The following is a 72089-nucleotide window of genomic DNA, read 5'->3' as shown; positions in this document are numbered from 1 at the left end:
CAGTGCTTTATTGACTACACAAAGGTATTTGATTGTGTGAGTCATGACAAGCTATAGACAACATTGCTGAAAATTAATATTCTGAAGCACTTAATTGTGCTTATGAGGAATCTGATCATAGACCAAGAGGCAGTTGTTCTAACAGAACATGGGGACACTGAATGGTTTAAAATTAGGAAAGATGTATGCCAGGGTTGTATTCTTTCACCATACTTACTCAGTCTGAATGCTGAGCAAATAATCTGAGAAACTTGATTATATGAAGAAGAACGTGGCATCAGGATTGAAGGAAGACTTATCAGAACTCTGTGATATGTAGATGATACAACCTTGCTTGCTGAAAGCAAAGAGGACTTAAAATACTTATTGATGCAGATCAAAGACTACAGCCTTCGGTATGGGTTTCATCTCAATGCAAAGAAAACAAAAATCCATATAAATGGAGAAAAGATTGCAGTTGTCAAATACTTCATTTTACTCAGGTTAAGTATCAACACTCATGGAAGCAGCAGTCAGGAAATCAAACTACGTATTGCATTGGGCAAATCTGTTGCACAAGACCTCTTTAGAGTGTTGAAGAGCAAAGATATCATTTTGAGGACTAAGGTGTGCCTTATCTAAACCATAGTATTTTTAGTAATCTCATATGTATGTGAAAGTTGGACAGAGAATATAGAAGAATTAGTACATTTGACTTATGCTGTTGGAGGAGAATATTGAAAGTACCATGGACTGCCAAAAGAACAAAAAGATCTGTGTTGGATGATGAACATCCCAAGTGTTCCTTGGAAGCCACTATGACCAGACATTGTCTCACATACTTCAGACATATTATCAGGAGGGACCAGTCTGTGGAGAAGGATACCATGTTTGGTAAAGTGGAGGATTGGAGAGAAAGAGGAAGACGCCCAACAAGATGGATTGGTTCAGTAGCAGCAGCAAGGGCTTAGACATAGACACAGACACAGGCTTAAATACATTTCGTTTGGAATAGACTCATGCATGATGAACCGGAACCCTAATAGCTTACTCTTACTTACTCTTGTGTCCCTTGTATCACTCAAATGCACTGGGCTTTCAAGTAAAACTACTCAGTCACAGAAAGTTTAGGGCCTGAGCAGACCACAATCTTTACCACAGATTTTGAATATGGAAGGGATAATGGAACAAATTTCACTTACCACTAGTCCCACTGGTACCTTCTCCAGTACTCATTCTAAAAATCCATAACCAGCAGAACTAGATTGCTTATCATCGTCCCTATGGGCTCTGCATGTTTAGTTTCATTATCTATGTTTGTTTTATAGTTATTGCTCACCGTGGAAGTCTCAAAAATGATTCCACCAAATCTCCCAAGTTCTACACATACTCCTTTCTGTTTCTATTAGGTAGAAGTAACCCTAACTTCTCATGATAACAAATATGAAGGTAATTCAACAAGTTTGAGGGAAAATACCGTTATCTTTTAATTTCATCTTTCATAAACTTTTTGAAGTCCTCCTCATATGGAATTCCTTTCCTTACTTGATAAAAATATGGTGTTTTTCTATCATCAAATACTGAACGAGGCCAGACAGTGGTCATAATTTCAAAATCCAGTGTAAGTGCAACCCTATTCATGCTCTTAAGAATCTGGACCTCTAACTAGTAGGCGTATAAGTTGGCAAGAACAGAAAATACTAATACTTAAAATTGGTCATTTGGTGTTATGATAGCAGGAGCCAAGTTTCCTTGGTTCCCAAACTTGTATATTCTGTGTTTTAGAGACACAGTATTATTTATTATTGATTCATTTAATATATCTTATCCTGCAGACAGCACCCCAATCCTGTAGATGTGTTTTCAAACCAGTGTTTTAAATAAACCTTTAATAAACCACTTCTTTATTTTATTAGCTCAATTCTTCCTGGATTGTTTTTACATAGTCTAGGGGATCATTGCAACTACTTGACATAAAAAAAAAAAAAAAATGGATTCTTTAATCCAAGGCACTGTCATATAAAACCAAAAATTGCAAATCAGACATCCTGAAAGAGTTTGCATGGTGGTTCTAGAAGAGGCAAACCAAGTCAAGAAGGTAAACCCATATCCAGAGTTTACATTAATTCCAATAAAGAATTATTGCCCATTCCAGAATAGAGAGATTCAGTGTCATCATTCAGTGTTATCAAACTGCAACCAAGTAGCTGACTGACCCCTCATAACAGTCTTGGCAACAATCTCTGCCGCTAGCAGTAGTTAAGCCAGCCTAGGTCTATACACAGCCTTCACCTCTGCCACTGTGAACTGGGTATCAATGAATAGAGGTTGGTTTACCTATGCTCTACAAGTCATCATATCCAAGTGGCTATTCAAACCCCCATGCTGGTGCTCTCTGGTGAGCATGATCTTAAGACAGAAAGATTCACACATTTTGTGCTCATTCCAATTTGTCTATCTGTGTGTCTCTTTCTCAGAATTTCTCACCACAAACTTTCTAATCTTTCTCCTATCACCCTGATCAACTATCAAAGTCCTTCACCACTGCTCAGAAGGTCATGTATATCCTTGTGGTGGTGGTGGTGGGTCTGTGCTGTTGAGTCCGTTCTGACTCATAGGGACCCTGAATAGGGTTTCTGAGGCTGTAAATCTTTACAGAAGTAGAGAGTCTCATTTCTCTCCTGTGTAATAGTTGGTATATTTGAATTGCTGACCTTGAGGTTAGCAGCCCACCTCATAACCCACTACACTACCCTGGACTTCTGGTGTGGTGCTGTAGAATCAGCACTGGCCTGAGAACCCCAAGGTCAGCAGTTCAAACCCACCAGCTGCTCCTCAGAAACCCCATACAGTAGCTACAAGTCAGAACCAATTCAACAGCCCTTAACAACAAGAACATACCTCCATAAATGTGAAGGAATCAATATACGGCTTTCAGTTCTGTCTCCTGGAGGATTTTTTTTTCATTGTTGTCCTTTAATATCATCCCTCAGTGGTGCTGTAATATGGAAGCAGCTCACTTTTCATTAGCACCCAGAGACCAACCATTGAGGGACCAGGGCTAAGGTTTTCCTCCTCTATTAATTGGTTATAGGGAACCCACAATAAGACCATAGTGTAAACTGAGGCAGTACGCAAAGGAAGGTCACAAGGGAGTTGGAATCACATATTCATATAACTTGCCTGTGCTTCCCAAGACTGCTTGGGCCTCATCCGAAATGTAACATTTTCATCATAAGAGATTACTACTGCATCCACCTAACCTCAAAATGCCCAGCAGATATATCCAGCTTAGAATTGGCAGCATCATAGTCATGATGTCCAGTGGTCAAGGGCTCAGTGTCTATTATGACCCACTGGTACTGAAATTGTTACCTTTCAAATAATTAGTATTTCTCTGCTTCAGAATGCCTGACCTTGTATTAGAATCCTAGGAGTCTATGCTATAACATTTCTCTAGGGAAGCACCATGGATTTCTCTAGCACCACTGGACATAAACTCTCTATAAACATTCCCATAGAAACTTCACTTTTACACATTTCACAAATTCCATGATTTGACACTTGGTCAACCAGATCCTGTCATGTTCTTGTTTCTAGAATTCTAAAGCAATGAGCAAAAGACTGCTAAGTTCACAAATATTATCGTTCCTATTGCCCCTATGCCTCTCCAGTGTCACACCCAACACATAAACCAATGCCTCACTTTCAACCTATACCTTATCTTATCCACCATCACCATTACTTGTGATGCTACTGTACGCCAGGGATTACCATCCCCCCACTTATCACCAGCAATTGTTATCACCATCTGACCAATGCGTGACCCAGTTCATGATCCTCCTTGTGAGGGTCTGAAATTTAGGGCCTCTTCTGGTACCAATTCCACTGCAGATTAGAAAGCTTATATGCAGGTAATGGATTTTGGGAATTGATCCTAGGAAACAGGTGAAGAGGATTGGGACTATGGTGCAGTGAATTATCTAATGTCTCTTCTTGCCATGGAGTCCTGGTGTGGCACTGTAGGATACACACTGGGCTGATAAGCGCAAGGTCAGTGGTTCAAACCCACCAGTCCTTCTTGAAAGCTCTATAGAGTGTCACTGTGAGTCAGAACCAACTCAATGGCACTTAACATCAAGAACAACATATGGTCGTAGTCTTTGTAAATTCCCATCAAATATTTTTTGCCTGATAGATAAAATAAGATTGGGGTAGATGTTGATGGATTATATGATTCAGTTGTGATTGACTGTTAACATGGTTAATTGTGAAAATTTGTAACACTAACATCCATCTCAGATGCAGGAATTGGGGGATTTCTCTACCATCAAAGAAGAGACAAGAGTGGAACACATTATTTAGACCCTGAGATGCCTGCTCACTGAGTCTCTTTGACCTAGGAACAAAAACCTATGAAACCAGAGGTGCAGCAGAACAGAGTCAGAGCATGAGACAGAGGAGTGGACTTCCTGGCCCACATAGCAAATAAAGTTGAATGTCTTTGGGTAGGAGGCTCATTTGCAGGATGCTGTACCTCCAAGAACTTAATTGAGGAGCAAGGTTTGCTGACATCCAGATCTAGAGCTGAGTACCTTCAGGCTGAGTCTTATAGTGGAGTAGAATATCATTTGGGCATTTATCAGCAATCCTAAAAGGGCTTCAGAACTTTGCCAAACAAAGAAAAGGCCAGACTGAGGGTCAGAGAGAGGCCTGCTTTCAGGTACAGCTGAAAAGACACTGTTCTGACCAAATAATCATATTTTGAGTATTTCTGATTTTACATTATAACTTGTTAAGTCTCTAATAAGCCCCATATAACTCTGAGTTATATGGTGACTCACACTTATCTAATGACTAAAACCTCTTAAATTATGCCACACTTAATTACATGCTAATGATTAAGTAAACTATGGGTGCTAGCAACACCTCTTTCTGTGGCCTCTGTATTAAATGATATAAAAGCATAAACAATTAAGTAAGAGGTCAGGTTGCCAGGGATAGTGATTAGTGGAGTATATAATGTCCCCAGTGACTACTTGTGGAATCCTGGTATGGCTCTCTAGGCTAAGCACTGGACTACTAACCACAGCGTAAGTGATGCAAACTCATCAGCAGCTCCTCAGAACCCCTATACAGAGTTGCTACGAGTGTGAATTGACTTGACAGTACACAATAACAATTGTGAGTGTGGTGTCTCAGTACTATGTGGCCATTGCAGTGAAGTATCAAACCCAGTGGAGCAGAGTGCTTTGGGAGGAATGATTCAGTGCCATTTTTCACATGGAAAGTGAAACTGAGGAAAATTAACATAGAGTAGCAACATCCGCCTGGTCACAAATGACAGAAATTGAGCCTCAGGAGACCTTCCAAGAAGTCACGTGTGCAGTAGTGAGGGACAGAAAGTAGATCTTTAGCTTCAGTGTTTGACATGCTGGCTTTCAAGGAGCACCTGTCAGCCAAACAGTGAGATAGGCTTGGCACTTGAGAGACACAGGAGACTGTATTCGAAACTACCAGCAGTTCCACGGGAGAAAGATGAGGCTTTCTGCTCCCATAAATATTTACAGCCTCGGAAACCCTGTACAGGGTCGCTATGAGCTGGAACCGACTCCATGGCACATAACAACAACAACAAAGGGCCTGTGGGTACAGTGGGAAGATTTTTGAAGCATACAGATATGTTTCCTGACGGTCTATCTCATAGGACTGTTATAGATATTGTAAATACTAATTAATAGATGATAGACAATAGTTCCTGGCACATAGTACACATTTAATAAATCTGGTAACGTAGTGGTTACAAGTCAGCTGCTAACCTCAAGGTCAGCTGTTCGAAACTACCAGCTGTTCCACAGGAGAAAGATGAAGCTTTCTACTCCAGTACAGATGTATAGCCTTGGAAACTCTATATAGGGTCGCAATGAGTCAGAACTGACTCCACGGCACATAACCACCAACCACCAAGTACTGATGCTATTTTTATTATTATAATAGGATAGTGTTAAAATTCAAACCCAGTTTTGTCAACTCCAAATGCTTTTTCTTCCACCTATACTACCTTTAGGATAAAGATAAATACACTATAAAACCCAATTCGCACTAATTGTTCTTTCTTTTCTCTTTATCTTTTTAAAAAATTTTTAACAAAATATTTGTTTGAAGGGCAACTGATGTTCAACATGTTATAGGTAAATAGCAAGAGTTTAACTAAGGTTCTAGATCCTCAATCAGTGTTTCAAGTTGAAAAAATCAAGTATAATTTGCAGCCCCAATCTATCTTGTGTTTCCAGTGTAGTCTTTATTTGTCATGGAAATATTAGAAATGTCAATATGACATATTCAAGACCCCTACATCTCTATTCTTAAAGCCGTTTGAATGTTTTCTCAGTAATTCGTATGAGGTATATAAGCAGACAATAAACTGACTGAAGGACACCGAAAATTGTGCTTTCTGTGGTTATCACAAGCGAATTGCTTTGCCTGTGTGCTGACCACTGAGCAATTACTCATGAAAGGCATGAAATGGGGAATTCGAGATGCCTCAGCCAGCAGTGACATCACAATTTCAAACACCCTGAGCGTGAGCAGCTTTAGCTCATTCCTAACTGAGAATGCCAGCTGGCTTCCATCATGAGAGCCCACTCCCCTCTCCGTGGTCTGCTGCCATTCCACCCACTGGCCCTGCTCGACTTCTCCTGAGATTCCTGCCAGTCCAAGGCTTTGTAAACAATCCCTTTAGCTTCTGTGCTCATGTGTCTTTTCTCCCCAGCCTTGTTAGGGGCAAATGCTTGCCTGCTTTCCTGACATTCATCTTTTGGTTGAACACAGAGGTATTGTTTCAGACTTGCTAATGTATGTGAAACACATGGAGTTCAATACACTTGCCAGACAGATGATAACTTGCTTCATCTTGGTAAGTTTGGAAATGAACCATTTTACTGCATATGTGTATGAATGCGTGTGTGTACTTTTTTCTTCAAATACTAACCACCTGCATTTTAATGAATTTTGACTTTTGCTTGCTTTGCTTTTTTTATAATAATATTATGGATATCTTATTACTCATCCATAAACATTTCAGAGTCCACATGTAAACAGTTTAGCCACAGACTGTTACCAGGTGATGAGTAGGCCCTCTCCCAGCACCACAACTGAGCTCCAGAAAACATTCTTACTTCTTTGTGCACATATCAGAAAGTTTCTTCGGTCTACGAGGCCAAGAGTTTCCCACCACTTCTATAGGACTTTATTTTATCATTTTTGTCTGTGACTGATGGAGGTGATGGCCATGTGATCATTACGGTAATGAAGAGAGCCCCTTGTCTAAATGGCCTGTCTGATCTTTCCTATCATTTATTTAAAAACTTACAGATATTTCTTTTTCTTTTCTAAGAAATGACATTTTCATGTCACTAAATTTTGTATAAGGAACTCTGGTAGCGTAGTAGTTACGAATTGGGCTGCGAACCTTAACGTCAGCGGTTCAACACTACCAGCCGCTCCACTGGAGAAAGAGAAGGCTTTCTGCTCCCGTAAAGATTTATAGCCTCAGAAACCCTGTACAGGGTTGCTATGGGTCTGATCCCACTCGACGGCACTTAACAACAACAACAAATTTTGTATATGCATGTGATCCTAGCCTCTACTCTTCTAATATTCTCATGTTCCTTTGTTTCCTAACATATACACACTTAATTTCCTGACAAAACTAAAACTGGGTTGAATAGTTCATCTCAGTGACCATACAGAATTCAGATACAATACTCACAGTTGTTGTTGTTGTGTACCGTGGGGTCAGTTCCAAATCATAATGACCCTGAATAAGATTTTCAAGGAGTGGCTGGTGGTTTTGAATTGTAACATTGCAGTTAGCAATCCAGTACTTATCTGAACTTATCATAGGTCACCATGCCAGGACTCCACAAGAGGTCATCAGGGAGATGCAAGGTACAATGCAAGCTGTAATCCACAATACACTAACAATGTATAATGATTACACATATACTTACAATGCTTTCTGGCTTACAAGGTAATGGGGTGGCGCTGTAGGATAAGCACTGGAGCAAAAGGTTGGTTTGAACTGCAAGGTTGGCGGTTCAAACTCACCTGTCACTCATCAGAAACCCTATACTGGGTCACTGTGAGTGGGAACCAACTCGACAGCACTTAACAACAACAACAAAAACAATTTATATCTAAAACCATTCTCTAAATAGGACAGTATTCTCACTTTACAGCTGATGAAACACACTCATGAGGTTAAGAATTTGCAGATTACCGCATACAGTATTAAGTAGAAATAAAGTGAATTCTCATTATTTTCTAGTTTTATAGAATTTCCACAAACAATGAATTATCAACTACTGAATCACCATTCCTAGGGGAAATATTAGGTTAGGTTTTAGCGAGTCTCTGGTCACATTTTGGTAATCTGATCAATACATAACCTCGTTCCGTGTGTGTTTCTGTCTAAAAATATCTTTAAACATATATAATGTTGATTCATTAACTTTGGAGTCAAGTTAATGACTCTATAGCACTATAACTCCTACCTGAATAAATCTTATCTTATGCACATATTTTCTCCTTAGGACACATCACAGTCTTCCCATACATAGGAACACAAGTTAGAACTTCAGCAAGCAAGCCATTTTAACTATCAGTATCACCAGGTCTGATGCTGTAGGATAAACACTGACCACAAGGGTGGTTTGAACCGCAAATCAGGCAGTTCAAATTCATCAGCTGCTCCTTGGAAACCCTATACTGGATAGCTATAAGTTGGAACTGACTCGACGACACTTAACCACAACAACCATCACCACCAAAAAGCACAAAAAAGAAAAAACAAAACATGGCACTAAACCGACTATGAAAAAGACGCCCATTAACAGTATGAGAGCTCTAACAAAACGCAAATGTTGCTTTCTGGTCCCGCAAACATTTATAGCCTAGGAAACCCTATACAGGGTCACTATGAGTTGGAACCAACTTGATAGCACTTATCACATTATCTATGTAAATGATAATATTCAAACATTTTTGACACATAATTTCATATGGTTCAAGCAAATAAGTGATAGGACTAGACTCCCAATTGCAAGAATATTCTACTCATAACTCTAAGTATGAGTTCCTTTTTAAAGCAATAATAATGGTAATGACTAGATCGTTGATATCAAGCACTTAAAAAATAATGTTCCTGGCAACTTGTTACCTGCTTCAGTCTCAAGCTGAATTTGATGACATGGTCGCCAAGGTAAACACTAAGGAAAAAGGAGGGTAAGAAAAATATCATAAAAGTATGCAGATTTCACAATCGCCAAGGTCAACAGCAAGGAAAATGAGATAAAGCAAAATATCACAAAAGAATGTAGGCTTCATAAAACAACACAAAATTCTAAGTTTAAGTAAAATGAAAACAGAACCTTCATGACTCACTTTCTCATAGGAACAAAACTAAATAGAATTTAAGCCGCTCGAACAGTGAGGAGAAGGTTTGATTAGTGTGGACGGAAGGGGTAGTTGCTGAGTTATTAAAGTTGGGTTTATTAATTCCATTTTAATGGGACTCCCAGTAGATGTCATTAAAATCATTAGTAGCAAAAACAAAATAATTATTTATTTAAATTTAGATAGTAAGTTGCTCCAATTATAAATGCTATCAAGTCAGTTCTGACTCATAGTGACTCTGTATAGTGTTTCTGAGGAGCAGCTGGTGGGTTTGAACTTCCTGACCTTGTGGCTAGCAGTTCAGTGTTTATCCTAAAGCACCACACCAAGACTCCTTGTATTCTTATGTTGTTGTGAAGTGCCGTTGAGTTGATTCCGACCCATAGTGACCCTATATAGGGTTTCCAAGGAGCAGCTGGTGAGCTTGAACCACTGACCTTGCAGTTCAAACAACTTTGCAGTCTGGCGCATTAGCCCACAGCGCCACACCAGGATTCCTGTATTGTTATAGACCTTGCTTATTGTTCCGGTGTCATATTAGAAAATAGGTGCACACTCACACTGATGCATACTGAAAACAGTGTATGGAAATTTGTAGATAAAGAACATAAATATGCTAATACAGCACAAGTGTACTACCAATGCGGTCTGTGCTGTAGTAATGATGGTTACATTTCAGCTCAAGTTATTCCACAGGAACAATATCTCTTCATAGACTGCAAGTTAGTGATATTAAGTAATCTAAATCATAGTAATAGATTAAACAAGAATTTAGAACTCTTTTGAATATACATAAACGTTTTAAATTGCTAACAATGGAGATTTTTAAAAGGAGATCAAATTCAATGGAATTCTAAAATTATATAAAAGGTCACTTTGCTCATTTTAAACATTCAAGAGTACATTTGGAAATGCAATGCAGACGGGTCTCTTGTGATACAATAATGAATAATTGTTATCAGAACTGATTGTGAGGGTCAGAAATGTAAAGGTAGACGTTTTATAGCAAGGAGGGGAGTGATTAACTTTTCAGTCAGGAGCGGAGGTCCCTGGGACCATCAAGGAAGAAGAACAGAGAGTGAGACCCTACCCGGAGAAGCAGTGATGCCTTAAATGGAGGCAGAGATGATGACACGGAGCGATGGAGCAGCTAGAGACTTTAGATCCAGAGAGGGAGAGCGACTGTGTGCTGAAGACCCGGGGGGTACGGGAAGGATTGCATGGAGGGGATTGTAACCATGGCAATGAGACAATATACGATAGAATGAATGTAAAATTAATGTTCTCCCATGTATACTATCACATAATTCACAATAAAACATTTAAGGGAAAAAAAAAAAAAGAGTACATTTGGAATTAATCTATCCCCCTCCCATTTTATCATTACTATAATTCACCATTAGAACACAAATTAAGATGTTGCCAGTTTGAAAATGTACCAGATTTCCTGAGTAAATTCTTATCTTCCAACTCCCTGTATTTTGAACCACAAGGTTGTCAATTCAAACACACTAGCTGCTCCTTGGAAACCCTATACAGGATTGCTATGAATCAGAACTGACTCAATGGCACTAAACAACAACAACACCATCAAACCTTGTACCCTGTGATGTTGTTCTTCAGTGCCATCAAGTTGGTTCCGACCCATAGTGACCCTGTATAGGGTTTCCAAGGAGCGACTGGTAAGCTTGAACCACCAACTTTGTGGTTCTAATGACTTTGCAGACCAGTGCATTAGCCCACAGTGCTACTCCAAGACCCAGTGATAGTTATAACCAAAATGAGTAGTTGTAACTGACCAGCACTTTTTCTACCTCACTCCTTGCCATAAGACATAAAAAGAAGCTCAGCTGACAATCTATTTCTACCAACATTGCCCCAAAAGATCCTAAAACATCCCATTATAAAATACATAAAAATGCTAGATGATATATTAACACAACTCATATGAATGAATTGTTAAGCTTAGGGAAAATTAGGAAAAACTCTTGAAGAATAGAAATGAAGAAAAGGCATAAGCCTTAGGAAATAAAAACTAATACAGCCAAGAATTGACCTGGAATCATCCACCGATTTCAAGTAAGCTTAAACTTTGGTTTCATGTCTGTTCAATGTCTGAGATCCCTACATAAAACCAGGGTCCAGGAAAGCAGCAGCATCATTGAAAGGGTAAAGCATCAGGTGTGTAGAAAACCACTGTGCAGAGACAAGCAACTGGAAAACATAGTCCCTACCTTTAGCGAAGAAGAAAGAAAGAATCTTCCGCCTCACAGTTCAGGGTCACACATATTTTCAAGCAGGTTTGGAACTGCAAGTATTCTTAATTTTGAAGTCCCAAAGATTACAAGTTAACTTTTTTTTTTTTTTTTTCATTTAAGGATGCTTGTTTTTGTTGTTGTTAAGTGCCTTCGAGTCAGTTCCAACCCATAGCGACCCGTATAGGTTTTCCCAGGAGCAGCTGGTGAGATTGTACCACTGGCCTTATGGTTCAAATAGCAGGACTCCTAAGGAATACACACATATAGAAAAATGCACAAAACCTAAAAATGTATCAACAACCTAACAAGTTGATGAATTTTTAAAAAATGAAATCACCATTATCCAGAAACAAACTTCATCTCTCATACTTTGGACACATTGTCAGGATATCATGTTTGGTAAGGTGGAGGGTCAGAGAAAAAGAGGAAGACCTCTAGTGAGATGACTTGGCAAAATGACAGCATCAGTGGGCTCAAGAGTGGCAATAATTGTGAGGTTGGCCCAGGACCAGGCAGTGTTTCATTCTGTTGTTCATAAAGTCGCTATGAGTCAGTACCGACTCAATGGCACCTAACAACAACACCTATTCACTCATTCAACAATCATAGGCATTGTGGCTAGTATTTACAATACAAGATGTAATAACAAGGCAGAAGGACCATAGAAAACAATTAACTGTTCTACAGAAAACAATAACAAAAAGACAATAAAAAAGTTTGAAAACTCTCAAACATTTGGGAATTGGAATAGTTTCTTCCAAAGGTTGCACAGTACTTCACCTAAAACTTTATTACAGTGATGAGTCTCTACAACTGCTATGAAGTATAACACACCGAAACACTGGTGTTGCCATTAATTTCTATTTGCTCTAATGATTATTTATATGGGAACTCATGTTAAATATATACAAACATTTTTCAAAACAAAATGCAAATTAGTCTTTTGAGCTAGGTGTCTTGACTTTGATTTTAGAAAAGAGAGCAAGAACAAGTGAATAGTCATTCCCATTCATTTACATATTTCCTTTAAAGGCTAGCATGCTGCAAGAGTAGGTTTGAATAGTTGCAACTGAAAGGAGCTTGAAGTAAAGGAGGTCCTTCTGTCTCTTTCACTCATACACACTTCCTCCTTCACCAGCTTCCCCTCTTTTCTCTGATACAAAACAAAACAAAAACAAAGCCAGCCATTGCTGATGAGTTAATTCCTATTCATTAACATTCTGTTGAACTTGTCATAAATCTTTGCAGAAAGACTAATATCTCCTCCCGCTGGAGTAGCTGGTGGACTCAATCTCACACCTTTTGGTTAGTGACTAGTTACTTAACCACTGCATAACCAGGGTTCCTTTTCTAGTCTCTGAAGTTGTTGTTGTGTGCCATTGAGTTTCCCAGAGTGGTTTGTGATTTGAACTGCTGACTTTATGGTTAGCAGTTCAGTGCTTATCCTACAATGCCATACCAGGGCTCTGATATTTCCCATGAATTGTTTTACCACATAGACCATCCTGAAAGATTAAACTGCATAGGTTATATATACTCAACAGTGATGACCCCAATGAGAAACACTAATAATGAAGTCGCTGTTTTCTGAAAATATGTCCTCTTTTCTTCATTTCAACACTTATTCACTCATCCCATTCAACAGAGTTAATTATATTCATTCATTTATTTACTTCACAAATATTTAATGATATAAATTGTGTGTTAGGCTCCACAAGCAGCTAAGGGTATATTTGCAACTTGTTTTCTGAGAAATTTTAATTAGATAAATATTTATTTAATACACATATTAAATATGTGTGTATTAAATAAATATACCCATATTTAATATGTGTAGTAAATAAATATTTATCTAATTAACTCGATGTATGATTAATCTATTCATAAAATTTACTTCTTTTCAAGAATAATAGCAGCATGAAAAAATGGCACATGTATTTGATTAGCATTTGTCCAAAATCTGCATTCCAAAAGAACTAACAAATTGTCTTTGTCTAGAAATAACTGATATCTCTTTACGGAGAAAAAACTAGAAACTTTTCCATGCTTAACACAAATGGAGAATCCTTTAAAGAGCATACATTGCAATGGGCTTTTGAAATGTGATCGGCTAACTTTATAACTAAAAAAGAACTGCCTAGAGAAACAAATGACCCATTCTCCTCAGAAATGTATTGTGCCCTTGTAACAGTTGTTATTTGGTGGTATAATACCCCTAGAGAAAACAGTAAGGATTGTCATTTTGTCACCCCAAAGAGAAAAATGAATTTGCACACACTGGTTATCCAACTATGACCTATTTGTATAGTATAATTCCAAAGATATTCAACTCACAAATGTGCACACTTGTCAGACCTGCTGGCTGGAGTCAGTCTTTCTAAGACTTGAAGAGGGAAAGCTTTGGGGTGTTTAAGTAGAAGGGCAAGAGACAGAAACTAATCCTTCCTAGCATACTGGCAGCCTGCCAAAGTGCTCCAAAGGAATTCAGCACCACAAACCCTGGAATGCAGTCTGTTCTGGGGAGGTCTTCTGATGACAGAGTGAGGATCCAAGCATAAGCCTGGGGAGCTGCTGCTGCTCCATGCAGTACTCCCTGTGACTTCATAAGAGACACTGAGGTACAGCTAATGGCAAACACCAAGGCTCTATTCTGAATGCAACACATTGTAGGTTTAGACACTGTAAGGGAGGGAGATAAAGAATGGTTTGCCTTTTCCACTGCGATATTAAGCAAATGATTTATCTTAATTATTTTTAGATTGCAATATGTTGCCTCGTGTCAAATGTACATTAAAGAGCAATTAGCTTAAATGTCAGCATTAAACGATTCACTACTTAGCATTTCAAAAACAGAAGCAAAAATAATGAAGGCAAGTGACGCTGTACACCAATCTGAAAAGTTTCAGTAACTGTCTCTGCTTTCTGCTTTGAATATGGTTGGAGTAAGGCTTTCTGTCTCAAATAACATTCAAGAATAGTAACTTTTGAAAAAAAAATCTCACCAAGATAGTCACAGGAGTCATCAAACTATGGCCCATGGGCCAAATCTGGCTTGCCACCTGTTTTTGTATATAAAGTTTTATTGGAACACAGCCATGCTTGTTCATTTATGTATTTTCTATAGCTGGTTTATGTATTTTCTATGGCTGTTTTCAGACTACAATGGTAGTAAAATAGCTGCAAATGAAACCATATGGACTACAAAGATGCTAAAATATTCACCATCTGGCCCTTTACAGAAAAAATTTTGCCAACCTTTGAATTTTAAAATGGGTATCATCCAACAAGGTATATATATTCTTTGCCTACATGCCCAAGAGTTGCACAGATAGAGAAACATAGAGCTCTCAGTAGAATTGTCTTGAACATTTACCAGAGTACTGGGAAAGTGCATGCATATCGGCCAACCACCCAAGATCAGGATTAGAGGGAACACATAAGTGAAAATACCCATTCCTTCCTGTCATACTAGAAAATGTCATAATTCCAAGGCATGAGATAAGATATTCAGAAAGTTCATCCTCAGTGTATGGGAAAAGTTAGCTCTAGAATATGAAGTCCTGTGTGACACTGTAGGGTAAACACTGGACCACAAAGTCGGTTTAAACAGCAAGGTCAGAAGTTCAAACTCACCAGCTACTCCTCAAAAACACTATACAGGGTACTATGAGTCGGAACTGACTCAACGACATTTAACAAAAAGACTATAATGTGGTTTGGGTCCCATATAAAAAGTCTTAAAGGCTAAATCTAAAATGATCAAACTATTGCTGGGTAATATAACTAAGTCACAGAACAAAGCTTAAGAATGCATGTGTTGCCATTGTTTGCTATTGAGTCGGTTCATGTTCACGGCATCCTTATTGTTGTTATGTGCTTTCAAGTCAGTTCCAACTCACAGTGACCCTGTATAGGCTTTCTGAGGAGCAGATGATGGGTTTGAACTGCTGACCTTTTGGTTAGCAGTCCAGTGCTTACTACAGTAGGTCTCCAGCAACCCTATAAAACAGAGTAGAATCTCCCCATAGGAGTTCCTAGGCCGTGACCTTTATGGGGGAGTACTGGTGTGGCACTGTAAGATAAGCACTGGACTGCAAGTTTGATTTGAACCACAAGGTGGTGGTTCAAACCCACTAGCTGCTCCTCAGAAACCCTATATAGGGTCACTATGAGTCAGAAGCAACTCTATAGGACTTAACAACAAACAACCTTTATGGGGTTTGTTGTGAAGATCACCAGGTCTTATCTCCCACCTACCAGCTAGTAGGTTTAACCACCAATCTTTTAACTGAAACCACTGAGCACTTGACTGTTGTGTCACCAGACCTGCTTCAAAAACATGTCTGGGGTATGTAAAGGGTTTGCTTGCACGCTAAAGTTAGGAGACTGAAATTTGTAGTCTGGAAAGTTTTTTATGTAATCCCTGGAAGAATTATGGAAACCGCTGGACTGCAAAGTAAGTTTGAACTGTAAGGTTGGTGGTTCAAGCTCACCAAATACTCCTAGGAAACCCTATACAGGTTCACTATTGGTTGGGACGGACTCAACCGCGCTTAACAACATATACACCCTGAAGTCCTGATATGGCACTGTACGATAAGCAATGGACTGCTAACTGCAAGGTAGGCAGTTCAAACTCTCCAGCCATTCCTCAGGGTCGTTATGAGTCAAGTTGGAACCAACTCAATGGCATTTAAGAACATATACAACCTAAGAAGCCCTGGTGTCTCACTAAGATAATCACTGGACTGCTAACTGCAAGCTCAGCAATTCAAACCCAACAGTTAGTTACATCATTGGATTAGATGAGGCGGTCAGCTCTCACAAAGATTTACAGTCTCAGAAACCCTATATAGAGTTGCAATAAATCAAAATCAACTCCGTGGCAGTGGGTTTGGCTTTATACACACCTTCAGAGGAGCCTTGGTAGCACAGTGATAGAACAGTTGACTGTTAAATGAAAGGTTGGCAGTTCGAACTTACCAGTCACTCAATGGGAGAAAGATGTGGCAGTCCGCTTCAGCAAAGATTTACAGCCTTGAAGAGCTAATGGGACATTTCTACTCTAGAGGATCAATGTGACCCGGGCTTCAGTAGAGGACAATGGGTTTGGTGGGTGGGTATCTATATGCTCACACTCTTTTAAGTTGACATCTAAAATTTTTATTGTAAGTTTAAACAACCACAAAAGACATAATTTCTAGTGTACTGTGAATATTAACATTTAAAAATAAAACTGTAATTTCACTTTTTAAGATGCATCCACCAGAATCAATGTACTATAGGAAGTTGATACCTTGACTTAAAACAATACATGCATAACTTGTTCTTAACTCATAGAAATTTTGCTTCATTCCATTTCTTCTTAAACTGCTATTTCTTTCACTATACTCACAGAATTTTAATCTAAGTAATACATCTATATGCTTGAAAGTCTCATTAATCAATCACCATGTCATATTTCTCTATAATAAAAATATATCTTTAATTAAAATTAAATGTTAAAATTTCTTATGAATATACTTTTTAAAATAATATAAGAATTCAAAAATATCCAGCACATAAGGGAAAATCCAAAATATTTGTTATATAATCAAAGATTGCTAGACATGTGAAAAAAAAAACAAAAAACAAAAGCCAACAGCAAAATAACACCAAAATAGAAAAACCATAGTCAAAACTGGTCCAGAACTGACAAATGTTAAAATTATCAGATGATGACATTAAAATCATTAGTTTTTATAACTGTCTGCCAAATGTTCAACAACTTAAATAGAGATATGGAAGATATTTTAAAATCTAACTTCTGGAAATGAACATTATAATGTGTGAGCTAAATAACATACTAGGTAGGATTAAGAGCAGATTAGACATTGCAGAAGAAAATATAAGCAAACTTGAAGACAATGAAGCAGAAAATATTTTTAAAAAAGAAAACAATTCCATGAACTATGGAATATTAAAGGACCTAACATAATGTTTCACTGTAGCTCTCAAAGAAGAGAGAGTAGGGGCAGTAAGGAACCTTGAAAAAAGAATGGCCGAATAGTTCCAAATTTCAAGAAAACCATCAAACCACAGATTCAAGAAGCCCAACAAATATCAAATTGGGTAAACATGAAGAAAACTACCAAAGTAATCTGCTCCCATCATTTCTATTCAATATCGTACTAAAAGTTCTAAGTGGTACAATAAGGCAAGAATCAGAAATAAAATGCATTCATGTTGAAAAGAAAAGTGAAGCTGTGTTTATTCAGGTGACACACTTGTCAATGTACAAAACTCAATTATGTAATCTGTTAATAAAGCCTACTAAAAGTAATCATTGAAATGTTTAGTCAGATTGCAAGATACGAAGTCAATATACAAAAAATTAATTGCAGTTTCTATATACTGTTTAAGTGCCATCGAGTCAATTCTGATTCGTATCAACCCTGTATAGAGTTTCTGAGGCTGTAAGTCTTTGCAGGAGCAGAAATCCTCATCTTCCTCAGGCAGAGAAATTGCTTGAACTGCTGACCTTGTGGTGCAGTCCCCTTCTATATATTTTGTTATTAAGTGTGGTCAGTTCCGACTCATAGCACTTTGATATAGGGTTTCCGAGGAACAGTTGGTGGGTTTGAACTGCCAACCTCCTGGTTTGAATTCCAGTGCTGATCCTATGCCAGCAGTCCTATCTATTAGTGATAAACAATTGTAAACTGAAAATTTAATAACATTAGCAATAGCATAAAAATATTAAATGCTTAGGAATATAATTGTAGAAATTGTGTAAGATCTGTATACTGAAACTAGAAAACACTGTTAAAGGTAATTGTTTTTGCTGTTGTTAAGTACCATTGGGTTGGTTCCAACTCATAGCAGCTGTATGAGTACAACACAACAAAGCACTGCCTGGTCTTGCACCATCCTTACAATCATTGTGTTTGAGCTCATTATTGTAGTTACTGTGTCAATGCACCTTGTGAAGGGGCTTTCTCATTTTGTCTGACCATCTATTTTACCAAGTATGATGTGCTTTTCTTAATAAAAAGCCTCTTAATAAAAAGAACATCCACCACTCTTACTTCTAAGAGCGTTCATGCTGTGTCTCTTCCAAGTCATAGGTAGAGTCTATATTCTTGGCCAACATCATCATTTAAAAACATCAATTCTTTTTGATTTTCCTTATTCACTGTCCAACTTTTGCCTGTATATGAGAAAATTGAAAATACCATGGCTTGAGTCAGGTGTACGTTAGTCCTCAAAGTGACATCTTTGCTCTTTACCACTTTAAAGAGGTGTTTTGTCACATATCCAAAGCACTTTTATTCATTAACATTTTAAAGAGGTGCCCAATACTGTTTCCAGAGTCCTGGTGTGGCGCTGTGGACAAATGCGCCAGACTGCAAACTCGTTTGAACTGCAAGGTCAGTGGTTCAAGTTCACCAGCTGCTCCTTGGAAACCCTATACAGGGTCACTATGGGTCGGGATCAACTCAACAGCACTTAACAACAACAACAGAAATACTCTTTCATTGTCATTGACTGTGGATCCAAGTACAATTAAATCCTTATCATCCTCTATATTTCCTTCACTTGCCATGGTATTGTTTATTGGTCCATTTGTGAGGAATTTGGGTGTCTTTATGCATGACTCCTACTGACAGTTGTAGTCTTTGATCTTCATCAGTAAGTACCTTAACTCATCTTCCCTTTCAGCAGGCAAGGTTGTGGCATCTGCATATCACAGTTTGTCAATGAATCTTCCTCTAATCCTTATGCTGCATATTTCTTTATTATCTAATTTCAAGATTTATTAGAAAGTGGCAAAAATCAAGGTAGTGTACTATGATCATAAAGATAGACAAGCAGATCAATGGAACAAAACAGAATCTAAAAATATAGACCCCTGTCTTAGGCCAGGTTTTCTAGAGAAGCAAAACCAATGAAAACTGCACATGTATATATAAAGAGAAGTTTATCATCTTACAATGTAGAATCCCAGATCCCCAGGGGAAGAGAGACACAGAGTCCCTTCCTCAAGACCATTATATTGGGAGCAGACTATACCCCAAACAAAGCATCCCTTTAATTGATTCAGCTGCTCATCATAGAGCTAACTATGCCTGTATTAGGTTTCATCACCATGTGAATAAGCACATCCCAACTGTTAAACCTCTGGAAATCCTGGCCTAGTTGAGTTGACACAGAACCCTAACCATTACTGTCCACTCTTGCTAATTTGAAACCTATAAACCATATGCATAATCTAAATGAAGAAAATTGTAAACCATACTTGCACCTAACATGATATAACTAAAACATGTACAACCCAGAATGCACTGTCCCCATTTACATCTAATATGTCACAAATGAACAAAGTAAAAGTATTTGATGCACACAAATGCATACAAAACAATGCACACAAAACAAAAAATATATACTCAATTAAATGTCTGAAGTGCACATTCTGCAAGCCAGATTCCTGCCTATTGACACACAGCCTTATTTAGTCCGTGGGCCTAGAGTTCATAGCTGCTCTATCTTTCCATGCTACTGCCTCTGCTGTCTACTCTGCTGTAGACACTTTTCCAGGCAGTGATCCCGAACCCCACTCATGCTCTTCCTTAATGATGATCCTGGGATCATCTGTTCCTGAAATGCAAGATACTGCTGCTTCTTTTAAGTTACACATCTTCTACAGTTACAGTTTTGACAATAACAATTCATCCTACCAATTACTCACAACTGAAGTCATAAAATCCTGTCAGAATCAACTCCCAACCCTCTTTCACCAGACCTCATCCAACCAGGTCTGGTCAGCTCAACCATAGCCATCCAAGCTAGGTCAAATGGGTAACAGTTGCAAGTTTGGGAGTTCATACACACCTTCTTCACTTTACATCAGCTGGCCCCTCCACTCTAAGCCCTAGTGCCCAGGGACTTTGTCATTGCCTCTGGGCTCAAGAGTTCACACAACTCTGTAAACTTCCCACCAGCTGGTCTTCCTGATATTCCTATATCAAGATCAATGGGTTCCAATAGAATATGTCCAAACTCAGTATCTTCATTGCTGAATTTCCCCCAATTCTACTCACAAGTAGATCCACATGGTCATCAGCAAGCACACTTTCAGTTCTAGAAGGGACATTTCTCTGATTGGCCAAGTTTCCTTGATGTCTCTGAAATTCAAAATGTCAAACTATTCATTTTTCTCTACTTGAATCTTCTGTTCTCCCAGCTGTTCTGGGTTGGTCTCCATTTCTTTTCTAATGCAAATGACCCAACTCTGAGGCTCTGGGTGGGGCTTAGGATTCCACCTAAAGCCCCATATTCTACAAAGGATTAAGCAAAAGGCCTGTTTTTTTTCCAGGCAAATTCTAACTCCCCGTTGAGCAAATTCAATCAAGTATAGGATGAAGGTGGGTTTACAGGCTCTCTGTAATCATAATTTCCAATATCCTTATCACACATGCATGTCTATTTTACAGTAATATGCTGGAGAAACCAATATTCATAACGCAAACACAAACCTTTTGAAACACTCAAATTTAATCTTTTCTTCTCCCTTGGCCTAACCCCATTCATATGCATATGGCCTTGGGCCTCTGACAGGAAGGATTCCAGTAGACCCAGGCCACAGATCAGATACAATTTTTTATACCGGGTGACACTGGCTCCAAGCAACTCTTGAAGCTGCGACTCTCCCCTCTGCTGAAATATTTTATACTATGCCCCTTCATTCTTTTTCCCTCAAAATCTCACAATTTCATAAGTCTGGAGCCATTGAAATGAATCCTACTCACAGCACCAAATAAATGCATAAATAAAATGGAGATCATACCTAACTTCCTCTGGCTTCATAAGAAGAAAACAGGACCAAACTCAAAATCAGCCTTAGGCCAATTCCTATGAAATTGAAGTCAGACAAGTCTCCACCCTTTATCGGTTCCTTTTAAATTAGTCAGACTCGAGTAATTTAATTTAGAAAACTCATCCTTATGATTTTGTTTCTCTAGAACCCCACTCTCTCAGTACCACATGTCTTAGGTCAGGTTTTCTAGAGAAGCAAAACCAGTGAAACATATATATGTATATATAAAGAGAAGTTTATTCTCTTACAATTGTAAGTCCCAGGTCCCCAGGAGAAGAGAGACAGAGAGTCCCTCCCTCATGTCCATTATATTGGGAGTAGGCCACATTCCCAAGGAAGCATCACTTCAATCGATTGGTTGCTCATAGTTGCTCAACATAAAGTTAATTACTCCTGTATTTGGTTTCACCACCATGGGAATAAGCACATCTCAACTTCTTGTTGTTGTTGTTGTTAAGTGCCGTCGAGTCGGTTCCGACCCATAGCGACCCTGTACAGGGTTTCTGAGGGTGTAAATCCTTACGGGAGTAGAAAGCCTCATCTTTCTCCCGCGGAGCGGCTGGTAGTTTCGAACTGCTGACCTTAAGGTTCGCAGCCCGATTCGTAACCACTACGCTACCAGAGCTCCTCTAAACCTCTAGAAATCCTTGCCTAGTAGAATTTACACAGAACCCTAAACATTACAACCTCTATATGAACAACAAACTTTTTTAAAAGGTGCAAAGGAAATTTAGTGGGCAAAAGATAGTCTTTTGAAAAAGGATAACTAAAATAATTGGTATATCCATATGCCAAATATATCAGCTTCAATCAATTATTCACATCATCTGTAAAGATTCACTGAAAATATATCAAAGATCCAACTGCAAAACCCAAAATTATAAAACATCTAGATGTAAGCATAAGATAATATATTTTTTTTTACCTTAGATAGATCAAGCAAACATTTCTTGAACATTTAGACTAACAAACAAATTGTTAAATATGAGCTCATAAAAATTAAAATTTTCTGCTCTTTGAAAGACAGTGGTACAAGAAGATGAGCAAAGACTGGGAAAATGCCATTTTCAAAACACATATCTGATACAGGACATTTTGAGGGGTAATGGGTATGTTATTTATCTTGACAGTGATGATGGTTTCATGGATATATCCATATCTATATATATATATATCTTTATGTTGTTGTTGTTGTTGTTGTTGTTGTTAGGTGCCATCGAGTCAGTACTGACTCATAGCGATTCTATGCATAACAGAACGAAACACTGCCTGATCCTGGGCCAACCTCACTACTGTTGCCATGCTTGAGTCCATCGATGCTGCCATTTGGTCAATCCATCTCGTTGGGGGTCTTCTTTTTCTCTGACTCTCCACCTTACCAAACATGATATCCTTCTCCAGTGAATGGTCCCTCCTGACAATATGTTCAAATATAAGAGACGAAGATTGACCATCTTGGCCTCCAAGGGGCACTCTGGCTGCACTTCTTCCAACACAGACCTGTTCTTTTGGCAGCCCATGGTACTTTCAATATTCTCCCCCAACACCATAATTAAAATGCATCAATTCTTCTACAGTCTCCCTATTCACTATTCTGACAATATTCTGGTGATCTTCATCATGTTTAATATTCAATACTCTGGTGTGGTCTGACTTGTTTCTGTGCTATTCATAAGTTCTTCCATGATGACATATTCAGAAGTAGTCTGTCTCTTCTTCTTCTGAGTCTGTCTTCATTTAGAAGCTCATCTGAAACCTGTCCACCATGGGTGACCCTGCTGGTATTTAAAATACCAGTGGCTTTCAGAATCACAGCAATTCACAAGCCACCACAATATGACAAACTGACAGACAAGTTGTGGTTCCAAAAATTTCTCTTAAATAACATTAAATAATATATGAAATTACTGTTACTATTGTTGTGGTTACTATTGTTGCCATCTAGTCAGCTTCAAATCATAGCAACTTTAGGCAAAACAGAATGAAACACTGCTCCATCTTCTACCATCCTCACAATTGTTGTTACTTTTGAGTCCATGTCTGTACTAATCCATTGTGCTAATCCATCTTGCTGTAGAGGTTTTCCTCTTTTTTTGCTGACCCTACACTTTACCAAGCATAATATACTTCTCCAGGGACTGGTTACTCATGATACTATGTCTGAATATGAGATACAAAATCTCCTCAGCCTGACTCCTAGAGAGCATTGTGGCTGTACTTCTTCCAACACAGCTTTGTTTGTTCTTCTGGCAGTCCATGGTCCTTTCAATATTCTCCTCCAACACCATAACTCAAGTGCAACAATTCTTCTACAGTATTCTTTATTCACTGTTCAACTTTCACATGTATATAAGGTTATTGAAAATACTGTGGCTTGAGTCAGGCACATCAAATTACATCTTTGCTCTTCAACACTTTAAAGAGGATTTATGCAACAGACTTCCCTAATGCAATACCTCAGTTAATTTCTTGACTGCTCCCTCCACAAGTGTTGGTAGTGTATGCCAGCAAAATGAAGTTACTTAGCAACTTTAATATTTTATTTATCACGATTTTATTTATTACTCCAGTGGTATTTCTGTGGTCTTTACATTGAGGTTCAATCCATACTGAAGGTTGTATTCTTAGATCTTCCTCAGTAATTATTTTAAGTCCTCTTCACTTTCAGCAAGCAAGGTTGTATCATCTGCATATCATTATCATAGACTGTTAATGAATCTTCCTCTAATTCTGATGCCATGTTCTTCTTCATAGAACCCATCTTCTTGGATTATTTTTTGAGCATACAGATTAAATATTCATGGTGAAAGAATACAGCCCTGGCACATACCTTTCCAGATTTTAACCAATTCAATGTCCCCTTGTTCTATTCTAAAACTGCCTCTTGGTCTATGTACAGGTTCCTCATAAGCACAATCAAGTGTTCTGGAATACTCATTCTTCACAATATTATCCATAGTTTGTCATGATCCATATAATTGAAATCCTTTGCATACTCAATAAAACATTGGTAAACATTTTTCTGGTATTTTTTTTTGCTTTTAGCCAAGATCCATCTGACACGAGCAATAATATCCCTAGTCCAACATCCTCCTCTGAATCCAGCTTGAATTTCTGGAAGTTTCCTATCAAAGTATTGTTGTAGCTGTTTTTAAATTATCTGCAACAAAATTTTACTTGCATGTGATATTAATGATTAGTCTGGTGATTTCTGCATTCCATTGGGTCACCTCTCTTTGGAATGGGCACAAACAAATATTTTTCATTGCTAGAATTATTACATGAAAGAATATTTTAGAAAGAAATTCACTAATAGTTATCACTATTAAGAATATGAATGTTTGCTTCAGGAAGCAAAATGTTAGGTTTTTTTTTTCCTATAAGGTACTAAATAGTAAGACGCCTCAGAACACAGGGATACCTTCCATGACTTTGATTTGTGTAGTATTCCAGATAGAGAATTGACCCATTCCTCTACTCCTCCTTTCTCCACTCGAATTTGCCACATCAGTTTTCTGAAAACAAACTCTTGAAATTGTGAGCCAAGTGATCATTGTTTACAAAGTGCTGGATTTTTGTGAACCACTCTATGTATTGACCACATTATTTTATTTAAAGAAAGAAAAAATTCTGGTAATTCATTTAGCCTTGCCACATTGTCTAGTTTTATGAGTCTCCAAACATTTCATTAATTGAGGAATTCACAAAGGAACAAAACTAGTTTTGCTTCTTCCCAACTTAACAAGAAAAAAGGAAATAAATCTTTAATTCCACTCTTTACAATTTTTTACTTCAGCATATCCAAGATCTCTTGAAAAAAAAGTTTTCTTCCTCACATATATTTAATGGCTATAATCTCTGTCTCCCCACATCACATCCACTGCCATGGAGTAGATTCCATCTCATGTTGACCCTACAGTTCTGATTCATTGTGACCCTGTAGGATAAAGCAGAACTGCATCATTGGCATTCCCAGGCTACCAGCCTTAATGAAAGCAGACTGCCTCAACTGTCTCTCACAGAGCAGCTGGTGAGATCAAACCATCAATCTTATGTTTAGCAGTCCAACACCTAACCCACTGTGCCACCAAGCCTCGCAATCTCTGTCCAGACCCCAGAAATGTTTTACTGACATTAATCATTACTTCAGTCATAGGAAACATTTATTGGGAATGTTTCATCAACTCACCCATTACACCAAAGATGTCTAGCGGGACCCTCAATCTCTTTTAGTTTATTTCCAAAGCATTGTCTTTAATTCCGATAATTTTATTGGATGTGCTGCTTGTGGCAAAAATCATGTCCTTGTCTATTTTAACCTCAAAAGCACCTACTGCGTTGCTTGTAATAAATGCTGAGCATACTTATATTAAACAAATATGTGAATATTTAAACAAGTTTGTATATTCAGGGACACATATAGATTCAGACCAATTCAGAGCTAAAATAGTATAGGCATAGTTCTGAAAATGAAGATAAACTCAGATATAAACATGGATGCAGTTCCCAATAAATATGCTATGGATACAGATAAGGATTTACATGTTTCTTAAATTAGATAGAAACATAGAGTTCTCAAAGTCAACTTTCCATCAGTGTTGGAATTCTTTCTTCAGTGTACCTAACTTCTGCATGAACCCTGCCAGTGATAGAATTTATGTTATTTCAAAACCTCTTGTTACTTTCTGGAGCAACTGAATTTTATATAAAGTTAATGATTGTATAATCCAGTTGAAATCTGCCTCACAGTTTCTAGCCATTGGCCTTAGATCAATCATCTGAGACTAAATTGACTGTTCTTTTATGAGTGGGGGAAGGAAGAAGCAGTCTAGTGGAAAGCAAAATATAAAAAAGAAAATGTTGTGCAGTGAAACAACCAGTTGGTAAACTAATTATTAATAGGTTATGAACTAATCTGAGGAGGTGATTTCAAAGAATAATGACAAGAAGGATATGTTTCATTAAGTTGGACATGTCGTTTTCTGGGCTCTGGATGTCATCTGTAAAATAAAATGATTGAACTAGACAAGGGTTATAAGTTCAGATGCTTTCAAAAGGCAGAAAGGAAACATCAATGAACAAAAGATAATAGGACTTTTGGGGACTGTGTTGAACTGAAAGAAGTCTTGGTGGTACTGTGGCCTAGGCCTTGAACTGCTAATCACAAGGTCAACAGTTCAAACCCACCAGCCACTTAGCATGAGAAAGATGAAGGCATCTGCTCATGTAAAGATTTAAAGCCTCTGAACCCCTATGTAGCGTCATTATGAGTTGGAATAGACTCAATGGCAGTGGCTTATTTTGTTTTAGTTTTTTTTTTCATAGTGTTGAACTGAAGAGTTCTTATCCTTCTAAAACACTCATCTTCAATTTTTAAATGATCATACTGAGACACCAAAGAGACACATCCTAACCATTTGACTCTCAGGCTGCCAGCTTGCTCTCCTGGACTAGATAATCTTTATCATTCCCATATGTTTCTACAACATCTACAGTTTTATAACTAACTGACCTGCTCACTATACTGGTCTCCTCTGACCTCCTGCAGTGTGCAGTTTACTGGCACTGGTGTATGATTTCTAAGGCTTGAGGAAATTGGCACTTTCTTCATTCATTTCATTTTTGTGCACTTTACCACTTTGGTTACTTCTTAATCCATGCTGCTCCTATACCCTAGAAATTTGATTCTCACTTTGTTATACATTTTAAAATCTATTGTTTTCAGGACTATCTGTGTTTCAAAACAAAGTCATAGGATCACCCAGGACAGTGGAGCAGGAGGAATATTTTGGAGCAGGATGATGTTTTTTAGTGCTCTGTAAGCCCCATTATGTATGGGACTTCCAGCAGGGTTTTTATTTGTTTTTATGTATGAAACTAAGCAACAAGATCTATAAAATCATGTCACTTGTATGATGCTTGTGACTGTTGTCACCAGGACTCCATTAATATCAAAATATCTGTCATGTGTTTGTATCCATGTTTGTGTTTATTTGTTAAAATTAAATGTGGTGTGCAGCAAATAACATCAGACTATAGGGAGTGAAAAGACACGAGTCTTTCCTAGGTCTCTTGGTAGATTGACCTTTTATAAGAGATTTGACTTATCTGTTGGGAGCAAACTGAGCTGAAGGTCTCAGACTTATGGGTAGTTCAACCAAAGGATTGCAACTGAACAGTTGTGGTCCAGAAAATTGGGCTGCTCCCAGGTCGAGCTGTCCCCTGAGGAACTTGCAGGGCTGCTTCCGGGGACAGAGAACTTGCAAGGTTTTTTCCTTGTATGACTTTCAGTTCAAGTCTTCACAAACATCTAGCTGCTTTATCTCTGTTTCCTTAGCAACTACAAGTTACATTCTTCTGATAAGGTCCCACTTACTGAATGAATCAACAACACCAGATGTTTTTGCACATTTTTCCCTGCCCCCAGCACTTTCTTTTGATATGTGCATAAAATAAACTTATGGCACTTGGTCTGTGTCACAGTATCTCCATCAGAGTGCTGTGTCCCACCTGGTCTCAACTTTACTTATTTCATTTGTGTCTTCCTTTTTTTTTCTAAGCTCCCATCACCCCTACTCGGGTTTAATCTCTCTGTGCCTGTTGCAGAGAATATCTAATGCCAGATGAGGCATTTATTGAACCTTATTTTCATACTCTATAAAATAGAAAGACTGATGTACAGCTTGCTTAATGCATAGAATTACAGTAAGAATACATATTGAGATACCGCATTTCCTTTATAAAATCTAAAGAATTATACAATGCAACATTATGTGGTTTTTAGTGTACAATAAATCCCATTATGTATATGGTTTCCAGGATTTTTTTTATATTATGATGCTGTAGAATAAACACTGAACTGAGAACCACAAGATAAGCAGTTCAAACCCACCAGCTGCTCCTTGGAAACCCTGTACAGTGTCGCTATGGGTCAGAAACAACTTGACAGCACTTAACAGCAACAACAACAAACAACAAGATCTACATCCAATGCTTTTCAATCACTTTATTTGACTTCTTCTGATGATGATTTGCAGTAGGTTGGCAGAGGCCAAAGTTTCCATTTAAAAAATAGAAAGTGAAAGATAATTTTTTAAATAATATGTTGTTCATAAAGACATCAAAGAGCTATGAAAACAACATCAAGCAAACCAGTTAGGATCCCAGAGAGACAGAAATATTATGAGAGATCTAGTGAGTCATTTTGTTCCCTAAGAACCTTTGCTGATACAAGGCTCAACTTGAGTCTAAGGTATGACTCAATCAGAGGTCATTATCATGGAAAACGAAAACTAGAAACACATTTGAGAGTTGCATAGTACAAGAGGACAAATTGAAATCTTTAGAATCACAAATACATGCTTTTCCTGTCAGTATCCTTATTGAGTTCTAAGGTTATACAGGAGACTGTAAAGCTAAACTTAAAGCTCTTAAAAGGCAGAATGATATTTCCTGCAGTTTTATAGTGCTTCAGAAACACATATGCTGCAGAGAAAACAGCTTCAAGAACATGATCCGTCTCCCATGAGACATTTGCCATTTCTTAAAGCTGCATGAGGAAAGTGGCTGAGGAATAAAATAAGGAATTTTCAAAGGACAGAGCTGGATCTCTTCTAGCTTTTAGGACCAAAGAAAAGAAAAACTGACAGTCTCTCAAAACACTATGGGTTCATATTCAAGAAAAGCAAGAAAGACTAAACTGAATTTTACACAATATGGTTTCAACCCAGTTAAATTACTGATTCGTTTGAATTTATCATCTCCTTACTCTGTACTTACCTGATTACACTTTAGTGTAAAATAAAGTCATCTAGAGTCCTGGTCTAGCAGCGTAGTAGTTACAAGTCAGGCTGCTAACCTCAAGGTCAGCAGTTCGAAATGACCAGCAGTTCCATGGGAGAAAGATGAGGCTTTCTGCTCCTGTAAAGATTTACAGCCTCGGAAACCCAATGCAGGGTCACTATGAATTGGAACCAACTCCACAGCACACCACCACCACCACCAGAGTCCTGGTGCAGCTCTGTAGGATAAGTACTGCACTGCTAACCACAAGGCCACATATTCAAACTGCTGCTCCTTGAAAATCCTATAGACTGAGTCACTGTGATTCAGAACTGACTCAATGACACTTAACAACAGAATCACTATAGTATACTTACTCACAATATACATATTTTTTATGTATACTGTAAACATTTAAGGGAGTCCTGATGTGGCACTATTGGGTAAGCACTGGAGTGCTTACTGCAAGGTCTGTAAGGCCAGCAGTTAAAATCCACCAGGTACTCCTCAGAAACCCTGTATGCTATCACTGTGTGTCAGAACTGACTTGACAGCACTTAACAACAACAACAACAAAGACATATAAGCAAGGCAAATCTAACTTGCAATCAGGAGAAAAAATATAGACAACAGATGTTGACTCAGATGAATTTAGTAGTGGAGGTAGTAAATGCTTTTTAAATAATTAACTATGACAAATAGGGTTTTTTAAAAGAAGCAAATATGTACAAAATAGAAAGGCATACATATTTTGTTGTTGTTAGGTGCCATCAAGTGCCTCCAACTCTTAGCTACCCAATGCACAGCAGAACACAACACTGCTCGGTCCTCCATTATCCTCACAATTGTTATTTTGTGGCCCACTATTGCTGCCACTGCGTAGTGGTTATGAATCGGGCTGCGAACCTTAAGGTCAATGGTTCGAAACTACCAGCTGCTCCGCGGGAGAAAGATGAGGCTTTCTACTCCTGTAAAGATTTACTCCCTAGGAAACCCTGTACAGGGTCGCTATGGGTCGGAACCAACTCGATGGCACTTAACAACAACAACAACATTGCTGCCGCTGTGTCAACCTGTCTTCTTGGGTGTCTTCCTCTTTTTCACTGCCCTCTACTTTATAAACCATGATATAATCCTCCAGGAACTAGCCCCTCCTGATAACATGTCCAAAGTACAAGAAGCATTTGGTTTGGACTTTTTCCAAGACAGTCTTATTTGTTCCTCTGGCAGTCAATGGTACTTTTGATATTCCTTGCTAACACGATAATTAAAATGTGTCAGTTCTTCTATGGTTTTCCTTACCCATTGTTGAATGCTCACTTGCATATAAGGCTATTGAAAATACCATGGCTGGGGTCAGACACACCTTTGCCCTCAAAGTGACATCTTCACTCTTGAACACTTCAAAGAGAGCTTTTGATGCAGATTTGTCTAGTGTAATACTTTCTTTGATTTCTGGAATGCTGCTTCCATGAGCATTGATTGTGTATCCAAGCAAGTTTAAAATATTTGACCACTTCAGTCATTCCATTATAGCACTTGACTTCTGTTATTTTTACTTCCTCATTTCTCTCAATCACTTTAGCTTCTCTACATTCAAAAGCAAGTTTCAGAGTCTCTTCTGACATAAATTTTGGTCTTTTATTTCTTACTTGTTTTAATGACTGTATGCTTTCTTCCGATATATTTTTATGCCATTCCACAACTCTTCCAGTTTTTGGTTATCAGTATCTAATATATCAAATTTGTTCTTGAGATGGTCTCTAAATTCATATGTGATATACTCAAAGTCATATTTTGATTCTCATAGACTTGTTTTAATTTTCATCTGTTTCAGCCTGAACTTGCATATGAACAATTAACGGCTTGTTCAACAGTCTGCCCCTGGCCTTGTTTTGGTTAATGATAATGAACTTCATCTTCTCTTCCTATTGTTGTGTTGTTAGGTGCCATCAAGTTGGTACCAACTCATAATGATTCTATGCATAACAGAACAAAACTCTTCCCAGTCCTGCACTGACCTTACAATCATTGCTATGCTTGAGTCCATTGCTGCTGCCATTGTACCAATTCATCTCATTGGGAATCTTCCTCTTTTTCGCTGACCCTCCACTTTACCAAGCATGATATCCTTCTCCAGGGACTAGTCCTTCCTGACATTCTGTCTAAAGTATAAGAGAAAAATTCTGGCCATCCTGGCTTCTTAGGAGCATTCTGGCTGTACTTCCTCCAACACAGATTAATTTGTTCTTTATCATACTTTTATTACTCCCCTCCAAACTCAGTGCATCAATGCTTCTAGTGTTCCTTATTCACTGTCCAACCTTTGCATGCATATGTGGTTATTGAAAATATCATGGTTTGGCACAGTGGCAGCAGCCCATTGCTGAAAAAAAGTATTTGCAATTAATAAATCATTGATCTTACAAAATCTACTGTGCATATGATCTCCAGGATAGTTTCTATCACTGAGGCCATATTTTCCAAATACTGATCCTTCCTCTTTGTTTCCAACTTTCACATACTAATGACCAGTAATTATCAGTGTATCTTAATTGCATGTCTAGTCGATTTAAGACTGAAGAAGTTGATAGAAGTTGGCTTTCTCGGTTGGTATGTAAATGTGAATAATAATGTTATTAACTGGTCTTTCTTATAGACAATGCTCACAGACAGCATTGTACCTCAAGATAGAGCTTGAATTGCTCTTTTTGAAGATGAATGTCATGTCATTCTTTTCAATTTGCCATTTCTGGCATAGTAATCCATATGATTGTTAGATTAAAAATGGTCAATTCCAGTCAATTTCAATTTATCAATGCCTAGGAAATTAATCTTTATGCATTCCATTTCATTTTTTATGACTTCCAATTTTCCTAGATTCATATTTCATACATTCCAATTATTAATGGATGCTTGCAGCTGTTTCTTCTCATCTTGAGTCATGCCTCATCAGCAAATGAGGTCTAAAAAGTCTAAAAAGCTTTGCTCCATCTATGTTACGGAGGTCAGCTCTACTTTGTGAAGGTAGATCTTCCCTAGTCATATTTTGAGTACCTTCCAACCTGAGGGGCTCATCTTCCAGCACTATATCAGATAATATTCCTTTGTTATTCCTAAGATTTTCAGTGGTTAAGCATTCAGAAAGCAGTGTGGTAAGTCTGTAGGATAAGCATTGGTTTGTGAATGACAAGGTCAGTGGTTCAAGCTCACCAGGCATTCTGCCACAGAAACCCTATAAAGGGTTGTTTTGAAACAAAACCTACTCGATGGCACTTAAAAACCAAAAACAACAACAACCAGTCAGAAGTAGTCGGTCTCTCCATCTTTCTAGTCTGTCTTAGTCTGGAACCTCTGCTGAAACCTGTTCACCATGGATGGCTCTGCTGGTATATAAAACATTGGTGGCACAGCTTCCAGCACACAGCAACACACAAAGCACCAGTTAGACCAACTGACAGAAAAGTGGCGGTACACAGATATAGTCACCAAAAAATACAGGTTCACCGATGCCTGTAGCTGCACTATTCATAAATATTAAAACTGGAAAATATCCAGGAATATTAGAGTGAAAAATAAGTTCCAATATAGGCACACAATGAAACACATAAAGCAATGAAAATGAATAATCTAAAAGTATGCATTGAAATATGGATGACCCTAGAAAACTTGATGTTGGGTTAAGCCAGACACAAATGAATACTTTCTGTATGACTCAGTTTATATAAAAATTGTAATGATCAAAATAATGGATCATTCATAAATAAGGATAGTGGTTATCTCTGTGATTAAAGAAATATCTGGGCAAGAACACAAGAACAGCTTTTCAGATGCTGGTAATGTTGTCTCTTATTGTAGGTGCTAGATATTATGGTAAAAATTCATCAAGCTGAAAACCTGTAAATAAGTTTGCCTACTACGTTTTACAAAAAGATCTAAACTTACTGTACTGTTGTTGTTGTTAGGTGGCATCAAGTTGATACGAGCATACTATTGTTGTGTGCTGACTCACAGTGGCCCTATAGGATAGAGTAGACCTGCCCCATTTGGGTTTCCTAGGCTGTAATCTTTACTGGACAAGATTATCAGATCTTTTCTCCCACAAACCTGCTGGGGGTTAGAACCATCAATCTTTTGGTTCATAACTGAGCACTTAACTATTACACCACCAGAACTCCTTGATTATATTGATGAAGTCTAATTACCCAGAGGAGTTCTGGTGTGGCGCTGTGGGTTAATGTGTTGGACTGCAAAGTTGGTTTGAACCAAGAGGTCGTTGGTTCAAGCTCACCAGCCATTCCTCAGAAACCCTATACAGGGTTGCAATGAGTCAGAACCAACTCGATGGCACTTACAACAACAACAATTACCCAGAAAAGAGACCTAATGGCACAATAGTTATACACAGAAAAAAGATGTAATCTGCTTAAAGATTATAGCCTTGGAAACCCTACTGGGCAATTCTACTTTCTTCCATAGGTTTTCTAAGTCATAATCCATTTGATGCAGTAAGTTTGGTTTGCAATTACCCAGAGAATTTGCTTCTTCTTGTTACATGTCGTCGGGTTAGTTCCGAGTCACAGCAACTTTCTATAGGGTTTCCAAGGAGTGGTTGGTGTGTTTGAACTGCTGGCCTTGTAGTTAGCAGTCCAGTGGTTAGCATACAGCATCACACCAGTTCTTACAAACTAAGTGTTATACGGAAAAATCCATCATGGTCAACTACCCAAATGTAAATCTATTAGTCATTTCTTAAAACTACAATATCATGTTATCCTCTTTGCTCTTTTATTGTTTGATAAAAATCCCTCATAATTCTTCCTTTTCACTAAAATGTTTTCGTATGTCACAGAATAGCTACATGATATTTCTTTTAAATTTAACAATTTTAAAGGTAATCCCAGGCCAGGTTTAAATTTGTTGCAGAATATTTACAAGGTGGTGTTGTTTTCAGGTGCCATCTGGTTGGTTCTGATTCATAGACTCTGTATAGGGTTTCCTGGGCTCTGAATCTTACTAGGAACAGAACGCTTCCTCTTTCTCCACCTTGTGAGTCTGATTTGTCAACCATGTGGTTAGCAGTCTATTGCTTATCCTTCAATTCTGTGAGTGTTCTCCTGCCATCTAGAAGGTAAATGACAAAAAAAAAAAAAAAAAAGAGAGAGAGAGAGAGATAAATTTTCCTTTAAAGTACTTCAACTTTGTCATTTGCCTGGCACTGTAATCCTCAACTAAAAGCCTCTAACTGAAAATCACCCAGTCGTGACACCATGAAAGGATTCTGTAACCTAGGTGGTAATTGGTTTGATTTGGATCTGTAAGAACTTGTTGACACTGTCAGAAATTCCAGATATATACATGTGTATCAGGGTCTAAACTTTCACTGATTAATTTGTATATAACAATATGGTTAAATCTGAAATACTTGCAAAGGGGGAAAAAGAAAGCATTTCAAGTTCAAATGAATTGTCAATATATAAATTACTTATCATGGAGTAGACTCTGACTCATGGTCACCCCATGTGTCAAGATAGAACTGTGCCTCACAGTAGTTTCAGTGGCTGATTTTTTAGACGTTAATTGCCAGACCTTTCTTCCAGGATTCCTCTGGGTGGACCACCAATTTTTCAGTTAGCAGCCAATTGCATGTATGTGTGTATGTGTGAAACCTGAGAGGTGAATTCAATAGACTCAAAGGATTGACTTTTTTTTTCGTGTTTCACAAATTTTCTGCCTTTGACAGGGACTAGTTTGTTCTTTGCTATTGCTATTAGTAGAAAATATTTGTATTTTCCTTCTGTGACAGGTTTCCACCTTCCACAGGTTTTAAAAAGATCTGGTGTGGTGCTGCGGGTTAATACGCCAAACTGCAAAGCCATTTGAACTGCAAGGTGGGTGGTTCAAGCTCACCAGCCTCTCCTCAGAAACCCTATCCAGGGTCGCTATGGGTTGGAACCAACTCGATGGCACTTAATAACAATAACAAAAATGTGAATATCCTGGTCCCCCCTACATTCCTGGTGGGGTTATAAATTGATGCAAGCACTGTGGAAAACCGCATCGTGCTTCCTCAGAAAATTGGAAATAGAAATGCAGTATGACCCAGCAATCCCTCTTCTTAATTTGTATGCACAAGAAATAAAAACCAGTGCACAAGTAGATATATGCACACTGATGTTCATCACAGCACTATTTGCAATAGCAAAAAGATGGAGACAGCCTATATGCCCATCAATGGAAGACTGGATAAACAAACTTCAGTGCAAACACACAGTGGAATACTATACAACAGTGAAGAATGACAATAAATCTGTGATATATCTCATAATGTGGAATAACCTGGAGGACATTATGCTAAGTGAAATTAGTCAATCACAAAAGAACAACTACTGTATGAGACCACTGTTGTAAAATCTCAAGAGAAGGTTTTCATGCTAAAAGAAACATTATTTGACCAGGGGTGGGAGGGAAGGGGGAGTAATTCACTGGCTTCAGGGTTGTTGTTGTTAAGTGCCATTGAGTCGACTCTGACCCATAGCGACCCTGTATAGGGTTCCCAAGGAGCAACTGGTGAGCTTGAACCACCAAGCTTGCAGTTCAAACGGCTTTGCAGTCTGGCACATTAACTCACAGTGCCACACCAGGACTCCAGCTTTAGCTTAGCAGTTATTTCGTTGGCTTCAGGGTAGACACACATATTAAGTAGGGTTTCAGGAAGGACAATATACAGAAGAGGGAGGTTGGCAGAGAATGATGAAGGCACAGGGAAGTATGCCAGGGCTACAAGGAATATAAGTAAATAGCATTATATATACAACATTGGAGCAACAATTTTCTGCAGTTAGATGCCTGAACAGATACATAGGTTGTACAGGTATGGGAGAAAGAGTGGGAGTATATCCACTAATCTATAAGGTTCTGAAAGAGAATATTTGTACAAGGGTATTTATCTTTGCTGCAAACACAGCTATGAATGTGGTGGAGCATGCATCAGACAAAACAATGATAACTTCTTAGATGTAATCAAGTATCTTAAGGCAATGAGTTGCTGGGCCTGAAGTCTCAGAACCATAGTGTCAAGGATCAACATGGTCAATTTATATAACATAGTCCACAAAGACAATGTTCTACATCCTACTTTGGTGAGTAATGTCCGGGATTTTAAAAGCTTATGAGCAGCCATCTAGGGTACAACTATTGATCTCTCCGTGTGTGGAAGAAAGAAGAGTGATGAAAATTGAAGATGCTTAGAATCAATTAGTCCAATGGGTTCATGGAACATGTGAACATTAGTCTCCACAACTCTGAGATCAGAAAAAGTAGATGGTGCCTAGCTAGCACTACATACAGCTCTGAAAGGGGTCACATTAGAAGGTCCGTGATAGAATGGAAGAAAAAGTGGAACAAAAGTCAACATTATAAATTAAAAACCAGGCTTATTGGTCAGAAAGAGAATGGAGGAACCCAAAACTATGGCCCTCAACAACTTTTTAGGTCTGGAAACAAAATTCACCCTCAAGGCCAAATTTTCAGTCTAGCAGTAGATAGGTATATAGTGGGAACAACAACACTTAGTAAGGTATGCTCACCATATGACCAATCATTCAAAATCAAAAGTGCAATATTTACTTAAGAAAACAGTAGAGAAGGGATGGGAAGGTGGATGGAATGGAAACAGGAATCACAGGAAAGAAATTAGATTGCTGTTGTTGCAACTGGGAATCCCAATCATTGAGATGAAACAAAGTATATAATTTTCTGAATATAAAACTGATGGTCTTATCTGTAAACCTTCCCTTAATTCACAATAAAAAAGGTTTTTACAAAAGGAGTCCTGGTGTGCTGTTGTCGTGCTGTAAAATCAGCAATGGTCTGCTAACTATAAGGTTAGCGGTTCAAACACACCATCTGTTCCTCAGAAACCAGAGACAGGGTCCCTACGAGTTGGAACCAGTTAGAAAACACTAACAACAACAAAATGTATTTAAAAAGATAGACTCAAAAGCGTGTATTAGAGTGATGGTGGTTATGTGCCGTGGAGTTGGTTCCGACTCATAGCGACCCTGTACAGGATTTCTGAGGCTGTAAATCTTTAAGGTAGCAGGAAGCCTCATCTTTCTCCCGCGCAACCGCTGGTAGTTTCGAACTGCTGACCGTGAGGTTAGCAGCCCGAATCGTAACCACTACACTACTAGAGTGATGATGTTGTTGTTGTGTGCCGTGGAGTCGGTTCCGACCCATAGCGACCTTGTATAGGGTTTCCGAGGAGTAGCTGGTGAGCTTGAAGCGCCAACCTTGCAGTTCAAATGGCTTTGCAGTCTGGCGCATTAATTCACAGCACCACCCCAGGACTCCAGCTTCCTATATATATTACCATATGCTTGTCTTTCCAGAAAACACCTTGTGCGTTTGAAGAGCAGCACCATATCCTTAGCTGGAAATGTCTGTACTTCCACAAAAAACTGTCACACAAAAATATTCTCAGATGTAATAAGTATATGAGCCATTTTTCATTCTATTGCTCTAAAAGCCATATGTCTTAAGTTGGTAAGGTTCTATCTAGGGTGGAATAAAATATAAATAAATATGAGGATGAGGATGATTAACTTGCATCATGTATCTGAGATCTGTATTCTATTAGTAGGATTATTGCCAGGTTTTCTGTAATTAAAAGTCTATTGACCCATCCCTGTTTGTTCCAAAGCTGAGGAAGACTATTTACTAGGGCCATAAATTTTAAAGGTCATCAGATATAAGGCAGTACAAATGAGAAGACAACAGCCAAAAATTCCCTCCAAAGAATCATTGCTGTGATGAGATCAAAATCACACAAAGTAAGAAATATATTACATATTTATACTTTCATGATTACATAAAAATACTTTTTTCTCTATCAAAATGCAATTTCTTACTGAATTAGATTAAACAACATCTCTGTGAATATGTAAATACAGTTAACAAACACATAGTTGTCCTACTGAGTAATCTGTGTTGCTCTTTTTCCATTACAAATACTGTAGTTTAAGAACGAAATGCCAAAATCATAGAAGTTATTCAGTAGAACTGCTACAGGGATAAGTCTGTGGCAAAATACATTCCTTAATCTGTCTCCCATTAGCAGGATCATTAGCAGATTTTATAAACAGCAGTTAAAAGCTTGTTTACCAATTCCTTTTCTTCCTTCTGTATGTAAAAGATCATTTATCTATGTCATTAATCTTAAAGTTTTCAAATGTCAAGCTTAAAAGTCAAGCTCATTGTAAAAAAAAAAAAAAAAGACACACACTATAAAATCTTTCCTTAGGTTTCAGAAATGTTGTTTTCCCTGGAGCCAGAAAAAAATGCCTGTGGATGTAGAGCGATCTTCAACACTTGACACTTTGTAGAATTGGGGGAAATACAAACTACAGGACCTACTGAATTTGTAGAATATTTGTGAGTGATCTTTTTCACATTAGAAAACAAAGTGGACAATGTCTTTGGAAACAACTCTAAGCCTAACAGAAATATTTTTGCTACCCAATAAAGAAAACAATACCTACATGCTAATAAAATTGTTGTTAAGTGCCATGGAGTTTACTCGTAGCAATCCTGTATAGGGTTTCTAAAGCTGCTGGTGAGCCTGAACCACTGACTCTGCAATTCAAACCTACCTTCTATTCCAGCACATTAACCCACAGTACAACCACTCCAGGACTCCCCAAATAAAGTAGAGTTCTGTAATGTATCAGGGCTTCAGTTAACTCACAATTAAAACACATTTTCTTGTCTATCTGCCATTGAATTTGCATTGTGCTTCTGTACATATTTTAAAATATTAAGAAAAGTAATCCTAATTTCTGCTCTAATTCATCTGATAATAAAAAAGAGTTAAAAATGTAAAACAGTGATACATAGTTTTTTGAAATATGATATTGAAATAAATTATCTTTTCTTTTTGGAAAACATTCATTTGAGTTTATAAACTATAAAATGTAGTATTTCAAAGTTCTTAAGATTACAGGATAATCTTTATAGAAAATGATTATTTAAAATTTTTTTAAAATCTATTATAGCAAGTCTGTTTGGGTTTAAGTATCAAAGGGGGAACGCTACCACATAGTTAGTTGCCAAGAGACAGAAAAACTAAGCAGGAGACAGTCTGAGAGACATTTGTTAATTCCAAAGGGAAACTTACTGACTGGGACAGTAGTACTGTATGCAGTGATGGCCAGTTTGACAGTCAAGATTCCATGCCAGTAGCATGTGCTAGAGTGTTTTTATGTTATGGGGTAAGTAAGTCTCATGCATCAGGACAGTTAAGGGTAGTCTGTGGAACATGGATAGGCAGGAAAACCACAAAGTGCTGGGCCATCTGCCCCTTGCTAGCATATGTATAAAAGTTTCATTATGCATAACAGGAGCAGAGGATTGTCTGCTCCTTCCTAGAAAACAACAAGTTTCACCATGCATAGCAGGAGTAGAGGGAAGGAATAGGAGATATGATTTGGGTTGGCATCAAGGTAGACATTTTAGAGCTTTTGCACTGTATCCCTACACAAGCTAATTTGAAGTGTAAACTATATTGAACATATGTTTTAATAATTTCAGACAATGGAATAATTTATACAACTTCTTTAAAGTGAGTTGTAGACTATAAATGAATTATGAATTTGTTGTTATTGTTATTTGAAGGAACAGGAATATAATGTTCATGTTGAATATTATACTTAATAATGGATTTTTAATCCTGATATATTTTTTTTCTTTCTTCTCTGTTGTCTGTTGAACTTTGAAGTGGTTGCTTTATGTAACCAAGAAGACATACAAAATGTCTTCTTCAAATAGTAAACCCGGTTGTTGCAGATTTCTTTTGTTCTACACGGGACAATTCATTCTTATCCCTCTTTAATGCTAATAAGCTCTAACATGTAGTTGGTTTTCTCAAAGTTCTTGCTTTAAAAAGGCAACAAAGCCAGTGTCTACACATATCAAAAGGAGGCTTGGAGGTGCCACAGGCAAGTGTTCAGCTGCTAACTGAAACATTCTAATATACCCAGCCATTATGAAGGATGAAAGACTTAGCTGACTATCTGTTCCCATAAAAATTACAATTTAGAAAAACACAATGGGACAGGTTTTTTTTTTTTATCATATAGGGCCAGTCACTGTGAATCAGAATCAACACAGCAGAACCCAACAACAGACATATCAAATGAAATGGGGAATTAAGCTACTTTTTGTTGAATTCAATTACTATGTGCGGCCAACCTTGATTAATTAACATAAGAACAAAAATATTTTCTTCAATAGGCAATGCGATTGACTTGAATTATTTAGAGCAGAGTTTGGCAAACTCTGGCTCACAGGCCAAATCCAGCTCACTGATTGTTTTGGTAAATAAAGATTTATGGGAACACACTATGCTCGTTTATTTACATATTGTTTAAAGCTGTGTTTATTCTACTATAGCATAGTTGAATCATTATGACAGAGACAGAATAGCCTGCAAAGCCTAAATTATTTATGATCTGGCCCTTTACAGAAAAAGTTTGCCAACTCCTGATCTAGAGAAATGTTTCATTTTGGTTTCCATTCTAGTACTAGCTGTTTTCAAGCTGATTCTGACTATAACAACCCTAAGTGTGTCGGAGTAGAACTGTGATCCATAGAGTTGGCAATGGCTGATTTTTCTAAAGCAAACCATCAGGAATTTCTTCCAAGGCTTTTCTGGAACCAAACCTACAACTTCTTTGTTAGCAGCCAAATGTATCAAGTCAATTCCAACTCATAGCCATCCTGTGTAGGGTTTCCTAGCAGTGACTGATGGGCTTGAACCACCAATCTTGCAGTTGACAGTCCAGTGCTTACCTTACAGTGCCACACCAGGACTCCTTCCATGATGTTGTTGGTAAGTGCCATCGAGTCATTTCCAACCCATAGTGACCCTGTATGGTGTTCCGAGGAACAGTTGGTGAGTTTGAACTGATGACCTTGCAGTTTAAATGGCTCTGCAGCCTGGCGCATTAACACACAGCGCCACACCAGGACTCCTGTTATAGAAGTAGCTAAAACACTAGAGGTGGGGAGGGAAGAACAGAGAACCTTTGGGCAGTCCAAAGTAACATTGTGTCTTTTATTAAATTTCTGTTAATATTTTAAAGAAGATGCCAAAACAAATCATTTCAGTCAGAACTGATTTAATATGCAGATAGATCTATTTGACTTAAATTTTACTATGGCATCAAGGGACAGATGAAAATATTCTTCCAATAAATTGCATCTTACTCAATTAACTCAGTTAAAGGGATTTGTTGGTTTGCTCCATGTGGCTTTTCTCTTTAATTGCTGCAGGGATTTGAATTGCAGGTGAATCAAAATTTTTAAATTCTGAACATTTTGCAGACTTGTCATTATGCATGCTATAGGCAAGTTAGTAGATCTAGTTATGCCAATGATTGTGAAAAGATACATTATTGCTGCATTATAATGCATAAACAGGTTTTATGTTCTTCTGCATAATATTAGAAACTCAAATTTATGGAGTAACAGAGCTGTTAACATCATCCAGTTTTTAAATAAGGTAGCAATGGGTGATTTATATCACACATAAAGAAGTTCACTTGTCAAGGTACTTGCTGATCCATGGAATATAATTTGGATAAACTATATGAGCCTTTGATGGGGTCATTAGGAATTATTTGTATTCTTGGTCTTGTTAAAGTGGGATTTTTTTATGTTACTGATCTTAGACGGAAGGTGCTCTGGTAACATAGTGGTTACGAATCAGACTGCTAACCTCAAGGTCAACAGTTCAAAACTACCAGCTGTTCCATGGGAGAAAGATGAGGCTTTCTGCTCCCTTAGAGATTTGCGCAGGGTCACTATGAGTCGGAACCGACTCCACAGTACTTAACAACAATCTTAGGTGGAGGAGTCCTGGTGTGGTGCTGTGGGCTAATGCGTCAGTCTTCAAAGTCATTTGAACTACAGGTCGGTGGTTCAAGCTCACCAGCTGCTTCTTGGAAACCCTATACAGGGTCACTATAGGTCAGAATTGACTGGATGGCACTTCACAACAACAACAACAATCTTTGGTGGAGTCCTGGTATGGCACTCTAGGATAAGCACTGGACTGCTAACCACTAGGCTGATGGCTCAGATCCATCAGTCACTCCTTAGAAACCCTGTATAGAGTCCCTATGAGTCAGAGCTGGCTCGAAGGAACTTAACAACAACATTTGCAATCTCAGGTAGAACTCATCTCTTAGTTTTCAATAAATTTTAGTTGTTCAGAAAATCCATTGAATAGCTTTTATCTCAAAACTTTAAAAATTATATATGAGGACCTAAACACTGTGCAGCAACCACTATTAACATAATAACAATTTACTGTGGGTTGGGTTAATTTGCTTGACAGCAAAGTTAGTTTGAAGTGCAATGTCGCTGGTTCAAGCTCACCAGTGGCTTCTCAGAAACCTTATGCTGGATCACTATGGGTTGGAACCAACTTGACGGCACTTAACAACAACAAATGAGTCTTTTGATAAAAAATGAAAAATTCTTAACTTCAATCTGATCTGAAACTATTGACCTAAGATAGTATTTAAACCTTAAAATAAAAATACACCCTGAAGTCTTCTTAAAACCAAACAATAATTTAGCTTAACTATAAAACACCTGTGTTGGACAATATGCTCTACTAAGAACTATTATTATGAGATCAAAGTAACAATAGCAACTTGAAAGATTAGATCGGATTTAGGGAAGAGTGAGTTTATGCCAATGGAGGAGGAACAACTCAGAAAATAAGGGTAAAGAATGGTTACAAAACTTGAGGAACCTAATCAATTTGACTAAATGATGCATATTGAAACTGTTACGTTGGTTATGTTTTGCACTGCACATTCTTAACATCAACAAACTAAATGAAGCTATATTTTTTTAAGGCTAAAATATATACGGGATACAATTTTAAATTATTGTTGTTGTATGCCATCAAGTTATTCCAATTCACAGTATAGCTGTGTAGGGTTTCCTTGAGCAATTGGTGGGTTTGAACTGCACACCTTTCAAATACCAGTCCAGTGTTTATGCTACACCACCACCCCAGGCCTCTAATATATATATATATATATAAATGGTTATTACTCATTCTAGTAATTATTGTAAAAAATAAAAGTAATAACTATAAGTAATTTATTTAGGTGTATAATTAAAGGACTTACTTAAAGAAAAATAATTCAGTATCTGGCTATCAGTAATAAATAATAATACAAAATAACTTTTTAAAGTTTCTTTAAATAAATTCAAGAATTATAGGCTTTGTGTTTATCTTCTTATATCCTGAATGATTTTATATTTTGTTCTTGAAACTCAAAATCTTTCACACAATACTACAAAATTTATATTCCAATAACCTGTATTCCATATCTACTGGGTGGAAGGCAGATTAGTTTATGAACTTCATCTCCTCCTTCTCCATTTCTTCTCCACAAGGCTTTCTCTGCCAGGGATTGATACAGGAAACAAGTGAGAACATTTAGGTAGCTCTAGTTCCCAGACTTTCATTTTATTTTTGAACCTGCAAAACCTTTCAAGCTGCTGCCTGTCAAAACTTACCTACTATGAGGCTCACCTCCCTCCCTGCAATAAATATTCTCACAAATGCTACTGGATTAACATTTTTATTGCTTCAGATGCAGTGTGAAATAAATCCATAACTCCCCCACCCCACCCCCACCCCACACAAAGACATGTAAAAAGAAACATGTTGAACTGGGTAATTTAGTTTGCCTCTAGCAAAATCAACAACACTGAAATGGAAGTTTTTTAATTCTTTCAGAAAAAAATTATATTATGACAGATTTGACATGTACAAGAGAATAAAAGGAAGCCTTTTCACTATGCTTTAAAACTGACGTAGGAGGCATATAATTATCACCCTTTTTGTTCTCCAATTTGTTTTTTCCTCTTGTGAGCTTAACTCTTAGCCTTCTCTATTCATTCTCTTAGCCATTACCTTTATTTCTTAAGTTTACATTTTTTCCCCTGAAAGAATTCATACAAGTTAATAAAAGTGTAAATCTAAAGTGTTCTGTGTCAGGGCAATAAGCAGCTGGGTAAACCATCTGCTCCACTCTATCATCACTGACGCCAGCCAAGACCCAGGTCTCATTATCTTCCGCCTGGACTTTTGCAATGGCTTCCTAAGTAGGACTTCCTATCTTTGTTGTTGCTGTTGTTGTTAGGTGCATCAAGTCAGTACCAACTCATAGCGACCCTATGCACAACAGAACAAAACACTGCCCGATCCTGGGCCAACTTCACTACTATTGCCACGACTTCCCCAAACTCCTCCCCAAACATCCAGTACCTTCCCAGTTTAAAGTTTGACATCATCTATCCAGTCACTGGAGAATAATATCATGTTCGGTAAGGAGAAGGGTCAGAGAAAAAGAGGAAGACCCTAGCGAGATGGATTGGCAAAGTAGCAGTATCAATGGGCTCAAGCGTGGCAACAATTGTGAGGTTGGCCCAGGATATGGCAGTGTTTCGTTCTGTTGTACATAAGGTCGCTATGAGTCAGTACTGACTCAATGGCACCTAACAGCAACAGCAATCCATCATTTACAATTGTACATTCATGAGCTCACCTCTGTCCACATCTACTGAGCCTCATCTCCTACCACCAGTCTTCCTTGCCCTCATTATCTCCCCCAGATAATCATCTCTCCCTAGAATACAAAATGCATACACATACCCTGCTTACAAACACAGTAAAAACAAAAACCTGTTGCTGTCAAGTCAATTTGAACACACAACAACGCTATAGGACCGAGTAGAATTGCTCCATAGGGTTTCTCATGTTGCAAATCTTTACAGAAGCAGACTGCTACATCTTTCTCCCATGAAGCAGCTGGTGGTGGGTTCAAGCCACCAACGTAGTAGTTTAATGCTTAACATTTGTAACATGTTGTTGTTGTTATGTGCCATTGAGTTGGTTCCGTCCCATAGCGACCCTATACAGGGTTTCTGAGGCTGTAAATCTTGGCGGGAGCAGAAAGCCTCATCTTTCTCCCACCGAACAGCTGATGGTTTTGAACTGCTGACCTTGTGGTCCGCAGCCTGATTTGTAACCACTCTACTACCAGAGCTCATCATTTAATACCTAGCTCAGAATCCCCCAATCTAGGAAATCTTTGCTGACTTCACTTCAGACATCACTTTGGATACATCATACGAAATGGTAATTTATATGTTAAATGTTAATATGTTACTTTATGAACTCCATAATTTCAGCAACTGCATTGCCCCCCCCCCTTTTTTTTTACTCTCCAGCCCCAAATCTTGTGTGTGGTACACAGTATGCTATTAGGAGGGGTTTCTTTAATTAATACATGAATAATTGAGTATTGGCATGTATTTAGTAAATATCTGACTGATAGCTTCTATAATATTTCAATCAATTGTTTAATAAACATTTATTGACCATCCTGCAAAAGGGATACAAACAGGAACAGGATATAGTAATTGTCCTTAAGCACCTTGTGCTTCAGAAAAGCAGAAAACTGTACACATCATTGTAATACAGAATGTAAAGTACAAAGCCCTAGAGCTTTCCTAAAAAATGCAAACAAATCTTGTGCAAATTAAGAAGAGGAATAAGGAAGATTTCACAATGAAGTCACACATTTTTAATTAATGAGGTAGAAAGACTCTAATCAAATCAGCTGTTCAAAAACTGAAGAATAAGTTTTATATTTCTAAATGAGTCTTTTACCAAGATTTTAATGAATTTTCAAAGATACTATATGTCTTAAGCTGGGTTCTCTAGAGAAGCAAAACCAATGAAATTTATATATGTGTCTATATAAAGAGAAGCTTACATCAAGGAAATGACTCACAATTGTAGAGGAGGAAGAGTCCCAAGTCTATATCAGATGAACCAAGATTGGCAGGCAGGCAGTTCTGGCAGCTAGATGCAGACATGATGTCAAGTATGGCAGATAAAGAAGGCAGGCTGTTGATGGCAACCAGAATCAGCAGGTAAGAGTGCTAACACCACTGGCTCAAGTCCAAAGAATCAGAAGTCAAGGACAAGCCAGATGCAACATTGAGACCAAGTAGAAAGCAAACAAGTTTTGCCTGCATGTTCAATATATTGGAAGTAGGCAAAGAAACATTCTTTCAATTGATGTGCTGCTGAAGCCAATTATCACAGAGTTAACTACACTGTATTAGATTTCACCATTGGGAAAACCACATCTCAACTGCCAAACAACTGGGAGTGCTGACTCAGTCAAAATGACATAAAACCTTAACTATCATAGTCCACTCCTTGTCAACTTGTCACCAGTGCATACCACCTTAAACCATTATATAGTCTCTAATAAAGATAATCATAAAGTCACACTTGTGCCTAGCAGAATGCCACTGACACGCCTTCAACAGAAATTATGGTTTGCTGTTGTTGATATAAGGTGCCATAGTTGGTATCCATTCATAGAATGAAACACTACCTGGCCCTGTGCCATCTTCACAACCACTGCTACACTTCAGCCCATTGCTGCTGCCATTGTACAAAGCCAACTCGCTGGGGTCTTCCTACTTTCCACTGACCATCTACTTTATAAAGCATGATATCTTTCTTCAGGGACTAGCCCCTCTTAAAACTATGTCTGGAGTATGAAAGACAAAGTGTAGGCATCCTGACTATGAAGGAGCATCCTGACTGTATTTTTGCCAACATGGATTTGTTTGTTCTTTTGGCAATCTATGGTACTTTTAATATTCTTCTGCAACACCATAACTAAAATACATCAATTCTTCTATGGTCTTCCTTATTCATTGTCCAAATTTCACATGCATATGAAGCTATTGTAAATACTAAGACTTGGTTAAGGCACACTTTAGTCCTCAAACTGAGCTTTGTTCTTCAACACTAAAGCTGTCTTGTGCAGGAGTTTTGCCGAATGCCATATTTCATTTGATTTCTTGACTGCTGCTTCCATGAGTGTTGATGGTTGATTGGAGCAAACTGAAGTCTTTGACAATTTCAGTCGTTTTTATCCAGTTATCTAGATGTCTAATTGTGCAGATTTTGTTTTCTTTACATTGAGGTGCAACCTATACTGAAGGCTGTGGTCTTTGATCTTCATCAGTAAGTGTTTAAGTCCTCTTCACTTTCAGCAAGCAAGGTTGTATGATCTGCATATCATAGCTTGTTAATGAATCTTCCTCAAATCCGGATGACTTATGCTACTCATCTAACCCAGCTTCTCAGATTATTTACTCAGTATGCAGACTGGAAAGTATGGTGAAAGAATACAATCCTGGCACACATATTTTGTCATTTAAAAACATTTGGTGTTCCCTTGTTCTGTTCGAACATGTGCCTCTTGGTCTATGCAAAGGTTTCTCATGAGCACAATTGAATGTTCCAGAAGACTCATTATCTGCAATGTTGTCCATAGCTTGCCATGAGCCACACAACTAAAGCCGTTACATAGTCAATAAAACCAGGTAAACATCTTTCTGGCATACTCTGCCTTCAGCTATGATCCATCTGATATAAGCAATGGTATCCCTTGTTCCAAATCTTTGTCAGAATCCAGCTTGAACCACTGGCAGTTCCCTGTCAAAGTATGGTTGCAGCCATTTTTAATTATCTTTAGCAAAATTTTACTTGCATGAAATATCAATGATATTGTCTGATGGTTTCCATAATGCATTGGGTCATCTCTCGTTGTAATGAGAACAAATATGGATCTCTTCCAATCAGTTGGCCAGGTAGCTGTCTTCTAAATCTCTTGGCATGGATGAGTGAGTCCTCCAGTACTGCATCAGTTTGTTGAAAAACTTCAATTTGTATTCCATCAGCTGCTGGAGACTTGTTCTTTTCCAATGCCTTCAATGCATCTTGGACTTGATCATATGCTACCTCTTGAAATGGTTGAACATCGACCGTTTGTTTTGGGAACAGTGACTCTGTATTCCTTCTACCTTCTTTTGATGCTTTCTCCATCATTCAATATTTTGCCCATAGATTCCTTCAATATTGTAAGTCGCTTGAATTTTTTTTTCAGTTCTTTCAGCTTGAGGAACGCTTAGCATATTCTTCCCTTTTGTCTTTCTAACTCCAGGTCTTTGCACATTTCATTATAATATCTGACTGTCTTCTTGAGCTCCTCTTTGAGATTTTCTGGAGTGCATCCAAACACTCCACAGAGGGGTTGAGAAAAATTAGGAAGAAGTCAGGAAAGTGCTACAGGAACAATCAAATCAAATAAAATAGCATTGGAAACTATTCAAAACCTGCAAAAAGGAGTCCAAACAATGAATAAAACATCAGAAATGGACAATACACTGAAATGGCAAAGGAATAGAATTGAAGAGATAGAATCTAGAACCAGCAAGCTGGAAGACAAAACTCTCAATACTTCTAAGATAGAAGAACAAGCAGAAAAAAGGTTTAAAAATCTGAAGGAAGTCTAAGTTTCATGTGGAACAACATGAAGAGGAATAACTTGAGAATTATTGGCATTCCAGAGCAGGAAGAATCACAGAAGACCACAGAGGAGATAGTTGAAGAGCTTCTGGAAGAAAATTTTCCTAACAACCTGAAAAATGAAAAGATAAGCATTCAAGAAGCTCAACAAACCCCAGGAAGGATAGGCCCCCAAAAGAAAATCACCAAGACATAACATAACATAATTCCCAAAATAAAAGACAAGGAGAGAATTTTGAAAGAAACTAGGGAAAAGAAAAGAGTTACTTACAAAGATAAGCAAATAAGATGAAGCTCTGATCTTTTAGCAGAAATCATGCAGGCAAGAAGGCAATGGGGAGACATATAAAACCTTGAAAAAAACAACAACAACAAAAAAACTGCCAACCAAGAATCATCTACCCAGCAAAGTTGTCAATCAAATACGACATTGTAATAAAAACATTCCAAGATAAACAGAAGCTAAGGGATTTTGTCAAAGCCAACCCAGTGCTTCAAACTATCCTAAAGGGAGTTCTTTGGACTGAGAACCAACAAGAACAGACAACAACCAAAGATTGACATACATGGCAACACCACCCAAAACTCAGTCGACAGATGGAATAGTCCAGAACTGAACATTACTACAAGAATGAATTCAGAGGATCTGGGAGGACAATTTTTATCAAATCAATTACAGTGTGAAAGAAGTTGGGAAAATATAGGAACAGAGATCCAGGTGATGAGAAGGTCAAGTAGTTTGCACGGTAAAATAGACTGTTTTTAATGGAGGAAAAAGTTAATGGAATATACAAGTAACCTCAAAGAAAATTAATACTTCACAACATACCAAGAAAATGAAAAGCCACGGAGAATCTGGAAACATTAAAAATATGAAGCTTAAGAAAAGATACCTATACTAAAAGAAAGAAAAAAAATTTCTTTGTTGTGGGAGGGAGGAGATGATAGAGCACAGATTAGGGGATATACACATCATAGTTCAGGTTTTGGAGGGGACATTGCACAAGAAGGGGACAGGGGATGGAAGAACAGGTAAATAGGGGAACACTGAGGCAGGTTTGCCTGGGCTAAATTGGGGAGAGCAGACATCACTATGCATACTCAACCTTGTGACAACAGGGCTCTAGGATACAGGGATGGAGGCATCGTCTAAATGGGTAAAAAAGGGGGAAAAATGTCAAGATGCTTGTTTTTTAATGTTAGCTTCCCTTGCCTACTATTGTAAAATAGACACTTGAGTGGGATAGAAAGGAATATAGGGAAACATGATTAGAGAAATGTGTACGCCTGTCTTCAGCCTATAACAGATTGGAATACCTAAAGGGGGTTCTGAACTTGCCCAGTGAAATAGTCTTCTTGTGGTGCCTTTGTAGTGTATAGGACCTTAGGTGACATTCTGAGCCCTATCCAGAACCTTCTGAGGTGGGACATTCCCACTTGAAAGGACATGCAGACCAGCCTGGAGTGGCTAGAGAAACAGAAGATACTTCTTGAAAGAAAGACCAGCAGGAAAAATCAAAAAAAATAAATAAATAAAAAATGGCAGTTTGATTGGCTACTACAAGATCAAGCACTAGGGTGCCATCATGGCAAGCAAAAAAGTCCCTTAAGGACAAGGCCTCTCCAAGACTGAAACTTAAAGAGAACACACTAGCATGTAAACTTGCTGACAACCACATCTGTCTACTGGTGAGTGGAAGAGGGGAAAGGCAGCAATGAAGATATAGGCTGAGTTCAACCACATTCCATAGACTTTCATCAACCTAGAGATGAGAGAGAGAAGAGGAAGGATTGGTTGGTCTGAAATGTGGTGAGACATGAAGACTCCTAAGCCCATGGACAAGGACCTAGCTACAAAGGGATAGAGCTGAGAGTGAAGCGTCCAGCTGATACGGAGTGAGGGAAGACACACAAGAATACCCAAACTTGCAGATAGTACCTATTTGACCTTGCTTTGAAGGTTTGATGATCAGAACTCTACAAGAGGAAGATAAAGAAATTTGAGAATGGGAATAAGTGTAAATTACTACAATTTGGTGAACTAGACCTATATTTATGTATGTAGTAACTCAAAATACCAACTGAGAGGGAAGTAGTCTTTATATCAAGTATCAAACATATCCCCTCTGTACACAGGGTTTATAGGGATGGGCAACTTAGACACTTGCTACCTAAAATGGGGGTTGTTGATGTTGTTAAGTGCCATCAAGTCAGTTCCGACCAATAGCGACCCTGTACAGGGTTTCTGAGGCTGTAAATCTCTGCCGGAGCAGAAAGCCTCATCTTTCTCCCGTGGAGTGGCTGGTAATTTCAAACTGCTGATCTTAAGGTTCACAGCCCGATTTGTAACCACTACGCTATCAGAGGGGGTACTATAAAGGCACAAAGTGACTGATGAGTTTTTAAGAGGCAGTTTAGTTTCAGAGTGTGGTGGAAAGTAGAATCCCCACTGAATAGTTTTCATCTTTTCTAGATGGGTCTGGTGAAAGGAGATGGAGATAAAATTCTTATGATTCAAAAGTTAGTAATTGTTATCATGACTAATTGCAATTGTCACAACTGTAAATGTAGAAGTTTTGTAACAAAAAGGGGGGAGTAGCAAATCTTACAGTCCAGGAACAGAGGATCCTAGGACCATACAGGGAGAAGAGCACCAGCAGAATGTGGGACCCTATCCAGAGAAACAGCGACACCAGAGATGGAAGCAAAGATGATGACATGGAGCGATAGAGCAGCTGAGGACTCTAGACTGATGGAAAGAGAAAGCCTTTGTACTGGCGGTCAGTAGGCATTCTTACAGAATGTGCCCTTGGGTTGTTTAAATGATTATATATGCCTGAGTATTTTTGTGTACATAAAAAAAAGGTGGGGAGGATAGAAGCAAATACTGTTTAATAATGATGTATGGAAGGGATTGTAATCATTGCAATGGTACAAAACACAATAAGATGAGTGCAAAACTGATGTTCTCCCATGTAAACTATCACTCAATGTACAATAAAAGCTTAAAAAAAAACTGAAGGAACAGTAAAAAGGTAGACATTTCCATTTCAAAAGGGAGCAATTGGAAGGAAATAAGAGATTGCAGGCACCAAGCAAATTAAAAATCAAGCAGAGACGGAGAAGGGCAGCTTGGACATTGGATACTCAAATGGGGAGGTGGGCTACAAAGGCAAGAAGTGACTGGCTTACAAGCTTTCAAGAGGGAACCTGGTGCTAGGGAGCATGGCAGAAGGCAGAATCTCCAGTAGGTACTATTTAATCTGTCTGGGCAGAGCTGATGAAAGGAGATACAGATGGGTAACTCGTGATACTGTAGTGAACAATGCTTATCAGGACAGATTATGAGGGTTGGAAATGCAAAGGTGGAAGTTTTGTAACAAGGAAGAGAGTGATTAATTCACCAGGATAGGAGTGGAGGCCTCCGGGACCATCAACGGAGAAGAGCCGAGAGTGGGACCCTACCCAGAGAAACAAAGATGCCTGAGATGGAGACAGAGATGATGACACGGAGTGATGAAGCAACTGGGGACTTTGGACCCAGAGAGGGAAAGGGACTGTGGGCCAAAAACTGAGGGAGGAGGGGGAAGTGTAGGGGGTGGGTTTCTGGGATATACCCTTTGGGTGGTTGATGATGCGTGGAGGGGATTGGAGCCATGGCAGTGAGATGATATACAATGGAATGAATGTAAAGCTAAAGTTCTCCCATGTAAACTATCATAAAATTCACAAAAAAAAAAAAAAAAAAAAAAAAAAAAAATCAAGCAGAACAATTTACATTAGCCCTCAAGGCTTGAAAACAATTCTGTATTCTTTGTGACCTAAGAGACAATGACTCTCCCCTGTAGACTCTCTGCATTATGTATTCTAGATTCTGAGTAGAGGCCCCTCTACCCTGGACTTCAGCACTGCCATCCAGGCGCAGTTGAATGGCAACTCTGCTCCCTCAACTTTGGGTATCCTCATTATCCTAGTCCATCAGAGTGGTGACCATACCCCCTTCCCTGCAGTAGGCCCCATTATTCTTCCTACTTGGGCACTGCAGCCCTGCCCCCTCAGTGTTGGGCAGAATCCCCATCTTAACAAGCTCCACACTCCAAAACCAAGTTGGTGAAGAAGCCAACTCCTTGAAACTTTGTTGTTGTTGTCATGTGCCATCGAGTTGGAACCAACTCATAGTGACCCCATGCACAGCAGAATGAAACAATGTCCGATCCTGGGCCAACCTCACTACGGCTGTCACACTTGACGCTATCAATGATGTCACCTGGCCAATCCATCTCATTGGGGGGTCTTCCTCTTTTTCTCTGACCCTCCATCTTACCCAGCGTGACATCCTTCTCCAGCGACTGTTCTCTCCTGACAATATGTCCAAAGTATGAGAGATGAAGCTTAGCCATCCTGGCCTCCAAGGAGCACTCTGGCTGCACTTCTTCCAAAACAGATCTCTTGGTTCTTTTGGCAGTCCATGGCACTTTTACTATTCTCCTTGAAACTTAGGAAGCTTAAAAACCTCATAGGTTACCATTCTACCTTTTGACACTGAGGCAGCTCTGCTTCTTGTGCTCATTGTCTCTTCAGCTTCTGCTTCTGGTTCCTTAATCTCTAGAAAAGGTCAGTCTAGTCTCTACTCTGCTCAAGTAAGTGCTTCAAATCTCTTCAGCTCTGCTGATAAGTACCCAGAGGCACCTCACTACACCAATAAGCCTTGGCAAGAAGACACACAGATTTCTTACTCCATGAGTTAGAGAACTGTACTCCAGTCATAAGTGTTCAGAGACAACCCAATCAGCCAAGAAGCTTCTTTCATGAAGGTGTTCAGATTTCTTGCTCTGTGGTCAGTTTCCATGTCATATTGTGCTGGACACCTGGTTGTGTTGCTGCAGTTTCTCTGCCTCTTCTCACTGTCTGTGTGGTCTCTGATTTAATAGCTTTCCTCACTTCCTTCTGAGTCTTCATCAGAATTGCTTTGACATCTATAATTTCACTAACAGTCTTTTGTCATCAATCTAGGCTTTCACTATTGGGCAGCTTATTTCTCTTAAAACCCCTGCTAATTATTCAGTTCCAAAACTGCTTCCACATTTTAGGTATCTGTTAGAGCAGCACCTCACTCTCAATACCAAATATCTTAGTATCTTAGGCTGGGTTCTCTAGAAGCATTATATACATATATATATATATTTGTTGTTATGTGCCGTGGAGTCGGTTCCGACTCATAGCGACCCTGTACAGGGTTTCCAAGGCTGTAAATCTTTATGGGAGCAGATAGCCTCATCTTTCTCCCATGGAACAGCTGGTAGTTTCAAACTGCTGACCGTGAGATTAGCAGCCTGATTTGTAACCACCATGCTACCAATATATATACATGTGCCTATATTGTTGTTTAGGGAGCTCTGGTAGAGTAGCGGTTACGAATCGGGCTGCGAACCGCAAGGCCAGCAGTTCGAAACTACCAGCTGTTCCGCAGGAGAAAGATGAGGCATTCTGCTCCTGTAAAGATTTACAGCCTCAGAAACCCTGTACAGGGTCACTACGAGTCGGAACCGACTCCACAGCACATAACAACAACATATTGTTGTTAAGTGCAGTTGAGTCGATTCCCACCCATAGCGACACTGTATAGGGTTTCCAAGGAGATGCTGGTGAGCTTCAAGCACCAACCTTGCAGTTCAAAAGGCTTTGTAGTCTGGAGCATTAACCCACAGAACTACACAGGACTCCTAGATAAATAGATAGATAGATAGATAGATAGATAGATAGATACATACATACATACATACATACATACATACATACCTTTATATCAAGGAAATGTCTCATGTCTCACAATTATAGAGATGAGAGAATCCCAACTCCAGGTCAGATGAATCAAGATCAACAGGCAGTCACACAGGCAGGTCTGACAGTTAAGAATATAAGTTGATGATGTCTCCCAGGATAAGCAGGTCATAGAGCTGGCCACTGGCTCAAGTCCAAAGAACCAGAGGTCAAAGGATGAGTCAGATGCAAGACTGAGACCCAGCAGAAAGCAAACAAGCTTCACCTGCATGTCCAATATATCGGAAGCAGGCCACACCCCCAAGGAAACACTCTTTTCATTGACTGGCTGTTCATAGCCAAGCCTCATAGAGTTAACTACACCTGCTTATAGCCAAGCATCAAAGTTAACTACACTATATTATATATAACTATATTAGATCTTACCTGAGAATGACCACATCTCAACTGCCAAACCACTGGGAATCCTGGCCCAGGTAAGTTGACACAAAACCTTAAATATCACAGCATACCTATAGCTTAAGAAAACAAAAGCTAATGGAATGCTGAAGATAATTGTAGCTCAGTATCCTTATTGTGTGAATAAAAAACTACACACGGTCACTATACCTGTAGCTCAGGTCCTCTTTCTCCAATTCTATAACTCTCCCACAATAATAATCTATCTCAGATTTTTATAAGTAATTTTATATATTGCTTTTTACTTCGTAGTAACTGCAAACTGTAACTGAACATAAAATGTAAATAGAAAAAATACTAGTGAAAGGCAAAATCTAGGAATATATTTTATTATTGTAAATTCATCTCAAAGTTTGCTATTCTATGTTACTATCTTTTAGGTATTATAATATAGAAATTAATATGAATACTAAATTATACGTGACAACTCTGACAATAAACCAATTTTTTAAGTATATGTCATAGAAGTTATAGGATGATTCATGCCCCTAAAAAGATATGCTCAAAATATAATCCTTAGTACCTGTTTGTGTAACCTTATTTGGAAAGAGCATCACAAAAGTCATATTAGAGTAGCCCTACTCCAATCTAACATATCTATTTAAAAAAGGAAAAGAGACACAGAGACAGAAAGGTGAACAGGGAAAATGTTGCCACAAACCAATTATCACCTGGGGCTAATAAAATCTAGAGCCTTCAATAAGTACATGACCCTACTGACAGCCTAAATTTGAACTTTTAGCTTCCAAACTTGGATAGAATCAATTTCGGTTGTTTTAATCCATTAGCTTTGTTACAGCTATACTAAGGAACTCAAACAGATTTTGGTACAGAGATGGATAGATGGATGAATATCCCAACTCTTTATCTATAGCTATATCCTATTGGTTCTATTTCTCTGGAGAACCCTAAGAGAAGCCCAATGTCATAATTTTGTCTACAAAGACCTTGATTGCCTTTCTTTTCTGTAAGACATCACACTGGTTCATTGCATTGATGACATTATGCTAATTGGACTTAGTGACTAAGAAGCAGCAATTACTCTAGACTTATTAGCAAGACATTTGCCTGTCAGAAAATGGAAAATAAATCCATCAAAAATTCACAAGCCTTCCACTTCAGTGAAATTTTTAGGGGCCCAGTGGTGCAGAACATGTCAAAATATTCATTGTAAGGTAAAAAGGATAAGTTGTTACATCTGACCTCCATTAGAACCAGAAATGAATCCTGGGGTGGCACTGTAGGATAGTCACTGAACTGCTAACCAAAAGATTGGTGGTTCAAACCCACCAGTCACTCCTTGGAAACCCTATGCAGGATCACTATAAGTTGGAACCAACCCAACAGAACTTGACAACAACAGAACAAGAAAAAGAGATGCAAAACTTAGCAGATCTCTTTGGACTTTGGAGACAATATAGTCCTCATTTGAGTGTGCTACTCAGGCTCATGTATTCAAAAAGCTGCTAGTTTTGAATGGGACCCAGAACAAGAGAAGGCTGTACAACAAGTCCAGGCTGCCATGCAAACTTCTCTGACACTTGGGCACTACTCTGGTGCTTGAAATGTCAATGAAATATGAAGATGTTATTTGGAGGCTTTAGCAGGTCCCTATGTGATACTATTGGATAAGCACTGGATTGCTAACCACAAGGTCAGCAGTTCAAGCCCACCAGTCAATCTCAGAAACCCTATGGAGGTTTGTTATGAGTCAGAACCAACTTGACAGCACCCAACAACACAATATGTTTTCATTAACCTGGTGCCACAGTGGTGAAGCCCTCAGCTGCCAGCTGAAAGTTTGGTGGTTTGTGTCCACTAGCCACTCCGTGAGGGAAAGATATAGCCATCAGTTTCGGAGACTTTTGGGGCAGTTCTATTCTGTCCTATAAGATCATGATGAGTCAGAATTGATTTGACAGTTACAGGTTTGGGTTTATATTTGAATCCTAGGATAAACACTTAGAATCTTAGAGCAAAGTCTATCATTCTCTACAGAAAACGAAACTCCTTTTGAGAAACAACTTTTGGCTTGCTATTAGTCCATCTATAAATTGAATGCTTAGCCATGGGCTAATAAGCTACCATGTGACCTGAGATGCCTAAAATAAGCTAGTTATTGTCTGACCCATCAAGCCATAAAGTTGGACATGCCCAATAATATTTCAGTATCAAAGGAAAGTGGTATACATTCAATCAAGCAGGTCCAGAAGACATAAGTGAGTTATATGAGGAAGGACCCAAATAATAGTGGTCCCCACTCCTGCAACATTACCTTCCCTCTTCCATCTATATTCTAATTGGACGCTCCTTCCAATCTGTTGACTGAAGGAAAAGAAAAGCAACTGAGGTCAGATGCACAAGTGGGGCTGCATGACATGCAGGCTTCACTTGAAAATGGACGGCTGCAGAGCTGCAGTCATTTTCTGAGGATTTTGAAGGGGAAATCCTTCCAGTGAGCTAAAATACAAGCAGAGCACCTGCTTATTCCTTTTTACCTGGAAGTAAAAATGGCCAGAGATGTAATTGCATACTGATTGGTGGGCTGTGATCTATGGTTTGGTTGGATGGTCAGGAAATTGGAAAAAGCATAACTAGAAAACTAATGAAAAGGGGATCTCAGGAAAGGTATATAAATAGAACTCCTCAAAAGGGGAAAAAAAAAGGTATATATATATATATATTTCTGTTTCATGTAAAGGTTCACCAAAGAGTGACTTCAGCACAGAAAGATTTTAATAGGCAATACAAGTAAATAGTATACCCATTCTGTGGAAACTTCTTTCCCATCATTCCCGTCACTACACAATAGGCTCATGAAAGCAGTAATCATAGTGGCAAAGATGGAGGTTATGCATGAGCTCAGTAACATGGATTTCCACTCTCCAAATCTAAGCTAGCCATAGCCATTGCCGAGTGCCCAATCTGCCAACAGTAGAGATTTACACTGAGTTGATCCCAATATGGCACTAATACCCTGGGTGATTAAGTTGCAAATTGTTGGCAGCACTTATTCTGGATACAGATTTGCATTACTTGCATGCAATGCTTCTGCCAAAACAACCATTCATGGGCTTTAAGGATGCCTTATTCACCATCATGGTATTCCACACAGTATTGCTTCTAATCAAGGAACTCATTTCACAACTAATAAAATGTGGCAATGGACCTATGCTCATGGAATTCATGGTGTTACCATTTTCTCCAGAGTCCTGATGTGGTGCTGTGCATTGGACTGCAAGATCATCTAAACCACAAAGTCGGCAGTTCTAGCTCACCAACCACCCCCTGGGGACCCTATAGAGGGTCAATGTGGGTTGGAACCGACTCGATGGAACCTAATAACAACAACCATGTTCTCCATCATCCAGAAACAGCTTGGCAAGAAAGGGAAATGTCCTTTTGAAAACTGTCACAGCACCATCTGGGTGATAATATCTTGTAGGTATAGGTCAATGGTTCATGGAGAATACATTTGTTTTAAATCCTGGGGTGGCAATGTAGGATAAGCACTAGAACATACAGTCAGTTTGAAGAAAAAAGGAGTAGATTTGAAGCAAAGGAAACCCTAATTAAGCAACATGAAGATAAATCTCTCAATGCTAGTGTGCTAGAAGAACAATCAGAAAAAAAGAATGAAAAAGATCTGATAAAAGCCTGATATTTATGTGGTATACCATGAAGAGGGACAATTTACTGGTGATCAGAATTCCAGGACAGGAAGAGACAAGAGAAAGCACAGAGAAAATTGTCAAAGTGCTGCTGGAAGAATGCTTCCCTAATATTATGAAAGATGAAAAGATAAGCATACAAGAAGCTGAAGGAACCCCAAACAGGATAAAACTCAAAAGAAAATCACCAAAATATATCATAACCAAACTTTCCAAAGCCAAAGACAAGGAAAGAATCCTGGGAGTAGCTTGGAAAATATGCAAATTATCTACAAAGGAAAACCAATAAGATTAAATTCTGATTTCTCAGCAGAAATCATGTATGCAAGAAGACAATGGTATGACATATTCAAAACTCGAAATGAAAAAAAAATTGTCAACCAAGAATTTTTTACCAAGAAAAGTTGTCCCTCTATTACAATAGCAAAATTAGGGCATTTCCTGATAAACAGAAACTTAAATGAATTTGTAATAACCAAACAAGTTGCTACTTGGAAACCCTATCCAGGGTCGCTACAGGTCGGAACTGACTCAATAGCACTTAACAACAACAGCAAGAAAAACTTCATGGTGTTTGTTGGACTGATAACCAAGAGTAATAGACAACAACCTGAAATTAACACACATGACAGCACCATCCAGAATTCAATCCTGACATAGAAGTATTAAAAGTAAAACAAACTTACAATCCTGAAAAAAGGGAATCAGAGATATCAGTTAATAATGAAGTCAGCTACAAAGCAAAAAATGGGAATAGTGTAGATAAAGAACTACCAAATAGCTAAGTATCAAGTAGATTTCAAGATTAAAACTGTTTTAAATAGGTAGTAATTAATAAATTACAGGGTAATCTCAAAGAAAATTCATATTCTTGCACATCAAATTAAGAAGAGAAGAAAACCAGGAAGATTTAGCAAACAATAACATAATAGAATGAAGAAACTGAAAAGAAAACTCACAAACAAAATGAAACTCCGTGCAGAAAATTATGTGGAACAAAGAAGCCAACAGCACCACAAAAAAACACACAGCAAAATTACAGCAATCAATTCATGACTATAAATAATTACACTGAATGCAAACTGATTAAATGCATCAGTCAAGGGATAGAGCAGAATGGATAAGAAAACAGGATCCTTCACTACACTGTCTACAAGACACACATCAAAAAGATATAGACAGCCTAAATACCAATCTGCATAAGAATGGGTCAATAAATTTTGGTATATACATGCAATGGAACGCTATGTAACACTGAAGAAAAGTGATGAATCTACACAACACTTCATAACATGGATGAAACGGGGTTGCACTATGCTGAGTAAAATCAGTCAATCACAAAAGGACAAATAGTGTAAAAAGTTAAGACAGGTTTTCTTAATAAAAGAAACAATCAATGGTGGTTACACAAGGAGGGGAACTTATTCATGGGCTAGAGGTTAGACGCATGTTTACATGGGTGAGGGCAGGCAATATGCAAGTACAGGAAGGTTAGCAGAGGAAAGATGAGTATAGTAGGAGACACAGGGAGGGATACAGTAGTTAACTGTTGGTACATGGAGGGGATTGCAATCATTGTAATGAAGCAAAGTATAGGATCTGATGAATGTAGTAATGATGATCTGCTCTGTAATCCTTAACTCAATTCACTATCAAAAGTTTTTTAAAAGATCATTGAAAAACCACAACAATCCAATTCAAGTTGCATGGCACCTGATATGCAAGACACTTTAGAAATGAAGGTTTGGGACACCCCACTAGGCAAAGAGCCACAATCAGTTGAGGTGCTTGCTGAAAACAAAGGGAATGTGTCATGAGTGGTAGAAAATAGTAGTTATAAATATTGCTCCAACCATGTGACCAGTTGCAGAAATTAGGGATATAATTGTTATTAGATTTTCTTATTTTGTTATGAACATGTTTATGTAAATACATATATATAATAAATATCATTGTTTTCTTTTTTCTTATCCCTTATCATGTAATGTAAGCTATAATAAAGTTATTTTGTAGTATTTAAATATTGTCTTTACTTTATATCATAGGTTTTAATTACATCATAGGTTTTAAAATATAGATATCAAGTATCATTCCAGGAAATTTGCAACTTCTTCTGGGAAAAGGATTAAAAAGTGCATTTTCACTTGTTCAAAAGATTGTTGTATCAGGTGAGACAGAAATATGACTTAATTATTGGCATTATTTAGAGATTATGTATGGTTTAAGATGATGTGTATAAGTGCCAAGTTGACAGAGGTGGCCTGTATTGGTTAATTTTATGTGTCAACTTGGCTAGGCTCTGGTGTCCAATTGTTTGGTGAAACACTAGTCAAGATATTGCTGTGAAGGTATTTGATAGATATGATTAACATTTATAATCATTGACTTTCAATAAAGGATATGTCCCTTAGGAATGTGAGTAGACCTAAACTAATCAGTTGTAGGTTTTAAAATAAAACAGTGAAGTCTCCTAAAAAATAAAGGATTCTGCCTCCTGAATTTCCAGTCTTCTAGATTGCCCTACTTTCAGTATTCTCCTCCAATACCACAACTCAAAGGCATCAATTCTTCTATGATCTTCCTTATTCACTGTCCAGCTTTCGCATGCATATGAGGCTATTGAAAATACCATGGCTTGGGTCAGGTGCACCTTAGTCCTCAAGCTGACATCTCTGCTCTTCAATACTTTAAAAAGTTCCTGTGCAGCAGATTTGCCCAATGATGGACAGTGAATAAGGAAGATCGTAGAAGAATTGATGCCTTTGAGTTGTGGTGTTGGAGGAGAACACTGAAAGTGCCCTGGACTGCCAAAAGAACCAATAAATCTGTTTTGGAAGAAGTGCAGCCAGAGTGGTCCTTGAAGGTCAAGATGGCTAAGCTTCGTCTCTCATACTTTGGACATATTGTCCAGAGGGAACAGTCAGTGGAGAAGGATGTCATGTTGGGTAAGGTGGAGGGTCAGAGAAAAAGGGGAAGACCCCCAACGAAATGGATTGGCCAGGTGGCATCATTAATGGCATCAAGTGTGCCAGCGGTAGTGAGGTTGGCCCAGGATCGGACATTGTTTTATTCTGCTGTGCATGAGGTCGCTATGAGTCAGTTCCAACTCGATGGTACCTGACAACAACAACAACAGAGTGCCCTACAGATTTCTGCCATCCCCCACAATCCCATCAGTTAATTCTTTAACATAAATAGCTCTCTACAACTGGTTTCTCTTTCAAGACAGAATGGTAAATTCTTCATTTGTCATTAGGAAGTACTAGAAGAAAGGAGAGAAGACCAAAAGGATTCAATAAAAATTTACTAAATACCAAAGCAAATAAAGAATACGTTAATTACAGGGAATTGAGAGTTACTTGTTTTTTTAGCCATCTCTTCTCTGCTACAGGGCTAAAGAGCTACATAGATGTCAACACACTGGACTCTAATAAAAGTCTCATATCTAACTTAAGGAGACTAGGTGTGGCACTGTGGGATAAAGTATTGAACCTCAAAGTTGGTTTGAGCCACAAGATCAGTATCTCAAACTCATCAGCTGCTTCTAGGAAACCCTATACAGGGTTGCTGAGTCCGAACTAGCTCAATGGCACTTAAGAATAGCTGAAAGTTTTAAAGAAACTGTACAAGTTCCTGACTATATTGGATAATTTGTTCTAAAATATTGCTCATTTTCTTATGAAATAACAAAAAAATAGAAGCTAACAGTGTTGTAAGGATATCCTGGTAGCATAGTGATTATGAGTCATGCTGTGAATCTCACGGTCAGAAGTTGGGACCTGTCAGAAGTTCAGCAGGAGAAAAATGATGCTTTCTGCTCCCATAAATATTTACAACCTCGGAAACCCTATGGTGGTGGTGGTGGTTATGTGCTGTGGAGTCGGTTCCCTATACGTGGTCGCTATGTGTCAGAACCAACTCCATAGCACATGATCACAACCACCACCACCACCAATAGTGTTGTAGCTTCCTTAGAGCATTCCTAAGAAAGAATTTAAATATAGTCTTACTAAGATACATCCTAAGGAGCTCTGGTAGCGTAGTGGTTACAAATCGGGCTGCGAACCTTAAGGTCAGCGGTTTGGAACTACCAGCTGCTCCGCGGGAGAAAGATGAGGCTTTCTACTCCCGTAAAGATTTACAGCCTCGGAAACCCTGTACAGGGTCGCTATGGGTCGGAACCGACTCGACGGCACTTAACAACAACAACAACAAGATACATCCTAGAAGAAACTGCTGGGTCTACATAAAAATTCTAGAACATGAGTAGTCTTGTTTTCAGGTGCGCCCAGCTCTATTCAGTTAATATTCATTTAGCACATATTGTGCCACATGTGAGCAAGTGCCAGGTCCTGTGGTTGTTAGGTGCCATCGAGTCAGTACCAGCTCAGAGCAACCCTGTACACAGCAGAACGAAACACCACCAGGCTCTTGGTACTGTCAATACCAAAATGAGTCATGATTTGCAAGTAATTTAAAGCTAGATATACATACTAAAGTAATGTAGAGATTTGAATTAAAGTAGAATAGTTAATATTCCCTAATAATGCTGCACACTAGTCTAGAAACTCAGCCTTAGAATTTAAGTACAAACTCTACTTTAAACTATTCATTGCTGCAATGCCTCCAAGTCATCATATTAGGTATATAATAGCACCAATAACACTCATCAACCTATATAAAAAACAAAATACTAAAAAAATTAATTAATAGTAAGTTATTATTTTCTATGAAGTTAGCTCCAGCTCATAACAACTTTGTGTATAATTAAAACAAACTTCACCCAGGTCTGTATCACCTTCATGATCACTGGTATGTTTGAGTCCATTGTTTTGGGGACCATGTCAATATATGTTATTAAGATCTCCCTTCTTTGACTGACCCTCTACTTTACCACTATGATGTCATTTTCTAGCACTTGGTTTTTACTGATGATTTGTGGAAGCAAGCAAGCCAGAGTCTCACCATTTTTATTTCTAAGTTGAAATATAGCGTGATTGAAACCCATTTGGGATCTATAGAGCAGACTTCCCTGAAAATTTTAAAGCTTCCCTATCTCACGAAACAGATTGTTGGTAATTCTACAGAGCAAAGAAGATAGTATCATTTGTATTGGAACCCTATAAGGATGTTTACATAAAGACAGTAAATGCATCTGATTGGCCTCAAAGAAAAATACAGTCAAAGCAACACTAAAAGCTTACAGGTCTTATACATCTAGTCACATATTACCTCTGAAAGAACAAAACTTACAGACTATTGTCAGCACATTGTGAATATATAATTCAATAAATAATTCCTGAATTTTGAAGACTCACAATGGTGTAAATGTTAAGTATGTGTTAGTGAGAAATCTGCCTTCACATCAAAGCATTACTGAATTAATGATAGCAGCTATTACATTTCATATACAGCATAAATGTCTCAAGAACACTTTGGCAGAAATAGTGCCATTTAACTTAGCACACTTTCTGTCCTTCACACATCCTCTTTTAAGAAATAAACTATTGTGTTAAAGAAAGGAGTTTGTGGTTTTAAATGAACAGATATAAGCTAACTACTTCAGTTGGAAATGCCACCTTTGGAGTTATATCCTTTATAAATTGTTATTGGAAGTTCTGAAAAATCTATTTTAACCTTGTACAGGAATCGAAAGCAAAATAGCCATACGTATATAAGGACAGAAAGGAATCATAAGCTAAAGTAAAGCAAAATGTAGGCTTAAAAGGACAACAACAATAAATCCTACACATATTGGTCTAATTTCCATAATAAATCATTTTTAGACTTTAAAAAAATACTCCGTATACTTCCCTACCTTTAGTAAAACAATAAATAACAATTTGTACCTAAAAACAAATTCAATTTTATTAGAAGGAAATAAAATCTTATTAATTTGGAATTCAGGAAACTATTTGACCCACATGAATATATATTGTTTAATGCTTAATGTTCCTATTTCATTTAGTCCTCAAAAGACAATTATTTATATCTTAATTGTTTATAAAAGAAATTAATGTCTCATAGATTCTCCCATCTTTTTTCCCAGCAGACCAACACATATTGAAATCATAAGTAAAAGGTTGAATTGACTCCAAAAATCTGAACTCACATCTTTAAATCTCAATATTTTTTCACTCTAAAAGTTAGGACAATAGTCCTCACCTAATGTGAATGATCTCAGTATTAAGTGGTGGTGGTGTTAGGAGCCATTGATTCAGATCTGATCTATAGCTGCCTTATGCACAACAGAATGAAATACTGCTCGGTCTTCTGCTTCTATCACCATCGTTGTTATGCTTGAGCACACTGCTGCTGTCACTGGTTCAATCCATCTCATTGGGGGGAGGGGGGTCTCTTTCTTTCTCATTGATATCCAAGCATGACATCCATCTCCAGGGACTGGCCCATCCTGGTAACACGACCAAAATATTAGAGATGAAATCTGGTTATCTTGGCTTCTAAAGAGCAATCTGGTTGTGTTTCTTTCAACACAGATTTTTTTATTCTTCTGGTAGTCCATGGTACTTTTAATATTATTCTCCAATACCATAACTCAAATGCATGATTTCCTCTGTGCTCTTCCACATACATTGTCCAAATTTCATATACATATGAGGCTACTGAAAATACCATGAACAAGATCAAGCGTACCTTAGTCCTCAAACTGACATTTTGCTCTTGAACACTTAAAAGAGGTGTTGTGAACAGTTTTGTCTAATGCAATACATCATTTGATTTCTTGACTGCTGCTTCCTTGAGCACTGGTGGTGGATCCAAGCAAAATGAAGTCTTTGAAAACTTCAATTTCTTCTCCATTTATCATGATGTTATTTACTGGCCCAATGTGAGGATTTTTGTTTTCTTTACATTGAGGTGCAACCCATACCGAAGGCTGTCTTTGAATATTCATGAGTAAATATTTTAAGTCCTCTTCACTTTAAGCAAGTAAGGTTGTATCATCTGCATATCTCCGGTTATTAATGAGTCTTCCTCCAATCCTGAGGCCATATAATCCAGTTTCTCTGACTATTTATTTGCTTGACATATAGATTAAGTATGGTGAAAAAATTCAACTCTGGTGCACACCTTTCCTGATTTTAAACAATTCAGTGTCCCCTTGCTCTTTTTAAATAACTGCTTCTCAGTTACTCATGAGCACAACTAAGTGTTCTGGAATACTTATCTTCCTCAATGTTTTCCATAGCTTGTCATGAGCCACACAATCGAATGTCATTCCATATTCAATAAAGCATAGGTAAACATCTTCCTGGTATTCTCTGCTTTCAGCCAAGATCCATCTGACATCAGCAGTGATATTCCTCGTTCCACACCCTTGTCTGAATCCTCCTTCAGCTTCTGGCAGTTCTCTGTCAATATACTGCTACAATCATTTTTACCAAAATTTTATTTGCACATGATATTAATGATGTTGTGGGATGATTTTTGCATCCTGTTGCATCACCTCTGCTTGGAATGTGTACAAAGATGGATCTCTTCAAATCAATTGAACAGGTATATGTCTTCCAAATTTCTTGGCATAGATGAGTGAGTGTCTTCAGCACCTCACTCTTTTGTTGAAAGATTTTAATTTGTGTTCCATCAAGTCCCGGATACTTTTCTTTGCTAATGCTTTCAGTCCACCTTGGACTTCTTTCTTCAGGATCGTATGCTACCTCTTGAATGTTTGATCAACTTCAGACTGAAGAATTTGGTAGAATTCTTCAATGCTATATCACTGGTTTAGTGGTTGATGTATAAACTTGAATAATAGCCTGATATTAACTGATCTGACTCATAGCAGCCATAATAGAGTTTCTGAAGCTGTAAAACCTTACAGGAGCAGAATCCTCTTCTTTCTGTTGAATTTTATGGTTAGCCACCCACTACGACACCAGATCTCTGACTATTAAATGAGACAATATTTAAGAATGCCTATCACCTGTCATTCAAATTGTCCAATAGAAGGAGTAGCAGTGACAAGTATTATTCATGGCATTGTTGTTGTTCTTGTTAAGTGCCACTGAGTCAGTTCTGACTCATAACAACCCTGTATAAGGTTTCCGAGAAGTGGCTGGGAGCTTGAACCATTGACCTTGCAGTTCAAACTGACCTCACATTAACCTTCAGTGCCACACCAGGCATGATAGACTGATTCATTAGGCATGATAATCTGATTCATCATTCTCACATTGGATGGTTTTGCCAATGGAATTAAAATAGTTTGTGTGGAAGAACATCCTGAGATCCATCCTCATTACAAAAGCCCTTACCAATTATTGTTGCTGTTACGGTTTCCTACTTACAGCGACCAAGCTTAGGGTTTCCAAGGAACAACTGGTGGGTTTGAACTGCCAACCTTGTGGTTCACAATCCAGTGCTGATACTACAGCACCACACCATAAGTTTCCTTTAATTGAAGTCTGTTGGCTAAAGCCTGTTCTCCCTCCAAAAAATGGTTGGCTGTCTCTACCATCATGTACTTCTTTAAATTTCATTTTTCTAGGCTTCTCTTATGATAAGGAGTTCTAGTAGCATAGTGGTTGCGAGTCGGGCTGCTAACCTTAAGGTCAACAGTTTGAAACTACCAACAGTTCAGCAGGAGAAAGATGAGGCTTCCTGCTACCTTAAAGATTTACAACTTCAAAACCTTATGTAGTAGGGTCGCTATGAGTTGGAACTTACTCCATAGCACACCACCACCACCATTATGATTGATATTTTTCTACTCTTTCCTTAGGTAGGTTAACACTCTCAATGAAGTTTAGTCTCATAGACCCTCAAAATTATTTCTCTTTCCCTTTGTGATACTACATGCTCTACTAAAAAAAATTATGTTGCAGTTTAGTTTTCTTAGAAGTAAACTTCATTTCTCACCATTTTAGGTTGAAGGGGACACCACACTGGGAGCTCCCAAAATAGTCAAATGAGAATATCTGCACAGTACTATAATTTTTGTTGTTGCCTTTGTTTTTTACTTGCTATCAAGTAATTTCTGATTCATGGTGGCCCCATGTGTGCAAAGTAGAATTGCTCCACAGGGTTTTCAAGACTGATCTTTGGAAGCAAATTTCTAGGCCTCTCTTCTGAACTGACTCTGGGTATGTTTGAACCTCCAACTTTTTGTCTATTAGTTGAGCACTTAACCTTTTGCACTACCCAGGGACTTAGTAGCATTTTTACTCTTTAATATTTTATTTTTGTGTAGTATGAACACCAGTTTGAGCCTAAATTATGTTAAACCTATGATTTGACATATCTGAGCATATTTTGTAGATAAGTTATGTCAACTTAGCAGTCTTGATCTAAATTAAAGGTAGACGATTCCTTGAAGTATACATATCTTCAGGGAAGACAGAATAGTGGAGTGGGTTTTAGAGGTGATTTTGAATGCAAGAGAGCTTCTGTCACCCACATAATCCTCAGAACAAATCCCTGGAACTACGCCCAAGTCCCAGGGAAAACAACTGCAATCAAACAGTGAGTACAATTCAAAAGAGCTGTTTATTCCCATTAAGAAAAAAAGCACTACTAGACAGCACTGCTATATTGTTTCTGCAAGAGTATGGCTCAAGATGGAAGGTCAGTGTTATGAACAGAGAAGACTGAGAGCAAGAGAGCTGGACCAATGAAAGCCAGGAAGCTCAGGAGAAGCCTTTAGGCATAGCCTCAACCATATCTCTCCTTTCCCTTCAGGCAGATCCCCTCAGTTAGAGCTTTCTCAAGTAATGTCCTCTCAGGAAGAGTATTCTCAGATAGAGCCACTTTAGTTAGAACCCTGGGGCAAAGGCCCCTCAGGTAGAGTCTCCCCAATTTGAGCCCCCTTAGTCAGAATCCTTTGAGGCAAGGATCCCTCAGCATTGCTCCTTAGCAGAATTAATGACAACAAAAGAGGAAGAGTCATTCAGAAAATAATGAAAATACCTCATGATGGTTCTCCTTAGATCCTCCCCAAGGGACTCTCATACTTTGGACATATTGTCAGGAGGGACTAATTGCTGGAGAAGGATACCATGTTTGGTAAGGTGGAGGGTCATAGAAAAAGAGGAAGACCCCCAAAGAGATGGATTGGCCAGGTGGCAGCATAAATGGACTCAAGTGTGGCAGTGGTCGTGAGTTTGGCCCAGGATCGGGCAGTGTTTCATTCTGCTGTGTATAAGGTCACTATGAGTCGGTACTGACTCGATGGCACTTAACAAAAACAAGGGACTCTCAAAAACTTTGAGTGTAGGAAGAACATTAGCTGGTTGGGATGTTCATAGAGCAAGGTTAGGGAGCCAAGGAAACACTGTTTGTTTCTATTATAATAGCTTTGTTTTTACTGCCAGGAAGTTGAGAAAGTCGTAAATATGGATTGAATTAACGTATTATTTCAGACAATTTCTGTCATGAATCTTAGCTTTATAAAAACTAGTCCTTGGTTCTTCATAATAACCCATAACTTAGAAATAGAAAATGAATTTTATTTGTTCTGTCAGGGAGAAATATTTTACAGTCCAACCAAGAAACCAGATTAAAGGATTAGAATACAGTCTTTCATTCTTTCAAACTAGTTTTTTCATACACTCTTTTAGAACACGCAGGAGTTGTTAAGAACAAGAACACTGAAAATAAAATGCATGTGTTCAAGTGCCAGCTTAAGCACTTAATTGTTGTTGTTGTTATGTGCTGTGGAGTCAGTTCTGACTCATAGTGACCCTATACAGGGTTTCCGAGGCTGTAAAGCACTTAATAGTTGTTTGAAAACCCTGTAGAACTGTTTTACTCTGCCTTCTTGAGGTAGCTATGAATTGGAAAGGATTCGATAAAAACTAACAACAATAACCCGACACAAATTCTCTAACTTCTGTGTCTTAGGTCCTCATTTGTAAGATGAAAATACCCGTAGTTAACTCATGGTGTTATTGTGAGAATTAAAAAGGTTAATATGTTTAGAGTACTTAGAACAGTGTCAAGCATACACTTAAGCATAGTTCAATAAAAGTTAGCTAATAAATGACTATACATATACCCATTCCATAAGTACTTACTGAGTTCACATGTATGAGCACTTATATTGACATATAGAAAAGAACAAACACAAGATGCCTTTTCTCAAGGAGTTTATATTCTAAATTTTCTCTAAACCATAATCAAAGGCTAATGCTTCCTGAAATTTAAGACATTTTGAAGCATTTACTGATGATCAAAGACTACTGCCTTCAGTGTGGATTACACCTCAACATAAAATTTACTGCCATCGAGTCAATTCTGACTCATAGCAACCCTGTAAAGGGTACCTGAGACTTTAAATCTTTACAGGAGCAAACAGTTTCATCTTTCTCCTGTGGGAAGTAGGTTTGAACTGCCAATCTTGCAGTTGATAAAAATTCTCACAATGGATCTTAAGAAACATCATGCTTAATGGAGAAAAGACTGAGGTTGTCAATGGACTCATTTTACTTGGATCCACAGTCAATGACCAGGAAGCAGAAGTCAGGAAATCAAAGGACAGATTGTAAAAGACCACTTTAAAGTGCTAAGGAGTACTGGTGTGACACTGTGAGTTAATGCATAGTCCATTTAAATCACAAGGTTGGCAGTTCATGTTCACCAGTCGCTCCTCAGAAACTCTATATAAGCCGCTATGGGTTGGAACCAACTGGATGACACTTAACAACAACAACAACAAACTGCTAAAGATGTCACTTTGAGGACTAAGTTGCACCTGACCAAAGTCAAGGTATTTTCAATTGTCTCATATGCATGCAAAAGCTGGTAATGGAGACAGGATGACCAAAAAATAATTAATGCCTATGAATTGTGATATTGACAAAGAAAATTGAATACATCATGGACTACCAAAAGAATGAACAAGTCTCTCTTGGAAGAAGTACACCCAAAATGTTATTTAGAGGAGAGCATGATGAGACTTTTTACTTTGGATATGTTATCAGTAGAGATCAATCTCAGCAGAAGGACATCATGCTTAGTAAAGTTGAGAGTCAGCAAAAAAGAGAAAAACACGTAAAAGATGGATTGAAACAGAGACTGCAACAATGGACTCAACTCCACCTACTTTTGTGAGGATAGTGCCGATTTAGTCAACAGTTACTTTCTTCACAGAGTCACAATGAATTGGAGTCTACTCAGTGGCTCCTAATAGAAACACAAGGAGTACTTCAGGGTGTTATAATTAAAGATTTCACAATATCAGATACTCTAAAATTCAAGGTTTCTCATTACTAATTATCACAATTTTTGCTGACATTTTGAAAATCTTCTATCAGGTGACTGCATAATTCAATTATTAGGTCAAACTTTCTAGTACTAGGCAGAAAGACCATGTGGACTCTCTGCAGCAGAGATACAGAAAAGCAAACCATATGCTAGGCCACAAAGCAAGTCTCCATAAATTCAAAAACATCAAAATACTACAAATCATCTTCTCAGATCACAATGCTATAAAATGAGAAATCAAAAATAGGAAGATAAAAGAAGCAAAATCAAATACATAGTATCTGAATAACACCCTGTTTAAAAGCTACTGGGTAATAGAACAAATAAAAAATGAGATAAAAAAACAATTGACTCAAATGAGAATGAAAACACAACATACAAAAATATAGCAAAAGTAGTGCTTAAAGGGCAATTTATAGAATAAAACTCACACATCCAAAAAAAGAGAAAGGACCAAAATCAACACATTAAGATAATCTCTCCAACAATTAGAAAAAAATCATCAAAATAAGCCTACAGTCACCAGTAGAAAAGAAATAATAAACATTAGAGCAGAAATAAAAGAATCAGATAACAGAAAAACAATAGAAAGAATCAACAAGGCAAAATCTGGTTCTTGAAAAGGATTAAGAGAATTGACAAACCATTGGCAAATCTAGCAAAAGAAAATAGGGAGAAGACACAAATAACACACATAAGAAAGCACATGGGTGATGTCAAAACAGAACCAATGGAAGTAAAAAAGGATAATAATAGAATACTATGAAGAGTAGTACACCAATAAATTTGAAAATCTAGAAGAACTGGATAAATTTTTAGAAAAACACAACCTAACTAAATTAAAACAGAGTAGAGTAGAAAACTTGAACAGACCTATAACAAAAGAAGAAATGATCAGGTCATTAAAAACTAGCAACAGCGGGATAATTACTGCACTGCTAGCCACAGAGTTGGTGGTTCATGACCACCAGCAGCTTCTCGGAAACGCTATACAGGGTGGCTGTGAGTTGGAACCGACCCACCGGTACGTAACAACAACACCTACATGCCTCTCCAGAATCTAAGGAGCCTTCTGAGACCCACAGGCCATCCCAGCCCTTTAGGTGCCTCTCTAGTGATCCTGGCCCCTGTATTTGAGT

This window comes from Chrysochloris asiatica, unplaced genomic scaffold (assembly GCF_000296735.1).
Source record: "Chrysochloris asiatica unplaced genomic scaffold, ChrAsi1.0 scaffold00011, whole genome shotgun sequence".
Taxonomy (NCBI): Eukaryota; Metazoa; Chordata; class Mammalia; order Afrosoricida; family Chrysochloridae; genus Chrysochloris; species Chrysochloris asiatica.
This window is presented reverse-complemented; position numbering follows the sequence as displayed.